Raw genomic sequence first — 50,803 nt, 5'->3', positions numbered from 1 at the left:
GCTCAAGGCTTCTAAGGATGTGTCAAGGACAGAGAGTTTTGGTACCCAGGAAGGCAACATAGGAAAAGTCTATTGCCAGGACAGATCTGCTAAACCAATCTGGCAAGAAAGCAATGATGGCTGTGGTTAATTCGCCATTGATAGGGTCCAGAGTAAACACCCCAGAGATGATCAGGGAGGGAGTTCTCTCTTTCACAGCCATGCTTGCAGGTTGGCCAGCAGAGTTTAGATGCTACAGCCCCATTTTGTGATGTGCCCCAGAGACTGGCGGGAGCACGAGATGGCTGTGAGAGCATCGCATGCTGTGCCAGGCCGGGAGCCCCGTCCTACTGCAGGAGGACCGAGCTCTGGCACTGCAGCCAAAGCAGGTGCCCAACCCTCGGGAAAGTCCGGGGAGGGAACCAGCGAGGCCTCACGCGCTGGGGACCACTCGGGAATAGCCCCGAGCCGCGCAGAGGAACGCCTGGGGAGAGCTGGTGCATACACTGCAGGCTTTGTCCCGGGCAGGTCGGCTGGGTGTGTGCTTCCTGGCATACAATTCCCAGATTAGCAGGAGCCGGGCTGCCAGCAGCTCCTCCAGCCCGGCCGTGAATGAGCCGCCCGGGGCTGGGAACCGCTGCCGAGGTCAGCGGTTCAGCTCGGGGCAGAGGCAGGGGATGGGACGAGGCGAGGATGCGGGGATGGGACATCTCCTTCCATGCACCCGAGGGAAAATGAAGGGGCAGGGGGGCACTTCTCCACCCCCGGGGCCAGGACCCTCCAACCCCTCTCTGATACCTCGCCAAGAGGCTGGCTTTGCTTTTCAGCCCCGGGGGACAGAGACCACCACTGGTCAAACTAGACAAGGCAATCTCACCGCTTCTTTTGCAGCAAGGCAGAGACCTGTCTCTTTCTACCCCAAAATTAATAAATAAAAACCTTAAAAGCCACAGAGAATAACTAATGTGGAAAACATGAAAAAGCTGGAGGGTGGAAGGGTTGGGAAAGGAGAAGAAGTAATTCAGCACAGAACTGTTTAATAAGGGAAAGTGAATAATCAGAGGGAGAAGTGAGAACAATTTATTCACACTAAACGCTTAATTAAAAAAAAAAAAAATTTCAAACCAAAGCCAGGCCGTGCCAGCCAGTGGGCTGAGACTCACAGGTCCTTCCCAAAGAACAGGAAAGGAGAAAGCAAAAAGGGAAGCACGGTATGTTCGTTAAAGAGAAACGTAGGGGAAAGACGAGGAAAAAGCTGGAGCTAAGGATCTCTTTGGGACAGGCCTAAGCCCGGCTGATACCAGGGTGGGGAGCGAAGAGGAAGCATTGATCTCTCCCCCGGGAGGGCTGCTGATGCGGGGTGCTCCGTCGGGGGCTGCTCCCCACCTCTCCCCGGAGCTGGATCTAGGGAGGGAAAGGGACGCACCTCAGGGACTCAAGCAGCCAACGCAGAGCGGCACTGCCTGCCCCCAGCCCTGCTGTGCGCTCCCACCGCCTGATGGGGCTCCTGGCGCTGCCCCGTTCCCCACAGCGGGCCCTTCCCTTCCCTTCCCTTCCCTTCCCTTCCCTTCCCTTCCCTTCCCTTCCCTTCCCTTCCCTTCCCTTCCCTTCCCTTCGCTTCCCTTCCCTTCCCTTCCCTTCCCTTCCCTTCCCTTCCCTTCCCTTCCCTTCCCTTCCCTTCCCTTCCCTTCCCTTCCCTTCCCTTCCCTTCCCTTCCCTTCCCTTCCCTTCCCTTCCCTTCCCTTCCCTTCCCTTCCCTTCCCTTCCCTTCCCTTCCCTTCCCTTCCCTTCCCTTCCCTTCCCTTCCCTTCCCTTCCGCCGCTGGGCAGTGCAGGGTCCTGGGGCAGGGGGCCTGGGCACCTCCAGCATCTCCCTACGAGAGCTGGACCCATGCTGGCACATTGCAACCATTAGCACGAAGCAAGGCTGCTCCAGCACCCCACTGCGCCCGGCCGCTTGCATCCCTCCAGCCTCCAGCCGCATTTGCTGCCTCAGAGAAGCTGGACCCCAGGGACTCCCGGCCGACTGCGGCTCGGGGAGCTGCGCCAGCCATGCCCCGGCCTTTATCTGCCTGTGAAGAGCATGCTTATGAATCGGCGTCTGTTTGCAGACACCCCCTCAGAGGCTGAAAGGAGCTACTGTGCGGGCTCTCGGGATCAGACCCGCACCCTGGAGCTCATGGCAGAGGGCTGCAGACAGAGCAGCATCCCTGTTAAACTCGGTGCTTTCCTAAATGCTCAAAGTCTGCGCCTGCCCACACGCTGCAGAGCGAGGTGGCTGCAGAGAGAGCTGAGCACGGAAGAAAAAAAAATTAACCAAGCAAACAACTCGGTAAAACTCCTGGCCCGCATGGCGTGAGACAAAGAAACCGCCTCCACGCTCCATTTTCCAATGGTATTTTGGAGTTTCCCACCCCTCTGTTGCAGCTACTCAAGACAGGACAACGCGTCTGGGCTTTGCACCAGGGAGAAGACGGGATTCTGCAAAGCGATGCCAAGGCACAGGTGCCCGGTGGGCAGCGAGGGCGGGCAGCGAGGGCGGGCAGCCCCCCCGGCACCCCCTTCCCACCTCCCGGCCGCGCTTTTCCTGTGCCTGGAGCGGAGGAAGTCGCTTTTTCCTCTCTCCGGGGCTGCCCCTGCCTTCGGGAGGAGCGTGCTGGTGTTCAGCTGCCCCGGCTCACACCAGTGAGCAGCGATAACCAGCGCGCGGCTCTGCCTTCGCAGGGCCAGGCTTGGAAACTCCCCGCCTTTCCTCCGCGCGGGGACGGAGGGTTCCCTAGCCGGGTGTCTGGTACTGCCCCGAGCCCTTGTCAGCCCGGATTTCAGAGGCGTTTAGAAGTATGCCACTGATCCATGGGGTGCTTTGGAGGGGAGGAGTTGGTATGCGATCTCCTGGATGAAAGGGGAAACCGAGGCAGGGAGTGCACAGCTGGTCTACTCAAATGGGAGACTTAAAACTGGGCTCATTTAATAAATAACCTCACCAAAACATGCTGGGTTTTCTGCAGAAGCCACCAGCTTTTCTAAAATGGATTTATGCACCTGACACTATGCAATTTTAAGCATATTGGCCCACGTGCCTTGCCCATGTCCCGCAATGGCTTGGTGGAGGAGACAGAAATAAGCTGTGGCCACAGTGCACCATGGTGGCACACGGTGCCAAGAGAGATGTCCCACCTCAGTGCACCAATGGCGTTTTTCTCTTCCAGACTGACCTCAGCCTTTTCCAGGGGTTCCTGCTCCACTTGCTCCCACCTGTACCCAGCTTCTCCCAACGCAGCCAGTGGTTTCTCCTGCTCTGTCTTCAGCAAACCTCGGTTAGAGAAAGAAACCCATCAGAGGGACAGACACCCCGAGTAGCACAGCAAATTGGAACAACACTCTCAATGTGTTCTCACAGCCAGGAATCGACCCCAGACGCTGACCGCTTGGCCACATCATCCCAGGCCCGCAGGACCTCATCAGCAGGCTGTGCCAAGGTTCCTGCCTGCAGAGCGGTCTCTGCCGCGCGTGAGCGCTCTGGGCTGGCACGCCAGGGATCCCAGAGTCTTCGCAGGGTGCTCGCAGGAGCCCTGGGCTTCAGGACTCACACCCGGGACGCGATGGGTTAGCTTTCTTACCTGGGTAGGAAAAATACCCGGGAGACCACGGTGCGCCTCCCAGAGGGAAGGGATGGGAGCTCTGTTATTTGAAATATTTCAGATCCGGTGGGCAAAGTTGGAGGGAATGGCCTGGGCAGAACAATTCTGTGCTGGCACGAAAAGGAGGGAGGCCTGGGAGCCCCTGCCCTCCCCTCTTTCTGGGAGCCCGCACGATGACACTCAGCCCCCACACAGATTTATCAGCCCTCTGACAGATGCTTGCAGTCACAGAAACCCCCCCTCCCTTCCCATATTTACACAACAGATTATCAGAAGGTGTATTTATAAGTTATTTTGTCCTAAACAGATTATAGCTTGACAGCTCTTCCAATGCCTGAAAAACACAAGCTGGCTTATGCTGGCTTCTCTGGACACGGCAAACAGACGGTTTGATTAACGTCCAACATGCTCCAATAGCTATTATAGGAACAAGGCCTGGGTCTGTTGTGGGTTTTTTAATCAATTTGATAAATCTGGTGCACGTGAGGAGCGCTTTGCCTGAAGCCTCATATTCTCTCTTGATCCAGAGCCCAGAGGCAGCACAGCCGCGACAAACTCGGCGTGCAGACACCCGTGGTGCGGGCACGGCGGCTGTGCTCGGCGGGGAGCTGGGGCGCCGCAGCCCCGACCTCGCGTGGCACCGCCACCGCCTGCATCCTCCCACCCTGCCCGGCTGGCAGGGGCGCCTCGCCTCCTCCAGCAGCCCCGCAGGGAACCAGGAGGACACTGTGGATAAAACCTGATGAACAACAGGGGTTCTGCTCTTCCTTTTCCCATTGCGATTGCTCTCTGTACCACAGCATCCCTGGAGAGCTGTCACACCCTGCCGAGCTGGGTGCTGCGGGGCCAGGCGAGCCGGAGCAGCTTCCTCCGGCCGGGGAGCAGCGGGTGGCCCAGCTCCAGGGCAGCCAAGGGGAGCAGGGAGCAACTTTCCCTGAGTCACATCCTCCGGACAGTTAAGCACCGCCGCAGCGAGCCGGACGGGGCCGCGGGCGGCCTGCGCACGCTGCGGGCACCGCGGCCGGGGCTCCCGGCCGGACTGCACAGCCCACGGCCACCCGCGCCCCGGCAGCAGGGGCAGGAGCCCTGCACTCGCCGAGGGCTTGCAGGAGGCGAGCCGGCCCACTCCGGCGACACCCACGCTGCGTGGGGCGGCCAAACCTGCGGGCTGACGGAAAACCTTCGGCCCCTGCAGAAGTGGTCCCTCGACGCGCCCCATCCTCCTGTCCCCGCTGTCCCCTGCTCGCCGCAGCCCGGACCCGGGCGTGGGGCAGGCAGCCGGGGCGGCCCCGCAGGCAGCCGCGGGTGTCCGTGCCCCGGGCTGGGCTCGCCCGGCTCGGCTCGGCTCGGCTCGGTTGGAAGCCGGCGAGTGCCACCTGGTGCTCGGAGGAGCCCTCGCTCCCCGCGGGCCCCCGCGGGCCCCCGCAGCCCTGCCCCCGGCCGCGGCGGCGCTCACCTCTGCGCCGGCCCCGCAGCGGGGGCCGCGGCGGGCGGGCGGGGGGCGGCCGGGGCCGCAGGGCTGCCAGCGGCCGCCTGCCGGACTGGCTCCTCTCGGCTTCCCGGCTCCATCGGCCTTCCCGGGGCGTGGGGCTGCGGCGGGAAACAAAAACCAAAAGATGATGTCAGCGTTGACAAAATGTCTCTGTGCAACAGCTCGCGTCCGATGCAACCCTAGTTCCAGCAGCTGATCTTGAAAAACACCTCTACCTCTTCTTCGCCCCCCACCCCTACCGTGCCAACTTATCATCCAGAGATCTCAGAGCGCTTCGTGCAGTTGAGCAGATGTCTCCCGGCACGGATGGGAAACTGAGGCAAGCGGGGCAAAGGTTGGCCCCGGGCCACGCGGGGAGCGAGCGACAAAACCCAGCGGACACCTGGCCTCCAGGCTCCCACGCCCTAACCGGTAACTTGGCTCCTGTCTCCCGTATTTCGCCAGGCAGCGGCAGGATCTGTAGCGTGGTTATGCCGTATAGAAAGGAAATCTATTAAACCACTAACTTTTTAACAGCTCCAGGCAGCTCCCCAAGGCTACTGTTGCAACACCGCCCTGGAGTCCCTCTTCGCTGTCTGGAACAAAATACTCACCATTTCTCAAGGAGCTGATTTAATGCGCTGCACCATCCAGCAGAGAGGGGGCCTAATTTGTCTTATATCTACATGCTGCACCATTCACACCCCACACCCACGCTCCGGCAGAACGCTTTATTAAACCACCAACCTGTCCGCCACCCCAGCTGCTTCCTGCAGCCCTGCCAGGTCCTGCGTCTGTCTCAGCGCCTCGCAGAGCCCTGACCGAGCAGCCGGAGTCTCTGCTCTGCTGCAGATTTGTTTCTCTGCTGCAAACCTGCCCTGTTTGTGTTGGCTGGGTTGCAGACACTCATCCTGCTCCATCCATGGCCTCCTCTGGGCTCGCTCAAGCTGTCTGGGGAAATCACCAGCATCCCTGACCCTCCCCTCCCCTCAGATGGAGACCTAGTCTGCAAGGGCATCCCTTATTCTACTTTGGATCGACGTGTTAGGGAGATCCAGGAGCTATTAAAACAGAATTGTTAGGGATGGCAAGATAATTTCGCACATACAGGTTGTTCCAGGGCTGCTGGGTAACCAGTTACCCCAGTTAAACAACGATAGTCACAGTGGAGGTCTATAAGAAGACCAGGAAGGGAATCCCAAAGGCCTGGCTCTTGCCACTATCCCTATTTTACTCCATCCATCCCATCTCAGCAAACATCCCAGCACCATGTGTTGCCCATCACTGACCAGCAGCATCCTGAGACCATTCCCTGCTCAGCTGGAAGGGGCCATGGAGGTGCAGAAGAACTTCAAAGACACCGCTGAGAGCCCACAGCCTCTGATGCGGTAATGCCTTGGCAGTGCCGGGGATGAGGTTTAGCATCCCCCACGCTAATCTATCCCGATGCCTCTTCTGAGGCCTGAGGGCACTTAGATCTGCCTGCACGTAGATCCTTCTCAGGAGCGATCACCGCCTTCGCCCCATGCTCCATGTCCTTTCACCAACCTTATGCGAAGTCCATCGATGCCTGCTCATGTTGAAGAGCCTGGTCCACTGGGACAGCTCTGCTTTCGGGGATCCTGCACCCTCATCTGCTGTTTAAAACAAGCCCAAAGGAAACAGTGACTCCCCAGAGCCGTCACCTCCCTTCCTGCATGTGGTCCTTGGCACAGCAATCAAACGTGCCCCAGTGGAGTCTCTGGAAGAGGATATTGTGCCAGGTCCAGATCCTCTCGTACCAGCAAAGCAAACGGACTTAGTGCCAGGCACGCTGGGCATTGAGTTCAGTGGGCAACTGACTGAAGTACCCCAGCCCCTTGTGTCCACTGGACAATTTTCAGTGCTCTCTGCCCTGGCCCTTGGGTGCTCCCCGCAGCGATCCGACCGCCCCGCCATCCCCCTGGCTGGTCTCCAACCCGCAGCTTTGATGCCAACATTTAGCCAGCAGACAGCGTGCAGCACTGGCCCCAAGGCTCTCCCAACAGACTGGGAGAAGGGCTACCAGCCATTCTGCAGGACTTCTCCCACCAACCAGCTGCCCCAGGCAGCCTTCGAGTCCTCAGGGACGAGGGGGGGATTTCCTTTCCCTCCGAGCCGTCCTCTCACCTTTCAGGAGCTGCTCCTTCTCCCATTCAGCATCAAAGTCCACAGGAAGCATCAGCTCGGTAACATCTTCACTATCAGCACCCAGACCTTGAAGGAGCCCGTTCCTGGAGGCAAAGCACAGTTGGGTGTGTTCAAACCGCGGCCAGCAGGACCAGCACCGCCATTTCTGACCCTCTAGCAGCAACCCTAACATAGCTGGATCTGGTTGCATCCCTCGTCAGCAGCCTAGAGAGGCCAAGGACAGCAAAGGGCTGTAACTGGGGTTTCTGATGGGTGCCACGGCCATCCAGAGCTGCCTGGGGACCTCTGGGGACCTGGGCTGGTAAGAGCAGCGCAGGCAGCGGTGGGAACGGAGCCTGCCTGCTGTGGATGCAGGATGCCCCGAAGCTGTGTGGGTTGTGGAAGCCAACTGCAGCCTTACTGGAAACACTGGGCTCATTTCAATGTTTTAAGGAAGTAAGGGGAAAAGTGGGTTTTGTAAAATCCAGATGAGCAGCTGTTTATGAAGTCCAAACGAGCAGCCTTCTGCAAAACACCGGCTGCTCGGGATCTGCCAAGACCGATGCAGCCAAGTGGGCTTCTCCCTGTCCCTCTAGGCCATGGGTGTCTATGAGGACATGCTCCCTCGAGAGGGACACTGGGCTGGGCCTTTGGCCCCATGTCACCCTCCACCCCAACGCTTACGTCTCGAGAGCTTTGTCACCGAAAGCTTCTGGCATGGCTGTCCCCTCCTTGCTGGCCACCCCACTGCCTGCACACTGCCGGGCTGGGCTGCCGGCAGGAGTGTCCACCACATCACCGGCCACCGCCAGCTCCGTGTCGCTGGTGCTCAACAACAGGCAGCTTCTGCTCGTGCTGCTCCCCAGCGAGCCGGTGAGGCTGAGCCCCGCCAGCTCCCCCAGGAGCAGCTCCGTGCTCTCCCCCTCGGCACCCTCCCAGGGCTCCCAGCATGGGTGCTGCTGGCCTGCCAGCTGCCCGGGGCTGCTGCGGCCCCCAACGGCGCCCAGCTCTTGCTCCTCCACTCTGGGCTCCCGTGTCCCCCGCATGCTTTGTGGGAGCCCGAAGAGACTCCTGAGGAGCTGGAGCAGGGAGGGACGGCTGGGAGCCTGGGTGGCCGTGGGGGCATCCATCGGTGCCAGCGCCAGGAGCGGGGCTGCGGGGTTGGCCGGTGGCTCAACGGCTCAGTACTGGATTTGAATCAAACGGCCCCAAACCACCCGGAACCCAGAGCTGCAGCACTGAGGCAGTGACGGGGGTCTGAAACAAGACTGGGGGGGCGCAGGATGGCACCCAGGGGGGCGAAGGATGCAAAACCCAGGGCTGGGAGGGGAGCACAGACCAAGCACAACTCAGGGCTGGGGGAGAAGGGGAGCCCCAAGAGGCGAAACCTCCCTTCCACCCGCAGCAACTCATTTTTGCAGCATCCCCACCTCTGCCATGGTTTGACCTAGCCCTGAATTTTCGCACCTGCAAGGGAGGGTGGGAGGAAGGGGGAAGGCTCATGAAAACACGCACGAACTCCTCCGGCAGCACAGCACCATGGCCAAAGACGGGAACATAAAAAATTACTACTTCCGCAGGCAGCAGCAGAGCAAACAGCTTTTAAAAGCAGAGTCTGCATTTGCCATCGCAATGCGGTACATTCATGACAATAATGGCAGGAACCGAAACAGCAGCAAACTCCTTTCCCAAATTCAGGCACATTTCCAATGCCTGTTTTCCTAGGTCCACAGTCTCAGGCAGGGGATTTTCCCCGCAATGTTCCCGTGTTTGACAGAGCCGTGCTGGAGCTGCGGTGACACTGGCATAAAGCTGTTCTCGCTAACGTAACGTATCCCTCACGGAGGCACGCTGGTAGGAGTTCAGCTTTGCCAGGAGTTTCTCGGGCTGGCTCTGCCAGTGTCTGCTCACCCTTGGCTCAGGTAGTCCACAAGCTGCTGGCTGCAAGAAGGCATTTTTTCCCCCAAAAAACTAATCTAAACCTGCCATGTCACCATGACTGGTTGAAACTGAGATTCTCCCACCCTCCAGCTGCACCCTCCTCTTTCCTTTCGTCCGCTGTCACCGGGCTCGGGTGGTCGGCGCAGGGCGCGCCTCCAGCGAAGCACAGGCCGCAGTCGTCCTCACCGCAAAGCGTGTTTTCACGTCAGCCCCTGCTCTGGCTGGCACCAGGGCAGGGCTGGGGATGCACAGCCGAGCGCAGCCCCCTTCCCAGCAGCAGCACAGATTTAGACTACACCAACAAACTGGAGAAACCACATCGTAAAATGCCACGTGAATCCTGAGACCAGGGGTGCCTTCTCTGCAGCTGCCGTGCATCTCTTATTTACACCAGCAAATATATCTCTTTATTTACACCAGCAAAAGGGGCTGCCGGTGGAAGTGGGGAACATTTCACATCGGCATCAGCGATGGCGAAGCCAGTGCGGCACAGCCGGCTGGGAATTTCTTCCCTATTGCCTCAACATCTTAAAACCACTGCAACAGCAAGGCAGGCCGCCTCCGCACCAGCAGAGCCACACGAAGGATTTAGACCACTCATCAAATGGTCACCTACATACTCGCTTGCCACTGTCACGTCTTCATGTCCGTGTGGGCTGCTCCCATACCAGAGCTGGTGCTTGCAAACCAGTTTCCCTTTATCCCTGGTGTCCCCCCTCTTTAACGCTCTCCAGCAGCCGTTTGCAGACACATCGCGACGCGCGGCCCTGCTGCCCACCCACAGCTCAGTCCCCACAAGCTCCTTGCTCCACTTGCTGTGGACACAGAGGAGTTGTCCAAGCCTCCTGCACAGCTTATTTGCCACAACTTTTGCTGCTTAATGTGATTAGAAGCAGCGACGAATATCACACAGCTGGTGCTCTCCCGGGACCACTTTCCCAGCCGATTTTCTGCAGCCGTGCCATAGAGGTGTTACACAATGTCTTTGAGGTGGAAGAGGAGCGGTTTGCAAAAAGGAAGAAGGATTTTAGATGAAATTCCCTTTTGCAAAACATCTCACCAACGCTGCTGCCTAACGAGGTAATACTAAGGGATGCTAAACCTGAAACAGTGGTGAGACTCAGGAGCAGCCCAGACTGCTGTAACGTGGCAGAGAGAAGCGGAGGATTGATCCTGAAGCAGCCAGCACACCCCGCTGAGCCTGTGCCGGTGTGCAGCCTAAAACCCGGGCACATCACGCAGGCTGTGCACAAGAACAGCCACCGCGCAGGTCAGCGGGGGCACCGGGATAGCCCGGAGGCAGGGACATCCAGGCCCAAACAGCCACCATTGCTACACTCGCCACCAAAACTCACCCAAGGCTCAGTGCAGAATTAAGGTTGGTGATGGGACCTCGAGTTGCCCCAGGACCGTGAGTTACTCTGCGAGCCCATGCCGGGAAGGAGGCAGACCCCTTGCTACCAGGCTGATGGGCACGGTCCCCATTAGCTGATTCCTCACCTTCCTCTGCTCCATGATTAGTCTTACCCCACCAAAAGCCATCTCTGGCCAGCGCACGTCTCCCCTGGTCCCTGGCCCCCGCAGTCACTGCGGGCATCCTTTGCTTCGCCTTCCACAACCTGCTTTTCACTGGTGTCGATGCAGCCACCGCCCTCAGAAAGGTCTGCCGAGACCATGGCCCCAGCAGCCCGCACCTCCGAGGGGAGAGGGCGTCTCTGGAGCCGGAGCAGGGCTCTCTGCACCAGGGGCCCATTTTCCCTGGAAAAGCTCAGCCAAGAAGTCAAGGATTTGAAAATCTCCCTGTTTGGCTCTGGGGGAGGGAGCATCCCACAGGCATGCCGTCCCAGGGCACGAACAGTGCTCCTACCACTGCACAGACAGGTGATTTGATAATTAGCAGTCAGGCATTTATAGTGGCCCCAAACCTCTGCTTATCTGGCATTTTTCAGCACAGCCCTGGCAGCCTCCCAATGGGCAAGGGGAGGAGAAGCAGCTGGGGCAGCTTGCTGAGCCGAGAGCCACCTCCCGGGAAGCTGTTTTCTCTCCAGCGTGAATCATGCCCTTTCCTTCAGCTACGGAGATTTTTCCTGATCTCGGTGGATATCACATTTCCTAAGTCGCTTGGTGTGAGCCACCTCTGCCACCACCAACTTTTCTTCTGGCGGATCAACGCAGAAGTTTCCTGTCAGAAACCAGAAATGCTCTAACGATGACATTAACAGGCTCCTGGTCCTACCTGCCGAGGGACCTGACAGAGGGCAAATCAACCGTGCTAAGAAGCTGCAGCCTTAATAAAAAGGTCAGAAAAAGTCCCTGGAGAGCCCCCAGAGAAGCTGGCGGCTCCCGGGGAACGCGGCGGGCAGGGGGCCGGGCTGTGCGGGGCGATCCCGCACCGCTGGGCCCGGCGGGGCGGCCCCCAGCCCTGCTCGCAGCGCAGCCGCGGCCAGGCGATGCCCCAGCCTCCCCCCGAGCCTCTGCCCCCGGGGGAGCCCCGAGCCCCCCGGGAGCCCCGAGCCCTCCGGGGAGCCCCGAGCCCCCCGGGAGCCCCGAGCCCCCCGCCACCGCCGTGCCCGCAGCCGCGCCGCTTTCCCACGCTCCGGGCGGGGAAGGCGCCTCTAGAGGGAGCTGAGCCCTGCCCGGCTCCGCTCTGCATCTATGGTCCGGGGCTGGGTTTCTTTCTTTTTTTTTTTTTTTCTCTCTCCTTTCCCTCCTCCCCCCCGGCCCTGCTCGCTTCCTTCCCCCGCGCCGCGCTCCGGGGAGGAGGCAGGAAGGGAGGCGGCGGGGATGGAGCAGCTCCCCGCCGGGATGCCTTAGCTCCCCGGGACACCCCGGCCCGCCTGCTCCCCGCCGGGACGCGGTGAGTAGCGGGGGGACCCCCCAGCCTCCCCCGGGACGGGCATCTTTATTCGCCGGGCCCGGCCCGGCGGTGCCGAGGCTGCGGTGAGGCGGGGAGGGACGCGGCGGGAGCCCCGGGGTGCCGGTGGCTCCGGGGGAGCCCGGCAAGGCGGGAGGGGGGGGCAGAGCCGCGGGGCCTCATCCTGAACCGCCCGCTGAACGCGGTTAAAGTGCGCGGTGGTACCTGAGCGAGCAGCACGCCGGTGCGTGCAGTAGCTGGGCCAGGGCTGAAAGGTCTCGCTCTGAGCTGATCGGTGCCCCGAAGAGGGAATATTGTCTCTTTTAATAGTATTTTCTCCAGCTGGGGTCTTTTCCCCCCTGGCGAGGCCACGGCGGTGACAGCCACACCCGGCATCCCCGTGCCAGCGCTCAGGGTAGGGGTTCAGGGTAGACAGGGTTGCGTGAACTGTTGGTGGGAAAGGTGGTGCCGCGCCGAGCAGCGGGGTGACATCCACTTCACCCCGCTCCGGGCTGTGACCTCAGACACGGGCATGGCACGTGTGGCCTTGCAGGCTTGCCTGCACAGCTGCCTGCACCGCTTCCCGCCCAGCAGCGCCAGGGACCGCCGGGATGTGGGCGCACGGGGCTGTGGGGGTCCCTGGCTCAATGGCTGCATCTGCTGGGGCTCGTGGGCCAGCGGGTGCCGTGCTGGGCAGGTAACCACCAAACGGGGCAAACTCGCCCGTTTGCTCTTCTAGGCCAGGCTGGGAGGAGCGGGGCTGATTCCGTGCTGCCCGGGCAGGGGTGCAGCAGGGCACAGGAGTCCTGCGGGATCGCTGGCCTGGAGAGGGTTAGCTGCCCTGCACGCTGCATGATGGAATCACTCCCATGCACAGGCGCAGGGCCAGACCTGCGAAATGCTCGTCCCAGAGGATGCTCCACGCGTTTCCTGGAACAGGATCCTCATAACATGTCGAGGGGTGACTCCAGAGCCCCATAGCCGGGCTTGTTCGCAGGGATCATGGCTGCTCCTGCAGATCCTCTCCCCTCCTGCAGCTTGCAACTCTGCCTCTCTCTCTGGGCCAGTCCCACCATCTTCCCAGCACCCACCATCTTCCCAGCACCCGGGCGCTTCCCCTCCCAAGCTGGGAGCAATGGTGAGCGTGTCATGAGGACAGGCAGGAAACGTGTCAGAGACCTTTAAGCAAAGGAGATGAGGGTGAAATGAGAAACAGTTGAGGCAAAGGTCTTTTTTTTTTATTACGGAAGCCTGGCAGGTTCCAGGAAGGCTCGTTCTTTGCATGGCATGTGCTCGTTTGTAAAGATAAGATTCCTGTGCCATCTTGGAAGTGTTGCTAAATCCACATCCTAGGTGCTGCCTGCTGCTTTTAACCCTTTGCGGCCTCCAAGAGCAAAAAGTCAGCCCCTCCCTGCTCTCTTCCAGCACGGTATTCTCATAACAAAGGGGAACGGGGCAAATCAAAGGGGCATTGGGCTGGGAAGCAGGAGGAATGCAGGCAGCAGCACTCTTGATACTGGAGAGGATGCTTGGAGGCACTTTGACCCCAGCAGAGACTGGCAGTGAGCTATCTTGGGCGTTGACTTGGTTTGCAGGAGCTGGAGTTTAGGGTCCTCCCCAGGGAGCAGGTTGGGGACCGGCAGCGTGCTGCCAGGGCCGTAGCTGCCGGTCCCAGATGTGCGTGTGTGCAAAAGGGCTGTAGTGTCTCGTGTTGCAAGAGAAGAAAGCGCTGCAAGAAACTATATTGAGAAGGAAACTGAAAATGAAAGTTCCTCTTAAATGATGGCGGCAGTCGCAGCCTGCCGCTTCCTAAGGGTTTGCCAGACGGCAAATGTGAAGCATCATGAGCTATCTGCTCCTCGGGCACCGGACTCCTGTGCTCACCCGCCATCCTTCATACTGAGCAGTCAGGTCTGCACCAGAAAGTCCCTGTTGGGTGAGGTCTGGGTCAGAGGCAGTGGACTGATGTGAAACAACCGGTTGCACCTATAGACCAAACCGTAAAGGCTCCCGACGCAGCTGAACTCTTTGGCTGAATGCGTCCGCATCCTCCCCAGCGTTCAGTGCAGCCTCGGCTTGTAGCAGCACGAAGTACGGTAGAAATTCATACTGCTTCGCTTACCCACGAGCTCCGGAGAGCTGCTCGGAGTCTGGCTGCCTTCCCCTTCCAAGGCGGGCTGCAGCTGTAGCCTTGCTAAGCACCCGAGGAGGAGCTGGGGACGGCAGCGGGGGAAGCGCAGGAGGGTTTGAGGGTTTCCCCTGCGGAGAAGGGGACGGGGGCACGTTCCTCTGCTCCAAGCCCTCCCTGGGCTGCCTCCACCGCGTCCCAGGGCAGAGGAGAGCAAGGAGAGGAGCAGCTCTGGAGCCCGGGTCTCTGCTGATCTGGGCAAGTGGGAGCCAGCTCTCCTCCCAACTTTACCCTCAGTCCCGACTGTGGATCCTCATCGTGTTTTCAGCTTTTCCTTGGATGGGGATGTTTGAGGTTGGGGAGGAAAAGGGAAATCCTGTCCTCGGAGGCGCATAGGAAAAAACAGCATCTCCATCTGTGTGTCAGCGTGGCTCAGGCTCCCTGAGCGCAGCTATACGGATACACGATGGCTTTTGAAGCCAGGCTGATAAGCTTTGCGTTTCCAGGCCCCCGTCCCCACCTTGATTGCAGGCTGTACTTCACATTACTGCTTATGGTCTCAATTTATTTTTTCTTCCGAATAATCTTCGCTGTGAGGTTGTAAGCTTGGACCATGTGTTGCACTTCCAATCTTGACATAGGTGGCTGTTTATCCATAACCAGCACTTTTTAAAATTTTTGCCCAGGATACAGTTTAAACTACTGGGTGTTGATGTGTCTTCATGAATTTAGACCTAGTGCAAATCAGAAAAACCCCCAGTTTAGCGCTGTAGAAGCCTGGCCTGGGAACATGTGCTGGCATGCCACACAACAGGCTGGGACCTGCAGTGGTCTCTCTCCAACCCTGACGGTAATGGCGGGCCTCGCTTCCTTCTCTGCAAAAACCAGGGGTGAGGTCAGTGCGACGAGCAGAGCGGTAAAGGAGCTGCGACGAGCCCTAACCTACAGGTCTGGGTGCAGGATACCTGCGAAGTTCAGGGGCAGTGTGAGCTGTGCACTGGTTCTCATTTAATTTTCTTATTCCGAGAGGAGCTCAGAAGACGTAAAGAACAGGGGGGATTAAAGCCTCTGGATATAGGAAAACAGAGACCTCATCTCTCGTAGAAGGTGCGGAAAACAAATCGGAGGTCTCGCCAGGAGCAGTCGGCACTGCCGCTGTGGCTCTGCGCGGGAGCCGCGGCAGCTCGGTGCGGTCACGGGTTGGTTTGCTCTTGCCGCGCGCTGAACCGTCGTGGCTGCACATCGGGGTACCCGCGTCTTGGGTAGCAGCGGAGCCCCACGGCTCAGCTCCCGGGCACGTTCTCCGGGTGCACCGGGGAGTCGTGGAGCCCTTTGTGCTGTGATTTTTGCTTTCATCCCAGCGTGAAGCCGCTGCAGATGCTGCTGTTTGGCTGAGTAAGAGCCAGTGCAGCCCGTGGCACTTGCTGAGCGGGTCAGGATAGCTGGCAGGCTTCCAGCAAGGGTGGGGAGGTGGCGCAGTGGGGTGGGGAGCTGGGTGACTTTCCTCTTCTGGCCTATGACTGCAAACACCTTACTGAGAGGAGTCAGGAAGGGAGGAGCAATCTAGCCAGGGACTTGGTGTGGCCAGGAATCAGGGAGCGAGCGTGCGGGAAGGGAGGAGCCAGGTCGCTGGCGGGGATAAAAGCCGGCAGCATCGCTCCTCTGAGCGCTTGGCTCAGCCAAAGGGGCTTCCTAAGGCCGGCCCGGGAGGTGCATGAGGGAAAAGGGGCCGCGAGGCTCCAGCGTCCCAGCTGGCTGCTCGTAACCCGCTTCACTTACTGTCTCTCGTTGTTCCAGGTAAAGCTGATACTCCCAAGCATCTCTCTGCAATGGCCTCAGGGAACGACGGTGACCCACCGAGGGCCCACGAACGCCAGGGAAGCAACGGGCACAGGCTGCCACAAGAGCTCAATTCAGGTAAAAAGTTGCTGTGATATTCAGGGGAGGAAGCATTTTCAACCCATTCTTTTTTTTTTTTTCTTTTCCGTGCTGTGTTTCTTTGAAAAGATGGGTTTTTTCATACTTCCATGGCCCTTTGCGAGACTGGGATAACAAATCAGTTCCGTAAGGCTGTGCTGAATTGAACTGGGAGAGCACAAGCTCGATGCTTTTCGGAGACTCTTGGCACTGGATTAGTGCAGTGGGCAGCAAGGGGGGCTTGAAAGGCACGGAGAAGGCAGCGTGCAGGGAGCTGCAGGAGCGGGGTTCGCTGGAGCGCTGTGCTGCCAGGCTGAGGCAGGCATAGCGGGGTGCCGCAGGGCAGATCGCCCCGGCTGGCTGCGAGACGTACGGCTGGGCCCCGCTGCCATTTACTTTCCCTTCCCTGAGCACAAGAGAGCGAAAGGTGCTTGATGTTTAAAACACACAGAAAAACACGCCTTGCTGAGCAGCGCCTGGTCTCAAGCAGTTGGGTTCAGTCTTGCTGCATCGGCTGCTGGATGAAATCAGGTCTCCGGTGTGCCTTGGCATAGCAGCGATGAAAAGTTACAGCTCACCGGCATCCAGGAGCGGTTCAGCCCGTGGCTCGTGTGCGCCGAGCCCAGCAGACTGTGTAACTGTGTTTCACACTAATAGGTGAAACTGGGAACGGGGCTGAAAGGAACCCAGGAAAAACCTCAGCTCCCATTTCATCCCAAAGTGATAAAATGATGCTGCACAGAAAGCTGTTAAACATGGGTGACTTCTTAACCTGTTTTGCAGGTAGACTTATAAATAAGGCTGAGTCACTGCAGCTCTGTCAATAATGGAGATGAGAAGCTATAGCTAACTGTTATGTATTTGAGCTCAAATCCAGCTCAGAGCTGTTTTATTGGCCTGATCGTGTTAGTTATACTCTGGTATTGCCCGGGCTGCTCTCCATCTCGGAGTACCGTTTGTGCTAGATCCTGCATGAACGCACTGGAGGAAAACATACCCCGTCCTTCCCTTACCAAAGTCTACAAGGTATGAAAATAAATAAATAAGCGGAGTTGTTTACTTATGCTGATTTCCTGTTGAGGCCAATGAGGTGCTGATGTGAAAACTGGTTCAGGATCAGGCCCTGAACTCTAACCACGCTGTTCGGCAGTCCCGCTTCCTATGCGCCTGCGCGTGCTTGCTGGCAGCACCGGCATCCCTCTGCTTCCCAAAGCTCGGGGGGTCCCTCTGGAATTCGGAGGTGGGATCTCTGCACGCCCCTTAGGCAGAAGCCTCGTGGACTCCAGTGGCAGCAGAAATGCGCAGCTTCCACCAACGCGTGCTATGGGATTACGGGGCGGAAGAAGGCTTTTGTCAACAGGTATGGAGCCTGGGTTTCATTTCGGGCTCACTTGCTCTGTTTGTTTATCTTTGGATACGGTAGGGAGTGAAGAGATTTATCTGCTGCTTAAGGATTTGCTTGAGCATCGTTCTGAGCCCCTGTTTTACCAGCTGCTGCTTAGGGCACGGACAAGATGCTGCTGGTTTTGTCTAGCTTGGGTGGCAGTTTGCACTCGTGGTGTTTTTAGGGCATTGTAGATGAAGGCAGGAGCTTCATACTCCTGGCTGTACGTGATGAAGAGGAGGAGCAACTTAGCTCATGAAGAGTCATGCAAAGGGGAGCAAACATTGCAGAAGGAGGGGCGAGAGGCCCAGCACCAACAGTGCTGAGCTGAGCTCAGGAAACGGGGCTCATACTTCACAAAATTAACCTTGCCCTCCTTCAGTTCTCATCCGTAAGATGGGGTGGCAGCGCCTCCCCCTTCGGACGTGCTGCCAGGGTATGCACACAGCTACGGGAATGGTTTGGATACGTGGCGGCTCAGATCTGGGGGACACGCCGTGGACGGGGCTCTCCTCACGCTTGCAGGTGACCATGCCAAACGTGGCTCAGCTCCCCTACGCTGCAGAGGGGCTGGGCCACGCGATGAAAGTATCGTTTGCGTGGTCCCAGTTAGCTCCTGTGTGGCCCGTGTTAGCCGGAATGCCAAGGCGCTTTGTTGAGAAGGGTGATGTGCTGCTGTACCCACTTATTACTACGGGGGAAAGGGAGCGAGCTTTGATGCAAGCCTCTGCAAGGACGTCCAAGGTGTCAGGGTTGTGCACGGAAAGCCCAGCTGCCCTGACTCGGTTTGCAGTCTCTCTTCCTCAGATTACCTGGGCTTTCCCATCTGCCTCTGTGTGTTTAATACGTAACATAACATAACATAACATACCTAGAGAGGTGTGAGGTTTGGTCCTTGGTGGTTTGTCTTAGCCCTGGACCTGACGTTGCATGTGAAGCAAGTCATGAACCGATAAATAGTTGCTTAGGGACGTTAGTCATGCGTCCGTGAGCGTCTCTGTGTCTTCATCTCCAAGACCACCTGCAAAATGAGTAGGAAAAATGTGACCTGCCTGTTTAAGCCTGGGTTCTTATGCATTCTGTAGAGCAACCAAACCCATTTAAACATGCTTTTCTCTTGTCTGGTGCCCATGCAGTTCCTATCTCCAGCACAGACAGAGAGTACTGGACTTCCCTGTTGAACTGCATCTCCCGTCGCTATGTCATTTCCCTTTGTAAAGGAAAAAAACAAATCATCCTTCTGATGGCTGTGCTGGGAAATAACTGCTCGGGAATTGCCTCGTGACTCCTTTGTTCTGGCCCGCAAAGGATGCCCCAAAAAATCTTTTATGAAAAACTTGGTGGGGCAGAGGGAGATGAATCGCCAGAGCCGAGATGCCCACCCGCCTCGGGGGCACCCCGCTGAGCCCTGGGCCAGCCTGCCTTTGCAGTCCAGCGGATTAGCAAACACGGGACAGATCTCAGCTTGGGCAGCAAAGTACCAGAGCAAAACCTTGCTGCAGCGCCCAGCCCCTGCTGCAGGCCCAGGCCCTGGGTGTGTTGGTGGGACACCACTGAACAGAAGAATTAAAGCAGATTTCTTGAGACCAGTCCAGAATCTGGACCAGAGAATCTCCCTTACTGACAGATTAATTTCGATCTTAAATCCAAGGCTATTTGCCCATTAGCTCTGCAGGGAGGCTGTTTGAGAATATTGCTTCTCGTTTGGGTGGGAAGATATTTGTTCTAAAGAGCAGATAAGGGGAAGGGCTTTGTGCCGCACAGATGCCTCTGGGGACGGCCGTTTTCCATTTCCCTGTCTAGAAGCCCTGCTCTCGGGTGCAAGCCGTGCAGGATTATGGCAGCACGGTGCAGCGTCAGGTTGATCCGCCTCTGATCCCGGATGGCGTTGCTGTTGACGGGCTGATTGCCCGATGGAAGCTAACCCAAATCCATTGACGCAGATACTGCTCATCCCATACCTGAATTGCAACTACCATGAGGTGGAGTCAGGCTTCCCCTCAGGGCAGAAATCTCCAGGGACCATTTTGGTTCCCCGGAGCTGTCTTCTCCCTTTGGAGCCAGTTGCCGTCCCAGACTGGGTATCTCCCTCTGTGCAAACAGATGCCCCTCTTTGTGTAGTTACTGCCTGGCTCTTGAGCTCGAAAGGGATGCTGCTAGGCTGCATCTGTCATTATTACAGTCTGTAGCAGGGCTATTTAAGTCAGCTGTAACAAGGTCTGATGGACAACTTTGGTGAGACCTGCCAGTTTTTACCACAGTGCAGCTGCTCCGCAGGAGGCAGGAACGGGGAGGAACAAAGGATCTTGCACAGAAACGCAGCCGTTGCGTGGCTGAGACGGGCTGGGGTCTGGTCAACGTTGTCTGTGGTGTGGACCCAGGCAAGAGGCGGGGGGGAGGTCTGCTCTAGATGCTGAGCGTGCGCTGGGGACCGAGGGCGACAGGGTCGCTGCTTCCCGCAGTGGCGGCGGAGCAGGTCCTCCCGGGCAGTGTGGGGCTTCGCAGCAGCCTGTGAGCCCCCAACATGGCCCCGGTGATCCCACAGGGAGCCCACAGATCCCAGAGGGGCTCCGGACTGCTCTTCTCTCTGCTGCTGGTGCTGGGAGTCCACAAGGCAAATCTCAATTCAGATCGTCTTCCTTTGAGCGGGAGAGACCCAGAGATGGTCCCAGTGGGTGCTGTGGGGTAACCCCTGGGGGAAAAGATGTACGTTCTCCTGTCCTTGTGTTCCTAAAAATAGCGCCTGGGGTAATTAAAACCAGGGATTTTTTTGGTACACTTACTTCCTCTCTAGTCCTGGCAGCGTGTTTACTCTGCTTCTCGCTGAAACTGTGAGTCAGTCGGTTTCGTTTTCTGGCTCTCGGTGGAGCGGTCACCGGCTCCCTAAGGTGGGATCTGTTTGCCGCCAAATAAACCCATTCCCTGCAAAACAAAAACCAGTCCCCTGAAAACACAGCGGCCAGGGCTTGTCACTTCCCTTCACCTTTATTTACCCAACCCGAACTCGGTGTAACCCGAGTCTCTGCAGGACAGGTCCTCTCCCGTCCCCACACCCCATCCAGGGCTGGGCCCATCTCCCCGGAGCATCGCGGAGGCCACGTAGATGTGACCGGCCGGAAAAATCTCTGTGAGGAGCGGTGCGGCGTGTTTTGGAGACTTGGGTACAGGGTTTTATGGAGCAGTGTTGCCAGGACAGCTGTGTCTGCCAGGCCGGGTCCTCACGTCCCAGCCCTGGGACATTGCTCGGGCAGGAGCATCTCTGCATTGGAAATGCAATTTCCAGTGGCCAGTGAACTGCATGACCAGTCTGGTGGGTGGATATACTGGGATGCTGGGAAAGGGCTCTAGCTGGGTGGGCTGCAGTGAGCTGCACTGCTGCTAGACAGCGTTGCTGGTGCAGATGTGCTGCTGCACGTCACCAGCACGCTTTGCAGGACGAGCACCTAAAGCCACGGGTCTGCAGGGTCCTGTGCTTCTGACGTTCCCCCAAGTGGCTCATTTACCTGGGCTTGGCACCTCGTTTAATGTCTGTGAATCTCCACCCTGAACGGTGATACCCTGTCAAAGGAGCAGGGCTCTGATCCGTCCATACCATTTCTGTCCCGTACAAATCTTGCATCTTAGAAAAGAAACTGGGAAGAACTGTGTTACCGGGACCTCAGGGCCAGCTCCCCCCGAGCCCTGCGGGGTGATTTAGCTGGGCTGCCGGCTGTTTGGGAGCCGGTGCTCAGGCCCAGATTGCTTCTCAAGGCAGCCAAAACCGAGCTCTAATCAAAGACATCCCGTGACAGATCGGGTGCTTTCCCCAGGAGCAACGTAACGCATGTGATAAGGTATCGGTCACCATGGTGCCTACGGGACAGAAACGCCTCGCCGGGGGCTCCCTGCTCCGGAGGGGGCAGGTCCTGGTCACGTCCAGACCCTTGCTCTTCCCCGAGCAGTGTGGGCACGGGGGACGCGCGCGCGGGTCTCGACCTCGAGCCGTTTGCAGACGGGCGTGCGCTTGTCGCCACCGGTTGTTTCTGACTCGCTTCCTGCCCACGCAGAGCCGGGTCGGTTTTCGCGCGCTGTCGGGGCCGGGTGACAACGCACGGGCGCGTTCCCCTGCTGAACCCTGAATACCCGGCGTGCCGAGCCCTGCTTGTTTATGGGAGCAGGGGAAGGAAGCTGCAGCACCCAAACCCAGCCCCAGCCTCCCCCCACAACCGCCCCAGCTCGCCCCCCGCCCCACCGCAGCCTCCCGCTCGCCGTGCAATGGGCTTATTGCTTCCACGGGTATTTGTTAGCAAAGCAGGGGATTTGGGGGTCCGCTCTCGCTCCGTGGCAATGGGTGTGCTGGAGCAGCAGCAGGCATTCCATCCAAACTTAGCTCCTGGCTGCTCATCTGCTTTCGAGCGCAGGACAGGGAGTCGCCTCTCTGGGCTACGGTTTGCAAGTTATTCAAAAGCTCCTCTCCGTTCTGTTCCTGCCAGCAGCCCATGCAGAAGTTGCAAACCCTGCCCTGGCACTGCTGCTGCTGGGCTGGCGGGTGTAGGTGAGACCGGTGATGTGTGATTGAATCAGCAAGGAATTACACTAAAATGGCCAATTTAACTTTTGCTCACCCCATCACTGCTGATGCCATGCAAAGGCACGATCACTGGTGACACTGAAAACCAAGATTGTTTGCTGAGGGTTGATGGGCAGCACTAGACTGAGCTTTGCCTCCAGGTTGGGTTTGGATCCGAGATTCCTGAACTTGTTTGTGCTGAGCAAAGCCCTTCACTGAGGGGTGCTGTCACGGGGGGAGAGCTGCCAAGCACAAGCACTTCAGCGTCTGGTTGGTGGTGTGACAGTCCCGTAGCTGTCTGTTGCCAAAAATGGATTCAAAAGGTGGGCTCGTGCCCCTAAGAACAGAGACTGGCTTCAAAATTAGTTTTCTGAGAACTAATTTATGCTAGGTTCTTTTTGTTTGATTGCAACAGGCCAGCGTTAATACAAACAGCACAAATTCAGGTTGAAAATGAAGGAATAGTCTCTTTCCAACTTGGGAAAGGGAGGAGAGGAGCTTCTCCCTTGACTTTTCTTCCTCTTGTCTCTCTCTCAGAAGCTGAGGTGGCAAAGGAGACGGAGGAGGTGTTTCGGAGCTATGCCTTCTACCGCTACCAACAGGAGAGGGAGGAGAGAGGGGATGAAGTACCCATGGACCCAGAGATTGTGGAGATCCAGCAGGAGCTGGGCAGGTAAAACTCTGATACCAACCGTATGCACGTCCCTCAACCCCATCCCGAGCCAGGCTCCTTTACAGACCCACCCCTTGGTCCTGCTTACCGGTCTTGCTGGGAAGGCAGACCCATCCATAATGCTGTCTTCCCCCTGGGCAGCACCGGGAGCCTGGTGGGAAGGCGCCTGGCCATCATCGGTGACGACATTAATGAGCGGTACGACGCGGAGTTTCGCTACATGCTGAAATCCTTGCAGCCCACCAAGGAGAACGCCTATGAGTACTTCACCAGAATAGCCTCCAGGTAAGGCCACCGGCTCCCTCGGCGTGGGCTGGACGCCTTCTGCTGGAGGAGATCAGGGAAGGAAGGGTCGGACAGGGTGCGATGCATGGGTTAAAGCCTTGCCCCCACCCCAGGGCAGCCGCCCCCGGCTCTGCCCCAGCACACACACTCCGTCAGTTCAAGCTTCACCCGCTGTCCCTGGGTTGAGCTCCCAGCAAGCTCACCGTGACGGTTCCTGCGTTTTCTGCCTGTCTGCTCTTGCTCCTGCGCACTGTTTGGACAGTCTTCACCTGACAGCCATCTCACAGTCCTTGCGCAAGCTGAGCGGGGTCAGAAAGTTTGGGGGACGTGCCTGGGAAGCGTGGCCCGTGCATCGGTAGCCAAATGAATGTCCCAGCTCCCATTCAGGGGTGCGACCAGCCCTGGACTAAGACAGACCTGCTGCTGGTCCCACTGCCGCTAGCTTGGCAGCTGGGAAGTCCCGATGGGTCAAGGTTTCCAGAGGCATAGAGCAAACGCAGCTGCAGGCTGTGGGGACGGGCAGGTACTCGCTGCCCTTGGCGTGGTCCACATGGAACAGGATCGGACTAACTCAGGATGGGGGATGCTCTGCAGGCTTGCAGAGCCTGCAGCCATCTCGTGCAGGCGATGCACGCCCAAGCTCTTCCACTCAAAGCACAGCAACAGGGTGAAGCGTGAAGACAAACACCCAGACAACTTTTTGCCCTGATTGCCTGAGGTACAGGCTTGGATCGAGGAGGCCATCAAGGGGTTCAGTCCTCACCCCTCTCTGTCTGTAGGGAAACCAAGACACTGTGCACGTTAAATGGCTTGCCCAGGGTCATGCAGAAGACCTCTGGCAGAGGCAGGAGAGAAGCCGGGGTCTCTGGGGTCCCAGGCTCCCGTCGCTCCTCCGAGCGCGCCTGGCTCCAGCGCAGCCCCGTCCCCGTGCGCCCTCCGCTCGGTGTTTGTTGTCTAACCGCCTCTCTTCTGTCCTCTTCCTGCTCCCCTCTCCTTGGGAAGCCATGCTGCGCTGTTTTCACCGCTTTGCCAGCCTGAGGCGGTTAACGCACCGCAAACAGGTAAATTAACCTCTGTCCCTCTCCTTGTGCTACCTGTTTCTCTGTTCCTTCCCGGGCTCCAGCTTCCCTCTCCCTCTGCAACCAGCACGGTGGCAGCTCCACGCCAAGGCTCTGTGGAGAAGACAGTTCCCTTCGGCTGTGCAGACAGGGGCCACCAGGACCAGGGCACAAGATTAAAACACGGGGCCTGAGTCTACTCTTTTTATTTTTTTTCCTTCTTGCTTGCATTGCTGGAAACCAGGAAAAACACCTTCAAAAACTGGTCTAGATAAATCAGTGCCAAACGTGCAGGCAGCGATGCAGTTTGCACCCACAGCAGCTGAGACCTGGGTCAGGAGCAGTAGGCATTGACCAGGCACACTTTGGAGCACCCCGCCCTTGGCAGTGTCACTGTAAGGCAAGATCAGATCAGGTTTTCGTCTTGGAGGGGTTTGCCTATGCAGGAAAAGGGAAAATCCTGTTCTAACACGCTTGGTGCTTCGATATATTTACACTTCCTCACCTGCAGGCACAAGCAGGGGATGCTTTGGGACAAGTGGGTGGTAGCTCCTGCTCCTGGCTGCGTGTGTAGCAGCTGCTGAGCTTGCTGCAGCCTGCAGGCTTAAGCCACCCCCAATTCCAGCTTACCTTATTTAAAAACCTTGCCCATGAAAACACAGGACCTACAGGCAGCTGATGTGCCCTGCGTTCGGGTGGAGACCCAAGGAAAAGGGAGGCCGGGCAGGAAGGTGGCGCGCCACCCGCTGCCATCCCAAAGCTTCTACTTCAGCAATTCAGAGCCTGTAGCTGTGTAGACAGGATTTAGAAATTTCCTTTTCCCTAGGACATCCCTAACCCACCTGGCTGAGGCAAACAGCGGTTGTGACCGAGACCGCGTTTGTTCTGCTCTGAAAGCACATCCTGGTTGTAGGAGGCCATGTGTCGCTTCACCACAAAGTGACTGCGTTGTCTGCGCAGCTGGGATGCGCCTCAAGGAGCAGCGCGGCATCCCCAGCCCCGCTCTGCAACCGGCGCTGCTCGAGAGCCCGTGGCCTGGGGTGCGGAGGCTGGGGAGGTCCGAGCCAGTTGTTGCAGTGATTGAACCAGACCATCGGCTTTGTTTCAGCTTGTTCGAGAGTGGCATTAACTGGGGCCGGGTGATTGCGCTGCTGGGCTTTGGCTACCGCATGGCCATCCACGTCTACCAGCACGGCATAACGGGTTTCCTCCGCCGGATCGCCCACTTTGTTGCAGAGTTCATGCTCCGGAACCGCATCGCCCGGTGGATCGCCCAGCAGGGAGGATGGGTGAGCCAGCGGGCTGTCCCGGGGGGATTCGGGGCGAGGGGAGGCAGCCGTGCTCTGGCTGGTGAAAGGCGCAGCCTGGGGACGATGGCACTGCTGAGGCTGGCGGGGTCACCCGGGCGCAGGCAGAGCAGCAGCCTGGCCCAGGCAGATCTAACGTGCTCTGGTTATTCTCTGTTTCCCGTTAGGTGGCTGCACTCGAGCTGGACAATGTTTACATGAAGTACATGCTGGTGGTGGTGGCCCTGGTCATGGTGGGGCATTTAGTGGTACGACGCTTCTTCAGGCCCTGACTGATGTGGGGGCAGAGGCTGGGGGGTCCGGCCAAGCTCTCTCTCAAATCTCTGCTCTGCATTGACGTCTCCCAAGAAACAGGGGATTCAAGGAACCTCTGAGAGAGAGAGAGCAGCTTGGACCTGTGACCCTCCCGCTACAGGGCCCAGGGTCTCTGCCATCCATGGAGACACCACCAGGAGCTATGGAGAGAAGCAGTTGGGGGGGCGGGGGGGAGGTTCAACTTTGCTGTCCGTTTTACGCCTCGCTTAGCTGCTGAGGACAGAGCATCACCGTCACACTCCTAGCACGCAGCAGTGAGGCAGAACAGGCTCCTCTGGAGTCAAGTCTGGAGGAACGACCGCGTTGTAACAACGCCAGTGTGCGTGTGTGAGCACACGGGTCTTGTCCACCCCGCGGGGCGGGTGCAGAGCTCCCCGTTTGCTAATGGCTCTAGCCCAGACCATGCCTGCATTTGAAGAGGGACTGCAGCCTTGGTTGCTGCGATTGTCTGTAAGTCACTGGAGGGGCAAGCCACCATTGGAAAGCCCGTGTGGGGCTTGCTTTCACCTTCCCTCTCTTCCTGAGCACAAGTCCTTGAGCTTTCTCTTTAACAAGCATCCCTACCCCTTTTTTAAGGAAATGTGCTGGCTACCTGTCACCTGACAGTCGACGGTGACATCTGGCAGTGCTGGCAGGCAGGTTTCCCCTGCCGCAGCCTGAGCCTGGAGACCTGCAGCTCTCCCGTGGCTGATGCAGGAGCTGGGGTGCAGCCTCACAGCCCTTCGTGAGCTTAAAGGCTGCGTGCCAGCAGACCTAGGAAGCACGAGCAGGTTTCCAAACACTAAAAAGCTGTGGGGTGACTAATGGTCAGCGTAGGCAGCCTGCCTGCCCGCCCTCCAGTTCTGCTGGGGGCTTTCATTCAGTAGACTTGGATGCTGGCAAAGGAGCAGCCCAAGTGAGACCAGTTGGTCTCCCTTGCTCTCAGTGGGAGGCACTGGAGTTGCATCCCATCCCTGCATCAGCTCTTTGCCTTCTGAGCCCAGCTGGGCAGGATGGTGCAGGCATGCCCTGGTTGAGTGCAGGGCTGCAGTGTTTTATAGCTGCCCAGGCAGCAGGGCCCAGCGTCTTTGGGAAGTGACTTCACCTTGTTCCATTCACGACTAACGCCTGGGCATGATTTTTGCGGGAGGGAGGGAAGCAGGCTCCACTCTCCCATCCCAAATCTTTCTGAATTTTTGCAAAATAGGGGGAGAGTCCCAGTGTGGACTGCATGGTTTAGCTCTGTTCGTTTTACTCCAGGTGACTCCGTAAGGCTTGAAACTGTGACTGGCCCTGTCTGAGCCAAACTCACCCTATTTCAGCATCACCCATCTCAGGTCAGCCAGCTGGGGAGGGAGCCGGAGGGACCTCGGGGGCAGGAGATGAGCAGCGGTCCTATGTCTGGGCTCCTCTCCTAATGCAGGCAGAGCCCTTCTGGACTGGAGCCTCGGGCAATGGGAGTGGCAAAATTGTAGCCCAAAGGGGCTGAGCCCTCCTGCCCTCCGGGGCCTCTCCGCGATGGCTGGAGCAGGGAACTTGCCTGGTACTGCTACTGCAAAACGGGCTGGCTGACCGCAGCCGACAGCGCTCCCACTCGTCTCCGTGGCACGGGGATCCCCAAACCAGGGCAGAGCCCGGCTCGCCTGCAGCCCTGCCTGGTGTCACCTGCAGCAGCAGCCACCGTGCGAGCCCAGGGAGGCTCAGAGGGAGCCCGAGAGCAGCCCCTCTGCCCCGCTGAAACAACGGCGTTCCCGACAGACAGCTGTCTAACCTGTTTTTAAAACCCTCCAGTATTGCCTCCCCGTATCCCTGATTCCTACCTTAATCTTTACCTTCAGATAGATTTTTTTTTTCCTCAATGCCTACCCCTTGCTGCAGTTTGAGCTTGTTACTACACGTCCTGTCCAAGCAGAGACAGGACACCCTATATCCTTTCTCTTTGCAGCTGCAGAGGCTTAGCAGGACCAGACACACTTAAGTCCCTCATGTTCCTGCCTCTTTTACCATAAGAATAGCAAACCTTTCAGCCTGTTTCCGTATCAGGGTCTTTCTGTGCTTATCATTTTGACCCTGACTGTTTCTGCAGTATCTCTTTCCCTGGTGGAGTGCCCTGGCCTGTGCTTAATAGAAAGGCATTAAAATATTTGCTATAATATCCCTCTTCTATATATCTCTGGCTTGGTTGCTTTATTTATCTGTGCTGAGCAGCACAGCTCTCCAGGGGACGGTCCCGCTCAGGTTTTGTGGCCGTGCTGCTCCCTCGGCAGCTGAGCGCCCACCTGGCTCATCTGTCCCCTTGCAAGCGTATTTCTTTGCATTTATCCACACACAACTTCATTTACCATCGTGCCACCCGTTCACCCGCCTTGAGCGGATCTCGAGATTTCCTCAAGATCGCCAGACTCTTACCTGGTGGGAACCAGTCTAACCCACCTAAGCATCATCTGCAGTTTCCCACCCGCACACCTTACCTTCTTTTCTGGGTGAAAACACCACCAGATGGAGCCTTTTTGCCACGACGAAAATGAACTACTAATTGTTATTTTCCTTTTCTCTTAATCAGCCACGTTATTGATGTGTCACTGTCCTCTAGGCTGGTTCTCTGGTTTGGTTGTGTCTCCAGCAGGACTTTTTCAGAGGATCTTGGAAAAAAAAACAGTATATCAGCTTTTATTCACTACTTCACCGACACACTCCAAGAACTCTAACAGATTGGAGAAAACTTTTGCTCGTACAAAAAACCGTGCTGCTTGTAATTTATTCTCATCTTCTCAATAAGGTGTTTCACCTTGCAAACCAAATTCAGCTGTAAGGCCAGCAGACTTCAAGTAAAGAACAGTTTTCAGCTTTATGGCAGATGATCAAGCCTTAGCGAAGTCTGTGATACCAGGACAGAGAAGGGAACTTTTAAAATAGGTGCTGCAGCAAAGGAAATGTTCCATTTTATCTGTTTTCTCAGGGGATTTGCAGGGAGGATTGTCTCAGGATATCAGCGTATTGTCTCCCTCTGCTCTCACCTCTCCCAGCCTTCCTGGCACTGGTTACCAAGTGGAAAAAAGCTTGAACTGGGACTGTGGATGGGCGACTGGTCTGTAGTACTGTGTCCTGTCACTGGATGGCAACAGCACCGCAGGCACAGCCACCCCGGGGCTGGCTCCAGGGCAGGGGGGCTGAGCCCCCAGGGAAGGGGACCCCCTTCCAGGTCCCCTCTTTGTCCGGGTGACCTCGGTGTCCATCAGCTGTGGTCTGCACACCTGAGCTGCGGGGTGCACCATGCTCTGACCCGTAGCAAAGGCAGGCATCGCTGGTTTGTACTGGACTGCTGTTGGGGAAAGCACGAGTGCCTTAGGGGGGCAGGAGGAGGCTCAAGCAGGGCTGGATTTGCTGGGCTCAGCAGACCCAGGTGAGAAGGCTTGGCCTCCCCAGAAGCTGAAGCGCTTTGCAGGGTCGGTGGGCGCTCTCTAGAGAGCTGCAGCGGGTATCTACCTCGAAGCCCCACTCAGCAGAGTTTGGGCAGGGGGCCTGGACAAGGGACCACGGCCACCTTGACTATACGCAGAAGGCTTTTGCTCTGGGACTGACAGTGCCAGGAGCCATTTTTACACAAAAGTATGTCTCCGCTGTAGAAGTAAGAGCTCTAAATAAAACTATGTTCTTAGAATAGCCAAAATTTCCCTTAAAGGGCTGAATCAGCCAGTTTATTCTGCAGGGATAAAGCCCTGATCAACTACAATATTTTTTAACCATTATGAACTTCATTTAAGCACCAGCCCCACCACACACTGCACCTCGTAGGAAAGCAAGGCCGTCTAACGCACTGAGCAGCAGGCTCTCCCTGCTGCCACCTCCCTAGCCACCCTGGTGCTGCTGGGGGGGACTGCCCCGGGGCTTTGGCTTCTTCCCCTGGTGAGCAAGGGAAGCGAAGGTGGGAAACTCCCAACGGGAAAATGAAGGCAGAGGATGAGGAGAAGGCTCTGCTATGGCTGTTCACAAGGAGAGGATTGTTCACTGGATCATTTGGGTTGGAAGGAAAGCCTCACCCCGACTCAAAGCAAGGCTCCCTAGATCACTGCAGGCTTTGGTGGACAGCTGCTGAGCAAGCATGCCGTTTTTCTAGCTTCAGACACCCAAGCTGGGGTCGCATCTGAGGAAGGACTGGTTCTGTGATGCTTACAACTTAGCTGCACCCACTGGTACCAGTGCCTGCCTGGCCTGCTCACTCCTAGACTGGGAAAGGAGAGGAACCAAAGAAAGGCTTGTGCTATTCCCTTCTCCACCCGGCCCCAGGATCAACAGATGGGAGGTTTCAGCATCACAGTGCCCAGCGAAGGCTGAGGCGCACCCCAGAAGTAGCAGAGAGGGGTGCAGGCTGTCCGGGCAGCGGTGCCAGCCCGCAGGGCTGGAGAAGCCGCACGGGGATGCAAGTCAGGGCAGCTGATCGCAGCGAGGCCACGAGCTCTGCACCGTGGCTCCTTGTGCTTCTCTCTGCCGGCTCCCCGCATATCGAGGGGTGCAGGGAGGAAAGGGGGGTTCCTTTTGGTGGGGATTTCTTCATGCAAGAGGCTACCCCAGGAGAGATGTTAAGGGAACGTAGCACAGGGAGTTGTCCAGACAGAAAACTCTTAGTGCAAGCAGAAGCGTGTGTGTTCAGGAGAGTGGGCAGAAGAATTTCATTCAGAAGGTTATAACGGGCGCATAGAAAAAGGGGGAGAGTCTGAAGGAAGGGATTCATTTACTGAGCCTATCTGAGAGCATTTTTTACTCCCACGCTCTCCCAGCTCTTTTCTTCTGGATGGAGGAATCTGCCCGAGCTATTTGCTTGCCAGAACCACGTCTCCCTCCTAGCCATACCTCACGCTGCCAGTCAAATCCCGAGCCGTCCCTGCCAAACAGCAGGCGCAGCAGGGTTCGGGCTGGTGGGGGCCAGCGCTGCCCCAGAGACACCAGTCTCTTCACGCTCAGGACTGGTGGCAGCCTTCTGTGAAGCTCTGTGTGATGGGTTTTACACATATACTTGAAACCACACTATCACTATTAATTCTGGTTCTTCCTTTCCCTTTGCACAGTATCAAAGCGCACGGTCTTCCACACAGCTCCTTTCCCAGCTCCTTTCCCCGGCCCTCCGGGAAGCCCCAGTCTCTCCCAGCACTGCAGGAAGGGGACGGGGCATGTGATGGAGCAATAAAGCATGCTTTGCACTGACTCTGGAGGGGAGGGACTGGTAAACACCTCCTTTCCAGGGTGGGGAGGAGAGGAGGACCACAGGTTGTCCCATAGCAGCAGGGAGATGGGGAAGGAGCTCTGTCTGCAGGCCAGCCTTTCCCCGGCGCAGGTCATCTTTAAATAGCAGGCAAAGGGCTGTGTGGAACACGGTGGGTTGCTTTTACCTGAAAAAAAAAAGCATTTCTTTCACAAATATTCTGTTTCAAAATGATGTAATATATATGTGTGAAAATAAAAATGGTACATGCAGTGCAAACTTCTCCTGGCTGCGTTGAGGGTTTTCTTCCAGAAGCTGGACGCCTTTGCAGGGTGCTCTGGGTAGCTCTTGGGTGCATTAGAGGTTCCCCTGCACAAACCTGCACCAGCTATTTAGCCTCATTTGCCCCATTAGTTTAGGGATACCAGGCCTTCTTACACTTCTTCTAGCATGAAGAACTACATAGGGAGAGAAATCTGCCACTGAAGCTTGCTGTGCCATCCCTGAGAAGTAGTGCCTTCACAGCAGATGCTGCAGGGCTGAAGAAGAGGCCACTGTGGTGATCTGCTGTCTGATCAGCTGCCTCGCCTGCCCAGAAGGTTAAGGATCTTATCTCTGGTGTGTCCACACGTCCCTAGCAGGAAACAATAAGGACAGGAAATTGCAAAGGAAAAATCCATTACAGAGGAGGACAACAGGATTCTCAGCTATCATAAAACACTCCAGCAAGCGAAAGGGAAGTTTTCTTATCAGGAAACCCCTACACGTACAAGATGGGGAGATACTACCACTTTCCTGTATAGGGATGACAGCAATACCTCCTGCTAGCTCACAACTCCAGCTGACTGCACAGAGAAGTCGCATTGCTAAGCGCAACTAGGGTTGGCACAAAGATGGGAAACTGGGGCTCCTGCAACAGTCTCTGTCCTGGGCCACCTTTCCCAAGTGCCAGCCCAGATCCCCAGGCTATGCCACATTCAGCTGCTCTCTTTTCACATGCCAAGGCAGGACACGAGTGTGTACCAAGCTGCCCTCGATTGATCCCTTTCCCGCACTGCTCTCCTTTGCTCAGAGCCAAACCTGGCTACTTACCTGACTTTTCACCCCCTGCAGAGCCAGTCTGGACACCAGCTTCCACCAGCCATTCCTACCGGCACCGCAGAGCTCCAGCAGTAGCTGTAATGGGTATAAGAGGCAGGTGATGTTAGGGAGACAGGGTGCTTTAACACCACTGGGTGGGGGGTGGCAGCTGGGCCTGTGTGCTTTGTTAATGAGCAGTCTCACTAATAAGCATGGACATGCCCCACCTGTGCTAATGGCCCCCCACCATCCCCACCTGCAGCCACTTCTGCTGATGCCTTCCCACCTCCAGCACCCGTCACTACAGCCCTCGCTTTTGGGGCTGGGAGAAGCCTCCCCTTGGAGCCCCAGTCTCTTGGTCACTGGTTGTGGTGGGACGCACCGAGCCCAGGGCAGACCCTGGTGACTGCAGTGGGGCAGGGGAGATGTCGTCTCCATCTGTCCTTGCCGATGACCATGGAGCATCCTTCCAGTTCCCGTCCCCACCCTCGATGTCTGTCTGCTGTTCTGGTGGAGATGGGGGGGCAGTGGCAGGATTCACGGTTCCTGGGGGGCCCTGCGGCGTAGCAGAGGTGGCCTCACAACGGGGGTGGCCCTGCCTCGTCAGCCTGCAGAGCCGCACGGCTGTCACCGTTCAGCCAGCTGAGCTGAATCCGAGTGATTGCACAGCTCCCATCCGCTGCTCTGTCCCATCCCACGTCATTGCAAACAAGTCCGTCTGTCCAGCAGAGCAGTGACAGCTTCGTGCCATTACCCTTCACGCACCCGGGGTGCCTGGATTTGCAATTTCTACCTCTAAATGCCAGTTAGTTAAAATGAGGGAGGAGAGATGGAGGGCAGGATGCCTGCCAGGACGGTCTGGGACCAGAAGGTGCCGGAGGGTCTGAACCCAGGCCATGCCCATTTTCTGCAGAATTAATCCTGGGGAATGTGTATGGGAGTGCTGGGAGAAGGAGAGGAGATGAAGGCTCTGGTAACAAATTGCTGTAGAAAGAGTGGGGGCTCAGGCTTTCCACACAATCAGCCAGCAGCAGATCAAGCATCGGAATCTAAATAAATATTTACCCTCTAGTTCCTGGTCTCTATAAATAGGCGTATGACACAGTTGCCAGTTGGTACTTTGAGATCGCTGCAGTGAGATTCGAGCAAGATGAGAGTATTCCCAGTCACGCAAGCTCGCGCGTACCTGGCTGACCCGATGCTCTGCGCACAAAAGCACGCTGCTGAAGCTCTGTCCCGCGCTGTCGCTGCCTCTCCGTGCAAGTAGAGGTTAAACCTGAGCAAAAGATAAATGGCCCTAATTAGAGAGCCAGCTGATCCTGTAATCCACTTTGTGTCCTGCCCCAAAACCAGATCAAGCTCCTAATTAAATTACCAAAAAAAATTAAGGCCACAATATTATTGAAGTCTTTGCCTTTGGCCATTGAAATAGAATTGACCCTAAACCAGAATCCAAGATCTGGTAGCAATCTAGATCTAGATCTGGTATTTGAGACAAGTACCTCATCCCTAAAACCGGGTCAAACTCTGAACCACCCCGCGGTTTGCAGAAATGAAGGGTTTTCTAGTTAACTTGCAGGACAGGAGATGAGAGCGGGCAGGAGCTGGGAAAGCTCACTTGTTTTTATCATCTTAATTTTTTTAATAAAAATGGTTCGCTCCCAGGCAGGTTCCCTTCATGTGGGATGCGTTTGGAGACTCAGCCCCTGGCTAAGATCCAGCACGCTGGCGTCGCCGTGGCAGGGACACGCTTCCTCCCGAGGGCCTGCTCACAGCCGTTCGTCTCACGCGTCATTTCCACCACTGCTGTCCGGGATTCCACGGGGGACCTGGCTGCGTGGACACAACCGAACTGAAGGAAGCAGACTTTGATCCCCCAGCCAAAAGGGGACCACGTGCAGCAGTAAAACCCCACGACCGACACGAATGGGCACCAGCACCTCTGACAGCAGGAGGGCCTTTGTGGCAGTGCGGCGAGGATAGCTTGCAGCAAACAGCTTACGAAGCCAGGGTTTTTTCCCATCCTGTCAATTGGCAGCCAGAGGTGTGGGTTCTTCTGCAATTCACTCCTTATTCCCAGATCTCCCTGACTTTCCCTGAACGATCTCCATGAATCGTAGTGGTCTGGGCCAATTCAAGAGAAGACAGCCCTGGAGGTACGTCCATCCGTTACACCATGGGACGGGACGAGCTCGTTCCAGCAGACATGGCCGTTCTGACGTGTGCGCGGCTGGGCTCTGCTCGGCTTCCCTGGCAGCCGCACAGCTTTCTGGATCAAAGCTGGAGTCTGTCCAGGTATCAAGAGCTCTGGCAGAGCGGTTTCATGTCTGCACTCAATATACCATTTAGACATACCCTTATCATCCGATGGCTGTGGGGAATACTGCAGTAATTCAATGCCCTTGGATGGATCACTGTTGTAAAAGGAGGAATCTCTTCTATTAAAGTTAGAAGACCTGATTCAGCACAAAGCAAGCAATAAATTCCATTTTCTACTTACAGCAGTCATTGAAGGAGACCAAACCGTAACACTGTCTTTATGGAAGTCACATTTCTAATTCAGGACTCCTTCTCTCCAAAAATGCCCCCACATTTGCTTGAACCACGTCTCTGCCCGTCAACTTGTTCACCAGAATAGTCCAGGGAAGTGCCCTGGCATTTACCATGTGCTGATTGTGCTCGTCTGGGGGGATTTACACCCGTGATTTAGGTGGGGTTGTTCTACATTTATTCTGCAGAACCTGGACCAAAGGTCAGAAAGCTGAAACTGGATGAGGTCTACATGGCTCCGATGACACCCGCTTTGAACTCTATGGCAGCACACAAGGAGCACAAGATGTTTCACAATACTTTTTTTCTTGCGGTCGTCTCGCAAAAATCTGTAGCTAAACAATGGCAACACATGCAATGACCACAGCCCAGCTGCATTTCCTTAAAAATAAAGCAATCCTACCATCGAGGCACCAAGCAGCAGTGCTTTGCCAAGGCAGCAGGGCAGCTTTCTAAGAAGAAACGAGTCATTTTTAGCAGCTGGCACATGTGCGTGAGGGAAAGGCAGACCCATAAAGGCAGCACAATTCTGGCACTCTATAGCTTGTCCTGACTTTGAGCCTTGCCTTTAAAGCAATTCACAGATGCTCATTGTGTTACTTGCAAGCAGTGTCACTCCTGCTGCATCCCCGTCTTTGTTACTCCCTGACGCAGGTGATGTCAGGCGAAAACGGTGCTGAGCGTCGTGCCCAGCAGAAGCACTGTGCTCCGTCCCTTCCAGGCTTTGCAGCTGGCAGCTCCTCTGCTGCTGAATGGAAAAACCAGGCCGCTGCGGAGGCTTCTGCTGTGACGAATTAGTGTGGGCCACCACGCCAGGGGCAAAGCCACCGCCGTAAGAACCACTCCGGCTGCGGAGGAACGGACCTTCAAAGCCGCCAGAGAAGGGCGTCGGGAACGGGTGCTGTCATCCGCTCGCTGTCCCCGCCTGGAAGGTGCTCGGATGGGAAGCATCTGCTCTTCGCGACTGGCTGCAGCCTTCGGCAGAGGGTGCTGCAAGGGGCAATATTCACTTTACTGACACATCTCTGCGTCTGGGAGAAAAACAAAGAACGACTCGCTAACAGAAAAACCAAGCGGAGGTCCTAAATAACACCAAGGTTAGAGCTGTTAAGAAAAGGATGCGCACTTCAGAACAAATAAATGAAAAAAACCCAACATTTGGCACATCTTCCAAATGTTGCGGTTTCTCTTCCTTTAATAATACCTTGGTTTTCTGCAGAATCTTTACCTTTATTTTCCCTTTGCTGGGAATTCCCTCTGGACCCTGCATTCTTTCACTTTTTCACTTTCTATTTCTGTTATGACTGAAGAAACACTGAAGAAAAACATAGTTTTTCTCCTAACAAAAACTTCCTGAAGCATTGTTTTGATACATTTTGACAGATTCACAGTTCTCAGAAAAAATATTTAGACCAAAAAGAAACAATCACTGAAGCTTTCCCCCCTAGTGAAAAGGGCATTCCCATTAAAGGAACAACAACGAGACACCGATGGAAGTTTCTCAGCCAATCTAATCTTGGCCTGAACTGAAAAAAAAGTCAATAAATGCAGATTTAGAGGTAATGTTACCTCCCAGGTCATGTGGAAACCTTGAATTAATAAATCAAGGTGGAAATCTTCCACTGAAAATCCAAGGCAGCTGGTCCCTTTCTTCTTCATCATCGCCAGCAGTCAAAGCCTCGCAGGCTGGCTGACGCCCTCCTCCTCCCCGGGCAGAGCTGGTTTCCAGCCCTCTGCTTCCTCAGCCCTGGCCTCGGCCGCCCCCGCCCCTGGAAGAGCCCCGGGGAAGGACCCCGGCCTCCCCTCGCCGCCCGCTCGGCAACGCCGCGCCAGGGGTTATAAACCCGCGCCAGCGGCTGAGCGAGCCAGGCGGCGCGCAGGGAAGGGCTATGCCAGGAATGGGGCGTCCAGCCCACTGGAGTTCACCTCTCCATGCCTGTTGCTGGTGCTTGTCTTACTTTCCCAGCTCGCTATCTGAATCACCCGGCTGGGGAAACATCCGAGAACTCTTCCTATAGTTGCAGAAAACACAGCTAAGGGTCCAGAGGTCATCTGCTGGTGTTTTAAGGCCTCGGGGAGGTACGGCTGCCCCTCAGCTTCTGCCTTTCCTCTGAAAGCACCGGCAGGGAAAGCCTCTCCCCAGTGTTTTCAGAACTGGCGACCATCCCGCCCTTACTGCAAAGCCGTGCCTGGCTGGGAGCCTGCGCCGGTGCAATTTAGGGCACATCAGCACATGAAAGTGAACTCAATTTAAGTGAGAGCATCACTTGAAACTGCAATAGCTTTTCTCAATTAACTCTGCATGTAGGAAAGACCTTGAAACGCATTTTAAACTGCTATATTAAGGCATGTTAAAATCCTTTGTGAACCTTATTATTCTGGCTCACTTTAAACCCGATACCCCGATCTGACATTAATACAGGGGCTGCATCATGACTTAGTAAGACGTAACTTATCAGCTGAGTTGTGATAGCACTTAACCCACTGCAATACAACACCCTGCCAGTGACTTTCTACCATTTCTGCAGCTTTTTTTTTCTGATGCGAGGGCTGAGTCCTCGGGACAAAGCGCCAGCCCCCTGCGCATCCCCCGGTGCCATCCTCGCGGGCCGGGAGCCCCGCATCCCGCCGTGCACCTCGCAGTATGCAGGGACGACAGGGCACGGCGCGGTCGGGGATACCAGAGTTACGCGCTCGCTGATTTGACTGCTGCGGGTCAAAACTAGTGCTAGCAAGTACTCTAGTAAAGCAGGTATTACTGGTCACGGTAGCTGAAGGCAAAATATTTTATGTCACATTAGTGCTGGGCTGGGTCTGTGCCCGTGGTTAATTAAAGAGGCTCAGCTAGACAGTGGTAATTTGTTAAGCTGCATAACTAAATTGCTTGCAATCATCTGCCTGTCCCCACACTAAGCTGCTCCTAACATGAAAGGAGGCGCTGAACTGCGTCCGTTAAAATTTATTCTTTTGGCTACTGAGGTGCAACTTCTGCAGGCAGATGAGACCGAACCATTCCCCGAGGGTTATCCCGTGTGGGCAGCCCTGCACGCCAGCCCCACCAGCTCTGCTACTGACAAACAGCAGCCCTATGCGAAGCCCCAGTATTCAAAATTTACCTCGAACCTCAGCCTGCGCCTTGGGCTCCCGGCTGGCCGCCGACAGAGCCCTGTGGGATGCGGACCCAGCCGCGGGAGAGCCCGGCGAGCCCCCGCGGGCGGTGGCAAGGAGCTGGGGAGCGCCCGGGCCTCCCTGCGGGCCCCGAGAAACGAAAGGCTGAGCCCCAAGAAATGGAGGAGCTTCCCGCAACAGAGTCTGTTCCTGATCAGCCACAATCGGCCCGGCCCGAGGAAGGATCTCCTGCCTTACAGAAGAGCCAGCGCCCGGTGCATCCAGGCGCAGCAGTGTCCTGCAGGCGGTACATCTTACCACACTGAAAACTGGACTTCAATCCTAAGAAAGATCTGTTTTGAAATTCCCTCTGGTGGAGAGAGGGTGGAAATTCAAGCTGCGGGGTTCAGCTCACCGAGCGATCCCCATCCAAGTCTTGAGGGGCTGCGAGCTCTTGCGCTGCCCCGCTCCGGGCCACCGCACAGAACACAAACAAGCGACAACCTGGACATTCCTATTTTATTTCATGCTATCCGGAATTTTTATTTCAACATAACTGAAAACTTTTAAAGACAAGTTTTTATTCATTAGAAATAAAACTATGGTATTTTTTTTTTTAATGGCTTTCCTTACCGAAAAATGAAACGTGTTATTTTGCAATGTCAAGGCCGGCAGGTTTGAGTTGTTCAGAGGATGGCGAATGCCATGAAGTTTCCTTCCCGGCCACCGCCGCGTCCTTCGCGGCAGCTCAGCGAGCGCGCTTGCGCTCTGACGGCGGCAGACAACCCAGGACGCCGTTACTGCCGAGGTAAATCAGAGGAGCTCCGCTGGCTTCTGAGGAGCGCTGCAGATTTATGCCAGGAGCTGACCCGGCGTCTCTATTTTCAAAACGAGGGCAGATTGAAATATGCTGTTTTTCAATAATATATTCAGGTTAACAGGGCTTTTATATTTGGGCAATTAATCTTGCATAGACCGAGAACCTCTCGGGACAACGTGCAAAGGTTGCTAAGAAGAGGAAAACAAACACAGTTGTGTAACTCGGTTCTCCCATGTCTTTCCTTTCATGAAAACACATTGCAGTGATACGGCTCTTGTCTGAATCCCAGCAGTAATATTACTTTAATAATCAGAAGCATACCAAGACGTAGCATCGAAATGATTTTACTGAGAGGTAGTATTACCTCATCTGGTATTACTGTAAAATGATCCAAACCAGAAATATTGAGACACAAATCTGTGGTAACAGAGGAAAACCGATCTTGTGCTGGGGAAAGTCTTTCCGGTTCATTGCGGGACCGCTCCCCGCCGCGGCGCGGGCCCACAGGAGAGCGGGAGGCCCGGGCAGGCACACGCGCTTCTCTCCGCGTGCTTGTGCCCGTGCTAGATTTAAAGTCACTCTGGGTCCCCGTGCTGACCCCTGGTCAGTGCCGCCAAAGGCTCGTCCCAAACCTGATCCTCGTCTCTCTGTGCTCCCGCTCGCTGTCTCTTCTGCACATCTGCCCAGCAGCCCTGCCGCCACCTGCCAGTGTCTTCAGCTTCATCACTACCTAATAAACACCCTAACAGATGCGATCCGGGAGTCCAGACCGGGGAGATGGACCGCATCGTCTTGCTCAGGAAACACGTCTGCCCGGGCAATGGCATCCAGCCTGCTGTAATCCACTTCGGGCAGATCTGGTACATATTATCCCATTTTTCCATGTACCTCCCTGTCTTCCCTTCTCTCTTTCTTTGCTCTAAAGCTCGGGTAAGGCTGATACACAACTTTTAGGCCTGTAATTGCCTCTGCTATTTTTTCCCCCTTTGCATCTGCTATTCCCCAGTCAGGCAGCGTCATCCCCAGCTTCACAGATGTACCGCGATCCTTGTGATTTGACCTTGGGAGTTTTTAATTCTTCCAGCATATTAGACTCTAAAATGGCTGGGGAATACAACTGCTATCTGCCAAGCAAGCCAGTAATCGTGGTTTTGTGCTCAAGCCCAGGCAAGGGAATACCACCAAGTAAAAACCGCAGGAGTGCTGCTTGCTGACCGCGTTGCCAAAGCCCGGGGAAGGCAACGCCACCAGCAGCCTGCACGACGACGGCTGCCGCGGAGAGGGGGCTGGCTGCGATGGAAACCATTCGGTCGCGCAGAGTAGCCGCATCGTTGCATGACAGAAGTTTCCAATCGCAAATAGCAACAGCCTGGGAAAGGATGTGCAGCTGGCTACTGCTTGATTAATGCGTGCGGCATCTGTTATTTCAGAGTGGCAATTACACTATATAAACACACCACTGCAATAGCAGTGCATTGATTTATGCTAGCTGAAAATCTGTCCCTTTACACCGTTTTTTTTTTTCTTTTTTCTCCTCCCACAAAAAATAATTTCCTTCTGAGCCCAATAAAACAGAAGATCTCATTGGTTCTATGTTATAACAGCAATATTGCATTCTGCTAGGAACCAGTGATTCTGCCTCTGGCCATGAAATTCAGGTAATGACCCATAACTGAAGTAAATTAGTGTTTAATTTCCCATCCCTTGCAGACAGCTTACTAATGGAAATTGATTTCTAGCTTTTTTCTTTTTCATTTAACATGCTTGTGTAATGTCTTTATTTTAGATTCAAGCGGTTTCCAGTGAGCTTTAGCCAAAAGGCTGGCGGACAGGCGCCCACCGAAAGCATCTGGTTAATCACTGCTGTGTTAAACGGTGCGCGGGGGCCGGCGTGGCAGGGACACGCAGCGAGCTCCTTCTGTCCTGCGCTCGCACCCCAGGACGCACTCTGGGACAGATCCTCGGGTGGAGTAAATCGGCAGAGCTCTCACCACGTAACATGCACAGAGGTCCTGCAGTTACGGACCTGATCCCTTACGCACAAGCTCTTGTACAATTACCCCGTTCATTTGTACGTGACACGCTTTAATTTATAGGTTCGCAGGCCCGGTGCACTCCCGGACAGAGAAAAGGGTTCTTCTCTCTCCCGTGCAGCCACCCTCTGGCCTACGCTTGTCCTCAAACAAGCCAAGAACCTCCGATGTCCTGTCGCGGTGCTGCGTGGACCCAGAAGCCAGTCCTGCCCTCCCCGGAGTTGCTCAACCACCACCGAATCCCCTGTAATTCTTGCCCGACCCTGGGCTCTCTTGTGTAATCTGACAGAGCCACCGGCGCAGGCACACACACACCCTTTTCCTGCTATTTAGGTAAAACTCAGCCAGCAATTTCTTCACTGTATAGCAGCACCAGCATCAGAGACAGCAGCTGGCCTTGGATGTCCAACCCTTTTTCTTTGCGAGGGAGAGAAAGGCAGTAAGAGACGGTAAGGTTTTTTACAGCTCCTACCCTGTTAAGTTATAAGAGCTGCGAGACAAAATGAGGTTTTATAACAGCCTTGTGTTATTTCCAACCCTCGGTTACTTCTGCAGTCTATCAGGTTGGTCTGGCAGCTGCGAAGGAGCTGGGAGGAGGGAAAAATCTACTTTTCCCATTTCACTTTTCTGAAGCACTGCGGAGGAACCAGAACTCAGCTGGTGCTGCTTTACACTTTAAAAGCAGGACTAACAGCTATTATTTTTCTCAGCGTTCGGTTGATTTTCTGGTTCCACAGACACTTTAATAGCGCTATAAATTGTCTGATAAAGGAATTGTTAGTTAGAGATGGTGTCTGGGGTATTTGTTCCTTATTGGTGCGTAAATTGGCTCGTACTGCGGGCGTGCGTTTCTGAAGATGAACGCTTTGTGGCATGATGATAATAATAACAATTAGCATAGGATATAGCAAAGCGTTAATTGTGAATTAAAATCCCGAACAGAGATGCCTGTGCAGATCAGTCCTCTCCTCGTGCTCCCGGTTCTCTGACCAGTGCTCGGAGCAGGGACGTTTGCCTGGGCGAGGGAATTTTCTGTGCCTGCTTCTCTCTCCTTGCGTTGCTAAAAGCCAATCTTTCCCGAGCGCATTTGCTCAGGTACATTTTGCACTTCTGCTGATGGCACAAAACTGCCGTGCTCCTGGCGAATGCTATGCGTTATCGCCGATGAATGCTAATTTGGGTTTAATTCCTTAATGGATCAAAAGGGAAGGCGAATCTGGAGACCGAAGGAAGGAGGACAGCAGACTGGCAGGCTCAGAGCCCTGCAGAGAGTAATGGCAGGGGAAGACACGGGACAGAGAATGAAGTGCTAGATGTTATCCTTATCACAGCTGTCTTGTGTGGGAGCACAGTGTAATTACTAAAGCAAAGGTTCCTTCCTCTTATGCAAGAGGAAGACCGTGAGCAAATTAAGAAACGACTCTCGTGCCTCCGCTTACCTGCCTGCAGAGGTGAGAGTCCACCTCTGCCTGCTAGGACTGCAGGGGGATTAAACAAGGCTCACTGAGCGCTTAAAGCTTGCCGTAAGGATGGTGCCTTGTTACAGACCTCATTTAAAATATAACTCCATGGTGAAAAATTAGATGAAGTCGGAATGGATGGGGTTTTCTGGGCATGATCTGTCTGCGTTTTCGTATTCAGAATTGCGTGCAGAGGAGAGATAACAGCTCTGCTGAGACGCGTAGTCTCCGTGAACGCACATTAGCGTTTGTACGCTGTCTGACTTGGGCATTCGGAGGAGGAATGATAAAAGTAACTGCAGTCTTGTCTTCTAAGAATATAACCACCTTAGCTGAACCCTGCCACATGAATATTGCAAGAAGCCATGAAATAGCAGGGGGGACCCGCTTTGCTGGGTAGATCAAGGGGAAAAACATAACCGTGACAGAAACAGTTGCCCCTGTTTCAGAGATGGGCAGAGGGGAGCCAGCAGCAAAGCTGAATGCGAATGGGCAATTAGAGAAAAAGCTTGAAAGATCAAAGTAGGAAAAAATATCCTTTTAAAGTTATAATCAAGTATTGTTTTTAACTTACAGCAGGCAAAAGGCTACTTCAAGCCACCAAGGAAGGATGTGGGCTTATACTGTTGGTTTTACTGTCCTGCCTCATGTCGGGGGTTTCCTTGGCTGGTTCATTAATCGCAAAGAAATACCTGTTTGGTATGAGAAGCTGAAAAAACCCTCATGGTGCCCACCCCGCAAAATATTCCCTGTTGCTTGGACTGTCCTGTACACTGGCATGGGGTAAGTTCTGCATCCCGCTGCCTCTCTCGTCCTGCTGTTTCTGATAGACAGAAGAGCAGTCATTTCAAGCGCTTGCACTTGCTTTTGGGACATCCCTCGTACCCAGCCCAGCAAGGCATGTCAGGTACGCTTATTCCCAGCAGATGAAGTTCAGCCCGAGCCAAGTTCTGGGCTGAGCTGCTCAGATTCACACTGCAGGCAATGCTTTTGGCCAGGACACAGCCCATGCTCAGCTTTGTAAACAAACGCTAAAGCCAGCCGCTGCCCTGGGGAAGTCGTACGAGCCACGCAGGTACGAGACAGGCGATGGCTTTGAGAGTAGCGGGGGACACGGGTGGAGCTGCCGTGCAAATACGACTGTCCTGCAAACCCCTGCTGCGAAACAATCCTACATGAAAAGACTTTGTCTGTATTAGGGATTTATTCGCTGCAAAACACTGATGTGTTTCCCTCTTCTCAGCTATGCTTCCTACCTGATATGGAATGACCTGGGCGGCTGCAGCAGCAAAGCTATCGTCCCGCTTGGCCTCTACGGGGCTCAGCTGGCCTTGAACTGGGCTTGGCCTCCCTCCTTCTTCGGTGCACGGAACCTGAAGATGGTAATGTATCTGGCCATCCATTCGTCTGCTGGAGGCTTGTTTGCTGGCGTCCCCGCCACATGGGTTTGGGGGTTGTTTGGAGGTTTTCTGACTAGCGTGATGCAACTGTAAAGAGAGCTGCAAGAAAGAGCTTTTGCTCAGATATAGCTCACACCGCACCTGGTTCCAGACAATGGTATCAGTCCCTTCCACCCCTCGCCCTGCTCCTGCCAGCAGATAGCCCACCCGCGCAGAGCAGGGCAGGAGATCAGGGGCTCAGTAGCCCAGCTGCTGCCCCGGCTAGTTAAGGACCCGGGGTCAGAGATAAGTGCCGCGGCAGTCACACCCTGCGCCCGCCAGCAGCGGAGTTCGCGTCCCTGTGGGGGTACCTCAGCAGCGAGCGGCGTGTTGAGCGGGCGCCCGGCGCTGTGCGCTGTTGGGGGTATGCGCGAGGGTGCGGCACGGCAGAGGTGGCGTGTGCCATGTTCCAGAAGTGCTTACCTGAGGTGCCAAGGCCCGAAGGTGACAGAGGTGCAGAGTGGGGCTTCTGTTTCCATCTGAATTTTGCCATTCTGTGGACGAAAGGTACATTTAGAAAGTCTGTCAAGTGGTAATAGCTATCCGTACTAACACAGGCACGTTTCTGATCTGTCTGCATTGGCATTGTCAGCAGAAGAGGGCACTGACCATCATAAACAGTGTATTAATCTGCAGAACTCGATAATGAACAAAAAAAATTAAAATAAGTCTTGGCTCCTGGTGTGATACATTCAGATCTCCCTGACGGGAGTTCAGAGCCAAGGTCCTGGGGTTTAGGATCCCGCTAGGTGACTTTTCAGTGCTAAACCTCCCCCGTTCCGACTCCATCTCCCCACCTTTGGTAGGACGGGTCATAGTCGTGCTGGGGAAGACTGCTGCGCGTTCCCAGGCGTGAGCACCTCAGTCCTTGTCTTCTCTCTGCTGCAGGCACTGATCGACATCCTCTGCTTGGACGGCCTGGTGATAGGCACCATCTGCTCCTGGTACCGCATTAACACGGTGGCAACGCTGCTGATGGTGCCGTACCTGGGCTGGCTGGCCATGGCGACTTGTCTCACAATCCGCATCTGGAAGGACAACCCTGAGCAAAAACCAGGAAAGAGTGAATAAAGCAGGACTGAAATGAAGGTGTTTTGTGAAACTAAACTGCTGATGTGAACCAAGAGCTAATAATTTGGGGGATTCCTTCTCGGACAGGCGTGAGAGCGTGCCTCCTCCTCCCACCTTCGTGATGGTTGTGTAAAAAAAGGTCTGCACCATGCGCCCGGGTGCTCCTTTAAAGTAACCGTGCGTCCTTTTAACCCGGGAACTCTTTTCTCCAGCACTGTTGAGTTTGGGGCTACAGCTGTATGGTGACCTTAATGCTATCAGGTCAAATTCCATTAGCCAAATTAGGATCTCATGGTACCAGCGTAGTTCAGAGTATCGATCCTGGACACCCCTCGAAACTGCCACCGTTTCCCTAGAGAACAGAACTGGTTCACACATGCGGTAAATCCCATCTCCTCTTCTGGGACCAAACAAAATGCCCTTCACTCACACGCACCAATTTTTAAGAACTTACTTGATTTTTTGCTATTTGCGCTGTTGCTTCATTTTCGTATATCACCTGGTTTGTGCTTTATACCATTAACTTTTTATCTGTCAGCTACTGAGCAAGCAGTAATCTGTCTTGTTCTGCTCGTGAAAGGAGACTGGGCACTTTGACTTCTATTTGTGGAGTATCACGCTTCTTGAGTTTCATGCTCTGAGATAAAGCAGCAATGATTAGAATGCAAATGCTTCTCCCACGAGGAAATTTCTCTCCTCCACCTCTGTGTGCTATTCCTCATCAGAAAAGCGAACATGAGTGCCTTTGAAAAAATATATTTTTTTTTAAGTACAGAAACACAAGAGCCTTTGTAAAATTTAAGACCTTGCTCACACTGCCTTGCAGGTTGTAATTACATGATTGGCAAGAAGCTCCCCGCCAAGTCTCTCAGGTGCAGTACAGGTATCTCATCCCAGAGTCTTTCCAGTCCTGAATATTATTAATCAGGACAGGTTAAAATACAAGTAGTTCCAGAGAAATGGGACCATGCCATGACAGAATCGGACACAAAAGGTGCATGGACTAGTCCTTGTCCATCCTTTCTTCCGGCCCTTGCCTTTGATAGATCTGAACCTTAGATATTGCTGTAAACAGAGAATATTTACTATTATTTTTTAATTGATAGAAGCAATGTATGTGAAGAAAAGCGGTAGGTGGATCTTCTTTCTGGCAGCTGACTGTAGATTGAGGAGGGTGGGTATACTTGCAAAGGGTGGGCGTAGGAGGGCTTAGCTGGGGATGTAACATAAATTGTATTTGCTTTTAATAAAACCAAGCCACTTTTGTTTGGAGAATAAATAAATCCTAGTTATTTTTGGTTTTATTGGTTTGGCACTAGGTTTGCAAAAGCTGGGGGGATCCTGTCTGGAGGCCACGGCTTGTGCTCTGGCTCCAAAGGGCAGGGGATCGGCAGCAAGGCTCTGCAGGGCTCCGGCGGCCGGACTCATTCCCGGGTGCCCGTTAAGAGTAACCGGGCTGTGTGGGTTTCGAGCCTAAAGGTCCCAAAGGTTCCTTCAGCCGGGGCACCTGCACAGCGGAGACGTGCTCGCCTGGGGACGCATCCCCGGGGCAGGCTCCTCCGTCACGCCTCACCCAGGCTCCAGGGTAAGGAAGGTAACGCTTGGGTCTGGGGTCCCTCCTGGGTCCCGTCAAGCCTGGTTTTGAGAGATGCTGAGTGGTCCCGGGTCCAGCTCCTGTAAACAGCAGAGCTCGGTGCTCAGCGTGACTGAAAGCTAGGGCCGAGAGAAACAAATAGCAGTAGCTGAGAGCAGTTGAAATTTGTAGCACCTTTCTAAAATTTGGTCATACATCTTGTTCTGTCATTTCCATCCCATCCATTATTTCTCCCTTCTAGCTGCAGGACACCTTTATACAGGACTGCTGCTGCAAGCAGATTGCTGTAACCTCCCGAGTAAAAGCTGCATAAGAACGGGCCATTGAATAGCTGTGGCTGTAAGCAGGAGTAGGACTATGAAGCATGAGCACTGCAAGCGGCACTAGAAAGATCATGAGCTACTTAAAAAAAAATCCTATATATTTCAGGGCTTTATATAACTGTGTGTTACCACTGAGCTTATTTACAGTGATGCCTTGTCTGTGTCTTCCAGAAAGCCACATGCCAAAGGACAGGAAGACATAAATTATTTCTTCCTAAAAAGAAGCTAATATCTGGGCTGGAGATTCAGTCCAGGGGAGCTAAGCATGACTTAGGGCACCTGCACATCGTTAGGCCTGTCCTTTCCTGGCCAGCAGGGCACAGCCCCCAGAAGAGCGATGAGCAGAGCCACCTGGGGAAGCCAGGAGGGATGCGGCACGGCCTTACTGCGCGCTCTGCTTTCGAAAGGGTGAAAAGTAGTATTTAAATCACATTTGGGTTGGTAAGTGACTCTAGATCTGGCTCAGACCTGCAACGTTTTAATAGCATTTCCAAATTAATACATGGATACATATTTGGTCAGCTTTCATAAATTAGTCCTCTTTCCCCTTCTACCCATTTTTTTCTGCAGGTAAAGGAATATCTGGAATTAGGAGTAATAGATTTTTTAGATCTTTTCGCGTGTGCCCCCCCGTTCTCCCAGCCGGGGTGACAGGCTGGCTTGTTCTTGTCTCCACTGCAGTTCCTCTCCCTTCCAGTCCACCTGTCCGTGCACCAACAGCTCCTCTTTGCTCCTCTTTGCTCTTGCAGGCAGCAAAAATAGCAAATGTTCCCACATGTAATATACATAATAGCTTGAAATCAATTGACAAAGTTAAATTCAGCAAAGCACCCTCTTGTATTAATATTTAAAGCATCATTTAGTATATTTGCTATCTAAACAGATACACTAAAACCCCTCGCGTAAAAATAACTTTAATGACATTTCAAAGTCAGCCATCTAGAAAATACCTTGGTTGTAGTGTGCCGTGCAGACCAAAAGCAGCCTCTGCCTTTGCGGATCTGGAGGGGCCCTGGTTCCCATGAGCGCTGCGTAACGGGGCTCGTGCTCCCGCTCACGCGACGGCTGGTAGAAGCACGTGGCCACGCAGCCCTCGTCCGGACCCGTCCCTGTGTTACAGCCAGACCAAAGGGAAGAGGGAAAAACCAAAACAGAGAGGTGCCAGAAATTCAAAGCACGGTTAGGAACCGGGCTGGCTGAAATTGGGGAAATCTTGCCTCTGAGTGAGAAAGGGGATTCCACCCGAGGTCCGCTGTGCGTGAGCTCGGGGCTCTGCTCCCTGCCGTACCCCACCTTCCGAGGGGCCCTTTTCCCAGGGATCCCGAAGGAGCACTGGGGAGTTTTGCTCATGCCAGCATTAACCAGGCGGCAGGCAGGCTGGATCACCGCAGCAGGCACGCAAGGTGCCTGCCCGGCCCCCCCAAAATTAGCTTATGGAATGGATACCACATCCCACCCAGCGTCAGGAACATTCGTAACCCACGACGGGACACGCCGCGGTCTACGTGATTCAAGCAGTGACTCAGACAAAGGCCGTGCATTCGTGACAGCTTTCATGGGGTCGTGGCATTTAGAGAGAAGAGCCACCTCTCAGGTCACCGTGCCTGATGAGGATCCCTCTCTTCAAACCTCAGCCAGTCTTTCCAGAAAGGCCTATTTGATATCAAACTGATCGTTACACTTCATCTTAGCCCAAGGGGCACATCCCCGGCTGCTGGATACACAATATTTGTGCATAAAGAAAATCTTTCTGCCTTTCAGTCCAGCCTCTTTTCCGAAGCCTTGTCTCATTCAATAATTTACCAGCTGTTCCAGAAAAGACTCTGGCTTCAGCAGTAAGGAACTTCAACTGATTTGCTGATGTCTGGAGCTATGTTAAAATATAGAGTCAAATGCTAGAGAGGATTTGCTGCTGTGTGCATGTAAACTTCAGAGGGCTGACTACGGGCCAGCAGCTCTCCCCACCGCCCCTTCGTTAGCACAGAGTATAAATTCCTGTGGCTTCGAGCACCTGCAGCATGGCTGGGGCTGGCCTCCCCCTTCGGCCGCTCCCGGTAAAGCCGCGGCAGAAGCCCGGCGGGAAGGAGGCTGTGCCGCTCGGAGCTGTCGTTATCTTCCAGTTGGGCTTTGAATTAATTGGACAGCCAGCAGCGCCTGCCAACAAAACAGGCTCCATCCCGGCTCTGCAGCAGCGGGGTAATGGGTGTGCGAGGGCTGGGGATCACGGGCCGGGGACGCCCCGGCTTCAGCTGTGAAGATAAGGCAGGCAAGGAGGTGAGAGCATCGCTTATCTCTGCTGCACCGCGGCCCGTGTCAGCTCTGCTGGGGGGAGCACGGGGGGACGTGGGCACCGTCCGGGTCCAGCCCGTGGGCCGCTGCGGCAGCCAACACCAGCGTTTCTTGCCCCTTCTTTTAGATCTGGGCGTTGTGGTCCTGCAGCAGGAGGAGAGGGACAGGTGAGAGCCTCCAGGAGCCGAGGGAAGGAAAGCTGCCTCTGCACATCACTGTCAGAGTGTTTATTTATTTATCAGGTAACGGTAGTTACAGCTGGAAAAAGCAGGAGGGGGATTGCTGCCAGACAGCGTATCTAGGGAGATGTTCCGTTAGTGCCACCAGCTGTCCCCCGGAATAGAGAGCGCGGCTCAGCCATGACTCACGCAGCCAGTGTCTTATTTCACTCTCGCATCTATCCAAAACTGTTCCTCCGGCCCGAGAATGCAATAAAGGCCTCCGTTTCCTGGCAAGGGCTTCGGCAGCCAGGTCTCTCCTGCTGCCCCTTTGCGACCAGGAAAGGAAAAGCCATTTTAACTTCAGGAAAGTAACTCCTGCCGCAGTTAGAACAACAGCGGGCGACCTGCCTGGGAGACAGGTCAAGGCGATACCGTACTCCCTATGTGAGATAATTACTTAAGATGGGGAAAATGTCATCGGATTGTTCAGAGATGCCTCTAAACTCAGTGGAGAAACTCCTCTGGACTTGGATGATGCAGGATCAGACCTTAATATCCAATACTCCAGCAAAGCCAGAAAGCTTCTCCTAGAAGAGGCTGTCATCTTAGCCGTGCCTTGCTCGCAGTCGCCTTTGCTGGCGGCGTTCCCACGCAGACAGCTCTTCAAATCTTGCTGCAGGTTGGGGTCTCTGAGGTCTGCTCCTCCCCATTACTCCATCTCGCTCCGCTCAGGCATTCGGGCCTCGATGCCCTGACACAGTGAAGCCAGGCCTTTTAAATCAGAGGGAGACAGACTGCCAGATGTTGCGGGACACATCTGTCAGGGGATGGAGAAGGGGCTCGGGCAGGAAACCACAGCCTGGGTTTGTGCCGCTGAGACGGAGCCAGCTTGACGGCCGATCTCGTGGCGGCGGCGCAGGGCTGTGGTCACTCCGTCGGAGGCTTCCCCACACGCAAGGCGCAGGCGCCGACGAGGATTACCTACGGGGGAAGAGCCCGCACCTACCGACGGCGCCCAGTGTGCTGGGTGCGGGGAGAGGCCCAGGGCTCTGCTGGGACGAGCACGGACTAGCCCTGGCCGTGGGGGAGCGAGCGCGGAGAGGCACGGGGCCGATTCCCGCTCTCCCTGGGCAAGACCTGACGTGCGTGCGGACCTCTTGCACCTCTTCGGTGGCCGAACAGCGATTCCGCCGTGCAGGGCTCTCTGAGCGGAACGAAATTCATAGTCAACTAAATAAACCATTACATCAGTGGGGAGAGGGGCAGGGTGGAGGGAAGCCTCAATAAAAATGCTGGTTGGCAAGTGCAATGATTTTAGGTAACCGAAGTGCCATGGGGAGCTCCTTACGCGAGGCCAGGCGCATCCCTGGCACCTCTCAGCACCCGTGCCCCAGCTCCTTCTCCGAACTAGCTGATGGAAAAATACTTCCCTCGTCAGTCGTTGGGCCCATGCACACGCGCTCTTGTACGCACGTGGGCACTTCGGGGGAACTCGGGTTGCTTAAAACCGCCGAACAAAGCGGATCAAAGCTTTGATTGCTATGGCTCTAACACAAAATGTCAGACTGACAGCAACTCAGTGGCGTCCCTTTGTATTTTTGGCGCCGGCAGACGCTGCGGGGGGGGATCACGACTATTTGGTGCGCTGCCCTAGATGGAGCTGCGAAGCAGCTGGGGAAGGGCGGGATAGAGGCAGAGTCGCAGTGCCGCATTCCCGAGATTAGATTAGAGCTCAGCCCTGAACCCTGCGGAGGGGCCAGGCCAGTGAAAGCTAAAGGCTGCGGGAAAGATGGGACGCTAGCCGTCAAGAGCTTCCAAAAATAAAGAGAAGTGGGTCAGAAGGACTGAAGAGGGGCTGGAACACTTCGTTAAAGTATAAGGGTGAGAAGGAAACAAGCTGTCACTCATTAAGAGAGGATTCCCATCCCCAAAACCACTGCCTGAAATGTCAAAGGTGAGAGCAACCGGACAGCGGAGCTGGAATTTGAGCATAGTTACCATGCGAGAGGAAAAACACTGCACCTGCCCTCCAGGAAAGTATTTTAAG

At 55.3% G+C, this 50,803-nt stretch overlaps 3 protein-coding genes across 10 annotated transcripts; 2 read left to right on the top strand and 1 right to left on the bottom strand.

The window, feature by feature from the left end:
• Positions 1-909: 909 nt before the first annotated feature.
• LOC148055283 (uncharacterized) lies at positions 910-39,683 on the bottom strand. 6 transcript variants are annotated; one of them, XM_087762325.1, is made up of 12 exons: positions 28,100-28,234; positions 22,773-23,011; positions 20,246-20,384; positions 19,424-20,154; positions 18,334-18,483; positions 12,259-13,212; positions 11,105-11,361; positions 7,239-7,342; positions 6,639-6,727; positions 5,076-5,209; positions 3,156-3,291; positions 910-1,383 (listed from the first exon to the last, which is right to left on the bottom strand). In XM_087762325.1, exons 7-11 carry the CDS (start codon positions 11,119-11,121, stop codon positions 3,195-3,197), a joined length of 441 nt encoding a protein of 146 aa, XP_087618451.1. In that variant the 5' UTR covers positions 11,122-11,361; positions 12,259-13,212; positions 18,334-18,483; positions 19,424-20,154; positions 20,246-20,384; positions 22,773-23,011; positions 28,100-28,234; the 3' UTR covers positions 910-1,383; positions 3,156-3,194. The 6 variants fall into 6 exon arrangements, 1 of the variants encoding a protein (XP_087618451.1); XR_015705762.1 differs by lacking the exons at positions 910-1,383; positions 3,156-3,291; positions 5,076-5,209; ... (2 more) ...; positions 11,105-11,361; positions 12,259-13,212 and adding exons at positions 16,088-17,399; positions 31,921-32,004; positions 32,974-33,184; positions 33,411-35,489; positions 38,200-39,683 and having other exon boundaries at positions 28,100-31,462; XR_015705763.1 differs by lacking the exons at positions 910-1,383; positions 3,156-3,291; positions 5,076-5,209; ... (2 more) ...; positions 11,105-11,361; positions 12,259-13,212 and adding exons at positions 16,088-16,753; positions 31,921-32,004; positions 32,974-33,184; positions 33,411-35,489; positions 38,200-39,683 and having other exon boundaries at positions 28,100-31,462.
• Positions 11,903-31,111, top strand: BAK1 (BCL2 antagonist/killer 1). Its single transcript, XM_087762328.1, has 6 exons — positions 11,903-12,036; positions 15,959-16,078; positions 22,549-22,684; positions 22,826-22,969; positions 25,136-25,316; positions 25,502-31,111. The coding sequence occupies exons 2-6, from the start codon at positions 15,991-15,993 to the stop codon at positions 25,604-25,606; spliced, it is 654 nt and encodes a 217-aa protein (XP_087618454.1). The 5' UTR covers positions 11,903-12,036; positions 15,959-15,990; the 3' UTR covers positions 25,607-31,111.
• Positions 39,684-39,900: 217 nt separating the features above from the next.
• Positions 39,901-44,406, top strand: TSPO2 (translocator protein 2). 3 transcript variants are annotated; one of them, XM_009465636.2, is made up of 4 exons: positions 39,901-40,868; positions 42,456-42,662; positions 43,123-43,261; positions 44,207-44,406. In XM_009465636.2, the coding sequence occupies exons 2-4, from the start codon at positions 42,490-42,492 to the stop codon at positions 44,387-44,389; spliced, it is 495 nt and encodes a 164-aa protein (XP_009463911.2). In that variant the 5' UTR covers positions 39,901-40,868; positions 42,456-42,489; the 3' UTR covers positions 44,390-44,406. The 3 variants fall into 3 exon arrangements, with proteins under 3 accessions (XP_009463911.2, XP_087618453.1, XP_087618452.1); XM_087762327.1 differs by lacking the exon at positions 39,901-40,868 and adding an exon at positions 40,940-42,171; XM_087762326.1 differs by lacking the exon at positions 39,901-40,868 and adding an exon at positions 42,169-42,275.
• Positions 44,407-50,803: the final 6,397 nt, after the last annotated feature.

The sequence above is a fragment of the Nipponia nippon genome, unplaced genomic scaffold (assembly GCF_047370975.1).
Source record: "Nipponia nippon isolate SJK-2023a ecotype South Korea unplaced genomic scaffold, ASM4737097v1 scaffold_25, whole genome shotgun sequence".
Classification (NCBI taxonomy): Eukaryota; Metazoa; Chordata; class Aves; order Pelecaniformes; family Threskiornithidae; genus Nipponia; species Nipponia nippon.
The sequence above is the reverse complement of the archived record's forward strand: the minus strand, read 5'-3'. Positions and strand labels throughout refer to the sequence as shown.

Excerpts from the sequence above, each read along its gene's own strand:
- TSPO2 (XM_087762326.1), top strand. The coding sequence starts at position 42,226 with ATGAATATTGCAAGAAGCCATGAAATAGCAGGGGGGACCCGCTTTGCT. Across the intron at positions 42,276-42,455 it reads GGGGGGACCCGCTTTGCTGG|CAGGCAAAAGGCTACTTCAA; the intron begins GTAGATCAAGGG and ends TTTAACTTACAG. Across the intron at positions 42,663-43,122 it reads GTCCTGTACACTGGCATGGG|CTATGCTTCCTACCTGATAT; the intron begins GTAAGTTCTGCA and ends CCCTCTTCTCAG.
- BAK1 (XM_087762328.1), top strand. The coding sequence starts at position 15,991 with ATGGCCTCAGGGAACGACGGTGACCCACCGAGGGCCCACGAACGCCAG. Across the intron at positions 16,079-22,548 it reads GCCACAAGAGCTCAATTCAG|AAGCTGAGGTGGCAAAGGAG; the intron begins GTAAAAAGTTGC and ends TCTCTCTCTCAG. Across the intron at positions 22,685-22,825 it reads ATCCAGCAGGAGCTGGGCAG|CACCGGGAGCCTGGTGGGAA; the intron begins GTAAAACTCTGA and ends CCCCCTGGGCAG.
- LOC148055283 (XM_087762325.1), bottom strand. Across the intron at positions 6,728-7,238 it reads GAAGGAGCAGCTCCTGAAAG|CAGATGAGGGTGCAGGATCC; the intron begins GTGAGAGGACGG and ends TGTTTTAAACAG. Across the intron at positions 3,292-5,075 it reads GCTGCGGGGCCGGCGCAGAG|GTTTGCTGAAGACAGAGCAG; the intron begins GTGAGCGCCGCC and ends TCTCTAACCGAG.